This window comes from Apium graveolens, chromosome 9 (genome assembly GCF_009905375.1).
Source record: "Apium graveolens cultivar Ventura chromosome 9, ASM990537v1, whole genome shotgun sequence".
In the NCBI taxonomy this organism is placed as follows: domain Eukaryota; kingdom Viridiplantae; phylum Streptophyta; class Magnoliopsida; order Apiales; family Apiaceae; genus Apium; species Apium graveolens.
The window spans coordinates 120,323,719-120,395,807 of record NC_133655.1 but is presented as its reverse complement, the minus strand read 5'-3'; the positions used below and the strand labels follow the sequence as shown (position 1 = coordinate 120,395,807).

At 39.4% G+C, this 72,089-nt stretch overlaps 2 protein-coding genes and 3 non-coding genes across 5 annotated transcripts; 2 read left to right on the top strand and 3 right to left on the bottom strand.

Moving 5' to 3' along the window:
• Positions 1–6,564: 6,564 nt before the first annotated feature.
• Positions 6,565–6,671, bottom strand: LOC141687672 (small nucleolar RNA R71). Its single transcript, XR_012561160.1, has one exon. It is a non-coding gene; the product is annotated as a small nucleolar RNA R71 (small nucleolar RNA).
• Positions 6,672–17,909: 11,238 nt separating this feature from the next.
• On the bottom strand, positions 17,910–18,016 carry LOC141687671 (small nucleolar RNA R71). Its single transcript, XR_012561159.1, has one exon. It is a non-coding gene; the product is annotated as a small nucleolar RNA R71 (small nucleolar RNA).
• Positions 18,017–34,348: 16,332 nt separating this feature from the next.
• Positions 34,349–43,033, top strand: LOC141686686 (uncharacterized). Its single transcript, XM_074491738.1, has 12 exons — positions 34,349–34,931; positions 35,009–35,767; positions 36,096–36,380; positions 37,081–37,236; positions 37,498–37,844; positions 38,069–38,549; positions 38,918–39,217; positions 39,425–40,196; positions 40,320–40,378; positions 41,063–41,548; positions 42,280–42,318; positions 42,580–43,033. The coding sequence occupies exons 1-12, from the start codon at positions 34,410–34,412 to the stop codon at positions 42,766–42,768; spliced, it is 4,395 nt and encodes a 1,464-aa protein (XP_074347839.1). The 5' UTR covers positions 34,349–34,409; the 3' UTR covers positions 42,769–43,033.
• A 10,253-nt stretch (positions 43,034–53,286) lies between these two features.
• On the top strand, positions 53,287–53,778 carry LOC141685527 (uncharacterized). The gene has a single exon (XM_074490620.1). The coding sequence runs from the start codon at positions 53,287–53,289 to the stop codon at positions 53,776–53,778; it is 492 nt and encodes a 163-aa protein (XP_074346721.1).
• Positions 53,779–58,965: 5,187 nt separating this feature from the next.
• LOC141688178 (small nucleolar RNA R71) lies at positions 58,966–59,072 on the bottom strand. Its single transcript, XR_012561639.1, has one exon. It is a non-coding gene; the product is annotated as a small nucleolar RNA R71 (small nucleolar RNA).
• Positions 59,073–72,089: the final 13,017 nt, after the last annotated feature.

The window sequence follows — 72,089 nt, the reverse complement described above, 5'->3', positions numbered from 1 at the left end:
GTAATGTCTATACAATTTTCGGAAGTACAAGTATAATTGAAGGCTCCGGAAGAACTCATCTTTTGTTACCTGAAGGGACAAAATTTATTATAAATGATGCATTATTCTCTCCGAACTCACAAAGAAATTTATTAAGTTTTAAAGATATTCGCAGAAATGGATATCATATCGAAACAATGAGTAAAGAGAATAAAGAATTCCATAATATCACATGCATCATTACGGGTAGGAAAAGTATCAAGGAACAACTACCCGCCTTTACTTCCGGATTATATTATACAAACATTCGTACTATTGAAGCAAATGTTATCATAAACCAGAAGTTAATTGATACAAATAATTTTATGATTTGGCATGACCAGTTGGGACATCCGGAATCAAGTATGATGCGGAGAATTATAGAAAACTCAAATGGGCATCCACTGAAAAATCTTCTGATTTTTCAGACTAATGAATTCTCTTGTGCTTCTTCTCAAGGTAAGTTGATTATTAAGCCCTCTCCAGCAAAAATAGGAGTTGAATATCCGAGATTTTTGGAACGTATTCAGGGTGACATATGTGGGCCAATTCACCCTTCATGTGGACCATTTAAATATTTTATGGTACTAATTGATGCATCAACAAGGTGGTCATATGTGTGCTTATTATCGTCTCGTAACCTGGAATTTACGAGACTTCTTGTATAAATAACTCGATTAAGAGCACAGTTCCTGGATCATAATATTGACACGATCCGTTTAGATAATTCTGGGGAATTTACTTCACGTGAATTTAATGATTATTGTATGTCAATTGGAATAAAAGTTGAACATTTTGTTGCTCATGTTTACACACAAAATGGTCTTGTGGAATCATTTATTAAAAGACTCCAATTGATTGTTAGACCTTTAATTATGAGAACAAATCTTCCAATTTCAGTTTAGGGGCATGCTATTTTACATGCAGCAGCACTTATACGCATCAGACCCACAAGTTATCATAAATTTTCTCTCTTACAATTGGCCTCTGGAAGAGAGCCTAATATTTCCCGTCTTAGGACTTTCGGGTGTGCGGTATATGTCCCTATTGCTCCACCACTACGTACAAAGATGGGTCCCCAAAGAAGATTAGGGGTATACATCTGTTATGAATCTCCCTCTATAATAAAGTATCTCGAACCTTTGATCGGTGATATGTTTACAGCAAGGTACGTTGACTGTCATTTTGATGAAACAGTTTTTCCAAGATTAGGGGAGAAAACAAGATTATCTTAAAATTAGGGGGAGAAAATAAACTGTTGGAAAAAGAAATTATATGGAATGCATCAACATTAAATATTTATGATCCTCGTACAAATTAGTGTGAATTAGAAGTTCAGAAAATAATTCAGTAACAAGGCATTGCAAATCAATTACCTGATGCATTCCTTAATATAAATAGAGTGACTAAATCACACATACCAGCTGAAAATGCTCCTGCAAAGATAGAAGTCCCAGAAGGACAAATAATCAAAGCAAGTGAATCAGGACCTCGTATGAAGCGAGGTAGGCCGATCGGTTCCAAAGATAAAAACCCTCGAAAAAGAAAAGGGGTAAAAAGAGGAGATGCCCAAATAGAGGAAATAAAATCTCCAGAAGAGACTCCTCAAGAGACCTGTGACAAGATAGATGAAACCTTAAAGAGGACCAGGTACCTGAAAATGTTGAAAGTGAAGAGATTTCAATTAATTATGTTGTCACAGGAAAGAGATGGAACCGATATGACACTACCGTCGACGAAAATTTTGCATATAATGTAGCGCTCAATAATGACAGAATATGAGGATCTTGAACCAAAATTTGTCGATGAATGTCGACGTAGAAATGATTGGCCAAAGTGGAAAGAAGCAATTGAAAATGAATTGAGCTCACTTAATAAATATAAAGTGTTTGGACATGTATTCCGAACCCCTGAAGGGACAAAACCTGTTGGTTTCAAATGGGTATTTGTGCGAAAGAGAAATGATAAAAATGAAATTATAAGATACAAAGCACGTCTAGTTGCTCAAGGTTTTTCGCAAAAACCATGCATTAATTATGAGGAAATATATTGTCCTGTAATGGATGGAACGACTTTTCGTTATCTTATCAGCCTTTCAGTGATTAAAAAATTAGAAATGCGTATGATGGATGTTGTGACAACATATTTGTATGGTTCTCTTGAAAAATATGTATATATGAGGATCCCTGAAGGATTCCGAATACCAGAAGCATCTAGACCACATTCTCGCGACCTTTACTCGATCAAGTTGCAAAGGTCAATATATGGATTAAAACAGTCTGGTCGAATGTGGTACCAAAGGTTAAGCGAGTACTTGTTAAGGGAACGATATATAAATGATCCATTTGTCCATGTGTATTTATAAAGAAGACTGAGTCTTCATTCGCTATAGTTACTGTGTATGTTGATGCTTGAAATATAATTAGAAAACAGCTAATTGTATTAAGGCGGAATTTGAAATAAAAGATCTTGGGAAAAAAAAATTTGTCTTGGACTTCAAATTGAACATTTGAGAGATGGAATTTTTGTTCACCAATCAACATACACTGAAAAATTATGTAATAACCCCAATTTTTGGAAATTTTTGAGACCCTGATGAATAGTAACTTCTGCTGATATTGTTGATTAATAAAAATTGTTAGACCACCCTATGTAGAGGTTCTTTAATGGATATTCTGAGATCATATTAGCACTCCATAATGTATATGAGAGTATGTAAAGATCGTCAGAATTTGAATTCAGACACTTTGATTTTTCCCAAAAATTCACCAAATACCGACAGAATTAAGCATAAGGTAATATGATGAAAAATATTTCAATTCAAGGATTATAAGAGAGGATCATTTAAGGAATATAAAATATTAAGAAAGGTTTAGGGAAGCCCAAGTAATAAGATCCAGAATATGATCCTTCAAACGATTAACGAGAATGAGAGTTAAGCGAACCGTAAAACAAATAAACGACCAAGGGGCAAGCACATGCAAGTAGCATGGGAAGAAAGCTTCCAAGAGAAGCTAAAACATGTGGTTGTAAGTAAAGACACCCTCACACCATGATATTGTGACATGTGGCAAAGGAATGATGCAAGCAATGACATAAGCAAATGATGTCATCACTTTATCAAGATATTTGTTCAAGAATCATCCTCCACCAAGCATTTCTTTCTCATTTCCCAAGGCAAACCAAGCAAGCAAAATCTCTCCCCCTTTTCCTTCTTCTTCCATTCGACCTTTTCATAGAAATGGTGAAATAGATTTTCAAAACTCAAGCTCTAGGCCATGGAAAATTATAAGGTTTGTTTCTTTGGATCCTATATTTCATAACTTAGTTATGCTATAAGTTTGAAGCCAAGATTCCAAGGATTCCTTAATTAAACAATTCATCAAAGTTCTTGATGAATAGTATTTTCAAGAACTAACATTTTGTTTTCTTATGTTTTCTTTAAGATCCAAGCTTGGTAGATAGTTAGAGGTTCCTAGAGGCTTGTTAATGATTCTCCGCTCTCCAAGGAAGGTATAAACTCTTGAACCCTTAGTTTTAAGTTTGGTTTGTTTGGATGATAATGGTGCTTCGATTAATGGCTTTAGTTTGATGTTGATGGATGTTGGATTTTTGTTGAATTGGTGATGATTTGGTGTACTTTAAACTTTGGAAATCGTTAGGTTATAGAGCCGTCGTAATGCCTGATTTTCTTAAACTGTTTTGTGCTTAACTTTTGGACCCGAACACCCACTGATATGAACTAACTACTTCCATGCTTATATATTTTATATTTCAAGCTTCATTTTGATATGTCGTTCGCTTAGATCCGAATTACGGTTTAGGAGAAACGATATTTTGGAGCATGTTGATATGGTATATATATGCATGTTGTGAAATCTTGATATTTTATTATCAATTCAAATGCTTATAAACTGTATAATACATATGTTAGAGATAATCAGTAGTTGCGTATACCCTTAGTACAGGGGACCCAAAGGTGAACATTTTTCTAAACCAGGAGTCGATGTTCTCGAGTATAATATATGTATTTATATATATATATATATATATATATATATATATATTTATAGTTTTCATAACTATTAATCAAATAAGGTATATTCGATAGTCTTGAATAATAATCAAACATTATTTTCGATTATTCAAATAAAGATTTTACTTTCGTATAAGTATATCTTTCGATAATTATTATTCGTTTTAAGTATTATTTCCAAAAACTTTTACTGGATTTATTCTGATAAAAGCTATTCTTTATTAGAATATTATTTAAAGAATAATATTCAGATATTCTTCGATTATTTTGTAACTGATTTATTCTATTATATCATCCTTACTCCAAATATTTTCAAAAATGGTTTCAAGTCTTCAAAATGATTTTAAAAGTTAGAGAGGATCCCAAATCTTGATTTTAATTTAAGATCTTTGATAAGTGGCATTTTATACCACTTAGAGCGTCTTAAAATGGCTTAAATTGGTATCTTGAAATCAAGTATTTTGTGTATTTGATGCGTTTTTCTAGTGTTTATGCATTTCAGGGTATTAGTTGCATTTCGGGGGAGGAATCATCAAGAATAAGCCTTGGCATGTGTTCACCATTGTGTGAGGAAAGAAATGGGCAGATTACGGTGAAGAAACGGAGCAAATCAGGATTTTTTCCAGGAGAGGTCTGAGCGCCCGCTCAGCAATGCTGAGCGGCCGCGCAGGAAGCAGAGCGCCCGCTCAGCTATGCTGAGCGGCCGCGCAGGGTCGGGAAAAAAGATATATTATTTCAGGACCTCTACTTCTGTTTGGTTTTCACTTCTATGTAATCTGAGTTTTATGGGACTATTATATAAGTAGATTTGAGACGTTTTCACAGGGGTGGATGGAAGAAGATCGTGTTTTTACGCAAGGAGCGAAGGAGATAAGGAAGAAGACCGATTTAGCACAACGCAACGAAGAGGAAGCATATTTTCTTGTGATTCTTGTTTCGTTGTAACGTTGGATGCTAGTTTTCTTACTTTCAACTTATTTACTCTTGTGACGTACTATGTTTTAATATAATTAGTTTAGTTATTATTTTCTTGTGTTTGTTTATCATGATTTCATATGAACTCATGATGACGATAAGTGCTATTATGGGCTAATCGTGATCATGGGGTTGCAACGGATTTATTATGGAATTCTTTAGTAATTGTTTAATATTTTAGTGTGTGATGATTGTATGATATCTAGTATTGGTTGTGCGTATTCGTCTTATGTGCGTCGCGAACATATAAGATAGGGTGTTAATCTCTTGTGAAGCGACGGTGGATCTTGAGATTTAGAACTTGCCATGCTAGCATAGGTTCATGTACGTTGTGCATGATTAGTGGGTAACTCTAACAGTTTTATTTGCCCTATGTAATCAAAAGGAATAACTTGCGCTTAAATCGTTGTGTTGTCAATTTCTGTAGACATATAGGAACTCAACATAATTGATGACTATTCAACTTCTATCTTAATTGTGGATGTTTGGTAGAATGGTATTAGTACAATGAAAGTTGGCTTTTATCAGTTTCGTGTTATTCGATTAATATCATCACTGTCACATGCTAAAGGTAATAACAATGACTATTGAAGGAAGTAGTAATGAAGTTGTGATCTCATGAGTGTTTTATTATTGATAATTTGAAGTGTTAAGTAAGTGATTAATTAAGCAGTTAATTGTAGTTAATATTTAATCAACAATCTTAAGTGTTAGTGTCTTAACATTGAGAAGTAATCATACATTGGTGAGTGAGTTTAATTAGACAATAATTTAGTCTGAGTCTCTGTGGGAACGAACTAGAAAGTATTCTATATTACTTGCGAATGCGTATACTTGCGTGAATATTAGCGCGTGTTTTCGCCCTAACAAGTTTTTGGCGCCGCTGCCGGGGACTCGGCGTATTTGTTTAGTTTATGTACTTACCATCATTGGTCATTAGGACTCAGTGATTAGTACGTAGTAGTTAATTATTGTTTCCGATTGTGTTTCAGGTACTTTAGCAAGCGTTTATGTAAACTCGTTCCCGTGCTCTCAAGAGGACTTTAGATACAGCTGAGGAGACAGACGAAGTTCTTGACATTCCGGAGAAGTTAGATTTTGAGGATTCGGATTCAGGAACTGAGCGGAAAGAACCAGTAAACATGGGAGATCGTATTGTTCAAGCTGATCCAGCTCTTATGGATTTTTCTCGGCCTAAAATTGATGACATTCAGTCAAGCATCCTTCATCCGGCTATTCAAGCTAACACCTTTGAAATCAAGCCGGGCACTATTCTGATGGTGCAGAATTCTGTTTCTTTTGGAGGAGCGGCAACTGAAGACTCCAACATGCACATAAGGAATTTTGTCGAGATCTGCAGCACTTTTAAGTATAATGGCGTGACTGATGAGGCTATCAAGTTGAGGCTTTTCCCATTCTCACTGAGGGACAAGGCTAAAGACTGGTTACATTCTGAACCAGCTGGGTCCATCACTACGTGGCAAGATCTTGCGCAAAAGTTTCTGGTGAAGTTTTATCCGATGGCAAAGACTGCTGCTATGAGGAGTGCTCTTACTCAGTTTGCGCAGCAACCTACTGAATCTATGTGCGAGGCTTGGGAACGCTACAAGGAAATGTTGAGAAAATGTCCACATCATGGAATGCCGGATTGGATGGTGATCACTGGTTTCTATAATGGTTTGGGGGCCCAATCTCGGCCCATACTCGATGCAGCAGCTGGAGGCGCCTTATGGGCTAAAAGCTATACTGAGGCGTATAATCTTATAGAGACGATGGCTGCAAATGAGCATCAAAACCCAACTCAGAGGATGACGTCAGGCAAGGTAGCAGGTATTCTGGAAGTTGATGCAGCCACCGCTATTGCAGCCCAGCTCCAAGCGCTATCAATGAAGGTTGATTCTCTGGCTACATATGGAGTTAATCAAATAGCTATGGTTTGTGAGCTTTGTGCAGGTTCTCATGCTACGGATCAGTGTTCTCTTGTCAACGAATCTGTTCAGTATGTGAATAATTATCAACGACAACAGCAGCCTGTGCCAGCGACCTATCATCCTAACAACAGAAATCATCCAAATTTCAGCTGGGGGAATAATCAGAATGCTATTCAGCCACCATATCAGCAAGGAGTGAGTAAACAGTTTAACCCACCTGGATTCCAGCAACCACAACAGTATGCTACAAGGCAATCATATCCTCAACAGGGAAGTACAGCTGCACCTACTAGTGCTGATTTTGAGGAACTTAAGCTGTTATACAAGAGTCAGGCGGTTTCTATCAAGACCTTGGAAAATCAAATCGGTCAATTAGCCAATGCAGTGCTCAATCATCAACCTGGCACCCTTCCCAGTGACACGGAAGTACCAGGCAGGAAGGAAGCTAAAGAGCAAGTCAAGGCTATTACCTTAAGGTCTGGAAAAGTTGCTGATGCTGAAAAGGCAAAAGAAGGAGAAGCTGAAATTAGAGATGAAGAATCTAAGCAAAAGGAGAAAGCGGCGGAACCAAGGAAGACTACTGTTGAACACACTCTGCCTGAGGCTAATACAGGGGAGAAACAGCTCTATCCTCCACCACCTTTTCCTAAAAGATTGCAACAACAAAAGCTGGATAGACAGTTCGGGAAGTTTCTGGAGGTGTTCAAGAAACTTCACATCAATATACCTTTCGCTGAGGCTCTGGAGCAAATGCCTAGTTATGCGAAGTTTATGAAGACTATTCTTTCAAGGAAGGTGAAACTGGATGACCTTGAAACCGTTGCTCTCACGGAAGAATGCAGCGCTGTTCTGCAGCAAAAGTTACCACCAAAACTGAAAGATCCAGGAAGCTTCACCATTCCTTGCACCATTGGCAATCTGACTTTTGACAAGTGCCTTTGTGATTTGGGAGCAAGCATTAATCTAATGCCGTTGTCGATCTTTAAAAAGTTGGATCTGCCTGATCCAAAACCCACATACATGTCTCTACAATTGGTTGATCATTCCATTACTTACCCAAGGGGCATAGTGGAGGATGTGATCGTCAAGGTGGATAAGCTCTTCTTTCCTGCAGATTTTGTTATTCTGGATTTTGAGGAAGATAAGAAGATTCCCATAATCTTGGGAAGGCCTTTCTTGGCTACTGGTCGTACCTTGATAGATGTGCAAAAAGGTGAACTTACTATGCGGGTACAAGATCAGGATGTGACCTTCAACGTATTCAAGGCAATGAAATTGCCTACAGAAGATGAGGAGTGCTTAAAAGTGGATGTGATTGATTCTGCGGTTACTTCGGAACTCGATCGCATGCTAATGTCTGATGCATTGGAAAAGGCCTTAGTGGGGGATTTTGACAGCGATGATGAAGATGGCAACGAGCAATTACAATATTTGAACGCTTCTCCCTAGAAGCGAAAGCTGGACATGCCGTTTGAATTTCTTGGTACTTCTGACCTTAAGAATGCTGAAGGAAAGCTCAAACCATCAATAGAGGAAGCACCTACCTTGGAGCTTAAGCCATTACCTGAACACTTGAGGTATGCTTTTTTAGGTGATTCATCTACGTTACCTGTTACTATTTCATCTGACCTTTCAGGTAGTGAGGAAGACAAGCTCTTAAGGATTTTGAGAGAATTCAAATCGGCTATTGGATGGACCATAGCAGACATCAAGGGGATAAGTCCTTTATATTGTATGCATAAAATTCTGCTAGAGGAAGGTAGTAAGCCAACTGTGGAACAGCAGCGAAGACTGAATCCCATCATGAAGGAGGTGGTGAAGAAAGAAATTCTGAAATGGCTGGATGCAGGCATCATTTATCCTATTTCTGACAGCTCGTGGGTGAGCCCCGTACAATATGTACCTAAGAAAGGAGGTATCACTGTGGTCGCAAATGAAAAGAATGAGCTCATCCCCACTCGAACAGTTACAGGATGGAGAGTATGCATGGATTATAGAAAATTGAACAAAGCCACAAGGAAGGATCACTTCCCTCTTCCATTTATTGATCAGATGCTTGACAGGTTGGCGGGTCATGAGTATTTTTGTCTTCTGGATGGTTATTCAGGGTATAATCAGATTTGTATTGCACCAGAGGATCAGGAAAAGACTACCTTCACTTGTCCATTTGGCACGTTTGCTTTTCGCAGAATTTCGTTTGGGTTATGTGGCGCCCCGGCCACTTTTCAGAGATGTATGATGGCTATATTCTCTGACATGATTGGAAATAATGTTGAAGTGTTCATGGACGACTTCTCCGTCTTTGGACATTCATATGATGAATGTTTGAATAATCTGCGCGCCGTACTCAAAGGATGCATGGAAACTAATTTGGTGCTCAATTGGGAGAAATGTCATTTTATGGTGCGTGAAGGCATTATTCTTGGGCATAAGGTCTCTAACAAGGGTCTGGAGGTGGACAAGGCCAAGGTGGGAGTCATTGAAAATCTTCCTCCACCTAATTCTGTGAAAGGAATCCGTAGTTTTCTTGGTCATGTGGGTTTTTATCGGCGATTCATCAAGGACTTTTCAAAGATATCTAAGCCGTTGTGCAATTTGCTTGAGAAAGATGTGCTTTTCAAATTTGATGATTAATGTTTGGCAGCATTCGAGACTCTCAAGAAGAGTTTGATCACTGCACCATTTATTACAGCACCAGATTGGACAGAACCGTTTGAGATGATGTGTGATGCGAGTGATTATGCGGTAGGTGCAGTTCTGGGACAGCGCAAGAAAAATCTCTTCCATGTGGTCTACTATGCGAGTAAGACTTTAAATGGGGCCCAATTGAACTACACCACTACTGAGAAGGAGCTTTTGGCTATAGTCTTTGTTTTTTAGAAATTTCGATCTTATCTACTTGGTACGAAAGTAACAATATTCACTGATCATGCGGCTATTCGCTATATGGTTTCCAAGAAGGATTCGAAGCCGAGACTCATTCGTTGGGTGCTTTTACTTCAGGAATTTGAGTTAGAGATCAAGGATAGAAAAGGTACTGAGAATCAAGTAGCTGACCATCTCTCTAGGTTGGAGAATCCCGATTCTACTTCACAAGATAGGACGTTAATCAATGAATCTTTTCCGGATGAGCAGTTGTTCGCAGTTCAGGAGGAAGAACCATGGTTTGCCGATATTGTAAACTATCTCGTCAGCAATGTAATGCCTCCTAATTTGACATCCGCTCAAAAGAAGAAGTTTATGCATGAGGTGAAGTGGTATATGTGGGATGAACCATATTTGTTTAGACAGGGAGCTGACCAGATCATCAGGAGATGTATCCCGTTCTATGAGACGGAGGGGATATTACGAGACTGTCATTCCACGGTGTATGGTGGACACTATGGTGGTGAGAAGACGGCAGCTCGTATTCTGCAAGCAGGTTTTTTTTGGCCTACTTTGTTCAAGGATGCTCATCAGTTTGTTTTAAGGTGTGATCGTTGCCAAAGAGTGGGAAATTTGACAAGGAAGGATGAGATGTCATTAAATGTGATGCTTGAAGTCGAGGTCTTTGATGTTTGGGGAATCGATTTCATGGGGCCTTTTATCTCGTCTTGCAATAATCAGTACATCTTGCTGGCAGTCGATTATGTCTCAAAATGGGTCGAAGTTAAAGCTTTACCGACAAATGATGCAAAGGCAGTGCTAAATTTTCTTTATAAGCAAATTTTCACAAGGTTTGGAACACCTCGGGTAATCATAAGTGATGAAGGATCGCATTTCTGCAACCGTAAGTTCACTTCTATGATGCAGCATTATAATGTGAATCATCGAGTAGCTACTGCCTAGCATCCGCAAACAAATGGTCAAGCGGAAGTGTCTAACAGAGAGATAAAGCGCATTCTAGAGAAGGTTGTTTGTCCGTCAAGGAAGGATTGGTCTTTAAAGCTCGATGAAGCTGTTTGGGCTTACAGAACAGCATACAAAACTCCACTTGGTATGTCACCGTTTCAGTTGGTGTACGGTAAGGGATGTCATCTACCTGCGGAGCTTGAGCATAAGGCCTACTGGGCATTGAAGAAGTTGAACCTGGATTTAGATGCAGCTGGTAAGAAAAGAATGCTTCAGCTTAATGAACTTGATGAATTTCGACTTCAAGCGTACGAGAATAACAGAATGTATAAGAAAAAGGTGAAGAGGTAGCACGATAGGAAGCTACATCCTAAGTTATTTGTGTCGGGGCAACAAGTTCTCTTATTCAACTCTCGGCTCCGACTTTTTCCAGGGAAGTTGAAATCGAGGTGGTCTGGGCCTTTTATTGTCAAAACTGTGTTTCCACATGGAGCGGTGGAAATTTTTGAGAATGATTCGGACCAAGCATTTAAGGTTAACGGTCAGCGTTTGAAGCACTACTATGGGGACATGGCAAACCGAGAAGTGGTTAGTGCCATTTTGTTGACTACTTGAGAAGGGTACGAAACGTCAAGCTAATGATGAAAAAGAAGCGCTGCGTGGGAGGCAACCCATGAATTGTTGTTACAGGAACCCTTAGAAGTTAATAACCTATCCAAAAACACAAAAAAATCAGAAAACAGGGGCTGAAAAAAAAAATTCCAGTGACCCCCTAAGCGCCCGCTCAGCATTGCTGAGCGACCGCTCAGCAAGCTGAGCGTCCGCTCAGCTTTGCTGAGCGACCGCGCAGCAAGCTGAGCGCCCGCTCAGCTTTGTTGAGCGATCGCTCAGGGGTCGCCTGCCAGAATTTTTTTTTAGTTCAAAAAAAAAAAAAACAGTTGTAGCCCATAAACCCACGATTTGTTCCCACTACCCCATCATTTTAACCCTTAATTCCCAAACCCTAATCTAATCCACACCCTATATATACATACACCTATCCTACATATCTCCCACAAACTTCCTACACTTAAACTCTCTCCCAAGCACCAAAACTCAGTTCTTACACACTTTTATTCACAAATCAATGGCACCCAAGAGAGCACAGACTATTGACAGCAGAAGCACAGTTCCTACTGTTGATTCATCGAGGGGTACTGCTGCAAGGCCTCGGTTAACTGACAGAGCTGCGGAGGAGGAGTACACTAGGCTTTTGGGGAAGCCGATTCTTAAAGAGAGAGGGTTTTTACCATCGGGGAGGGATGGTGAGTTGCTGCCCATGATTGCAGAGAAGGGGTGGATAGCTTTTTGTGAGTCACCCGAAGCGGTACCGATGAGCGTTGTTCGCGAGTTCTACGCGAACGCGAAGGCCGAAAAGAATGGGTTTTCTGTGGTCCGAGGGCTGACAGTTGATTATCACCCCGCGGCGATTCGCCGTGTGATTGGACAGCGAGAGAGGAAGCCCGTGGAGGAGAACTAGAATGAAAAGACTGCTGAGGATTTTGACTTGGATTTGATTTGTGCGACTCTCTGTCGACCGGGCACAGTTTGGACCTTCAGGACCGGCAATAATGAGTATCGTCACTTTCCGGCGATCGCCATGAACAGGTATGCCCGTGCATGGAATGCATTTATTTGTGCTAATATTTTGCCTTCTTCGCATGCACACGAGGTCACAGTTGAGAGAGCACAGTTGTTGTGGGGAATTCTGAATGAGGAGTACTGTGGACCTTGGTGAGTTTATCTACCAAGGAATTCTGAAGTTTTTGAGGGGAGCGAAGCATATGAACATCCCTTATGCATCCACGGTTATGAAGCTATGCCGAGCAGTGGGAGTGAACTGGTCGGCTCATGAGCAGTTTCAGTTGCCGGCAGCTTCGATTAATTCTGGGACGCTGAATGGGATGCAGGAGTGGACTGGTGGTGAGCCTGAGGAGCATGGGCTGGGTTATCGTCTTCCAGGAGGGCGTCCAGCACGAGGTGCTACTATGGCTAGGCCAAGGCGTGATGAGGCTGGTTCTCCGAGAGCTCAGGAGGGTGCTGGGTTGGCTGATGCTCAGTATAGGAGGCTTTCACGGCGGATGGTTGTCATGTATGAGATGCAGAGCAGGTTTGCTCAGGAGCTCACCCTTGCGTTAGGGACTGCTTTACGGGGCCTTGGAGCTGATATCCAGTGGCCAGTTTTTGGTGAGGACTCTGCATACCCGCCGCCTGATACTCCACCCACTGAGGGTGATGATGATGATGACTCCGAGTAGGTATACCCTGTGTTCCTTTCTACTACCTTCACTGAGGACAGTGAAGATTTTAAGTTTGGGGGTGGTAGTTAAGGAATATTATGTGTGTGTCATATAGCTGCATATTCATGATAGCTTAGTTGCATAATTTAGGCCATATAGTTTTTTATATATATATATATAGCTTTTATTGTTTATCATGTCACGTAGCTCATACATTTACCATGATCCCTTTTACAATGATTTATCGACTGAATTGTGATATTGATGCGAGTGTAGTGATAGCATTAAAGTGATATTAAGTCGTGTAGGTTGATATGCATGCTAGAAACACTTGTAATTCCACTAAGTCTTAGAGAATGCGTAAGGGCTAGATTGTTGTTATGATTTGGTTGTTTTCGAGGTCAATCTATTTATTATGCTTAGAATTCGATAATAGGTTCTTAGTGATAAAGGCATGAAAAAGAAAAAAAATTGGAGAAAAAAAAAATAGAATTTGTTGCTAGTTGTGGCTAGGCGTCAAATGGCTAGTAGCCGGCTCGCATATGGTACGAGTAGTCTAGAGTTGAGCAAGATGGAGCGAAACGCACTTGCTCAGAAGTTATAAAAAAAAAATAGTTTATGCATAATTGATCAAGAGTGGGCTCTTTGGTATTCGAGTTATTAAGTTCTTAGGGGACTTTGTGCCTAGTGACCTAAGGCTTTTAGAGTCTGGGATCCGCTAACCTAACGCTCGTTACATGGATACCATTGTATAAGTCTTTTGTGGACCTCACTCATTGCACGGTCAAATAAGCATTTGTGTTGTGAATAAAAAGCACGATTCCGTAATAAGCTCCAGAATTCTTGTAGTGTTGTATATCACTTTGTGCCTAGAATTTTTATTCTTTGTATAATCATGTGATTGCCTTGAGGATAGTCGAGTCATAATAATTGGTCTAGTTCCGAAGCATATCTGTTAAGCATTTGCACACACCACGTTTTTGGTTGTATGTCCGTTTGCATGAGTTTATTGATCTTTAGTTGTCTAACTGCATTTGTTGAGATGTTGCAATTTGGTTGGTTAATCGTAGTAAGGGGGATCGCTGCATTTTCATATAGATTGCATTCATGCATATTTTATATTTGTTTTTGAGTCTGTGACGCTTGAGGACAAGCATCGATTTAAGTTTGGGGGTGTGATAAGTGGCATTTTATACCACTTAGAGCGTCTTAAAATGGCTTAAATTGGTGTCTTGAAATCAAGTATTTTGTATATTTGATGCGTTTTTCTAGTGTTTATGCATTTCAGGGTATTAGTTGCATTTCGGGGGAGGAATCATCAAGAATAAGCCTTGGCATGTGTTCACCATTGCGTGAGGAAAGAAATGGGCAGATTACGGCGAAGAAACAGAGCAAATCAGGATTTTTTCCAGTAGAGGTCTGAGCGCCCGCTCAGCAATGCTGAGCGGCCGCGCAGGAAGCTGAGCGCCCGCTCAGCTATGCTGAGCGGCCGCGCAGGGTCGGGAAAAAAGATATATTATTTCAGGACTTCTACTTCTGTTTGGTTTCCACTTCTATGTAATCTGAGTTTTATGGGACTATTATATAAGTAGATTTGAGATATTTCACAGGGGTGGATGGAAGAAGATCGTGTTTTTACGCAAGGAGCGAAGGAGATAAGGAAGAAGACCGATTTAGCACACCGCAACAAAGAGGAAGCATATTTTCTTGTGATTCTTGTTTCGTTGTAACGTTGGATGCTAGTTTTCTTACTTTGAACTTATTTACTCTTGTGACGTACTCTGTTTTAATATAATTAGTTTAGTTATTATTTTCTTGTGTTTGTTTATCATGATTTCATATGAACCCATGATGACGATAAGTGCTATTATGGGCTAATCGTGATCATGGGGTTGCAACGGATTTATTATGGAATTCTTTAGTAATTGTTTAATACTTTAGTGTGTGATGATTGTATGATATCTAGTATTGGTTGTGCGTATTCGTCTTATGTGCGTCGCGAACATATAAGATAGGGTGTTAATCTCTTGTGAAGCGACGGTGGATCTTGAGATTTAGAACTTGCCATGCTAGCATAGGTTCATGTACGTTATGCATGATTAGTGGGTAACTCTAACAGTTTTATTTGCCCTATGTAATCAAAAGGAATAACTTGCGCTTAAATCGTTGTGTTGTCAATTTCTGTAGACATATAGGAACTCAACATAATTGATGACTATTCAACTTCTATCTTAATTGTGGATGTTTGGTAGAATGGTATTAGTACAATGAAAGTTGGCTTTTATCAGTTTCGTGTTATTCGATTAATATCATCACTGTCACATGCTAAAGGTAATAACAATGACTATTGAAGGAAGTAGTAATGAAGTTGTGATCTCATGAGTGTTTTATTATTGATAATTTGAAGTGTTAAGTAAGTGATTAATTAAGCAGTTAATTGTAGTTAATATTTAATCAACAATCTTAAGTGTTAGTGTCTTAACATTGAGAAGTAATCATACATTGGTGAGTGAGTTTAATTAGACAATAATTTAGTCTGAGTCTCTGTGGGAACGAACTAGAAAGTATTCTATATTACTTGCGAACGCGTATACTTGCGTGAATATTAGCGCGTGTTTTCGCCCTAACAATCTTCCTTTCGAAGGGGATTTAAATACTCGCTCAAAACATAAGGGATACGGCTCCGTGGTGTATTTTTGGCGCAACGAAGTTGCTAATTTGATAAAATAATTTGATTACTTTCCCAACATTCGGGAAGTAAGCCCAATAAAAATGCGTCGGCATAGACGACATGGGCTCAGTGGGAGTCCATCAATGTGTAAGTGGCTGAGTGGAAGTCCATCAAAACGTAAGTGGCTAAGGGGCAGTCCAGCATAAGGTCCTAATGCGGCCAAGGTGATGACCAGTGGGGAATTCATCCATCTACTAGTAGAGAAAGTGACTTAATTGGTATCTTTTCCTGATCAGCAAGAAATCGGGTTTATGCCAAGGTTTTCTTCTTTCCAAATTCATAAGTGTATATATATATAAGTGTATATATATATCGGGAAAAAAGATATATTATTTCAGGACTTCTACTTCTGTTTGGTTTCCACTTCTATGTAATCTGAGTTTTATGGGACTATTATATAAGTAGATTTGAGATATTTCACAGGGGTGGATGGAAGAAGATCGTGTTTTTACGCAAGGAGCGAAGGAGATAAGGAAGAAGACCGATTTAGCACACCGCAACAAAGAGGAAGCATATTTTCTTGTGATTCTTGTTTCGTTGTAACGTTGGATGCTAGTTTTCTTACTTTCAACTTATTTACTCTTGTGACGTACTATGTTTTAATATAATTAGTTTAGTTATTATTTTCTTGTGTTTGTTTATCATGATTTCATATGAACTCATGATGACGATAAGTGCTATTATGGGCTAATCGTGATCATGGGGTTGCAACGGATTTATTATGGAATTCTTTAGTAATTGTTTAATATTTTAGTGTGTGATGATTGTATGATATCTAGTATTGGTTGTGCGTATTCGTCTTATGTGCGTCGCGAACATATAAGATAGGGTGTTAATCTCTTGTGAAGCGACGGTGGATCTTGAGATTTAGAACTTGCCATGCTAGCATAGGTTCATGTACGTTGTGCATGATTAGTGGGTAACTCTAACAGTTTTATTTGCCCTATGTAATCAAAAGGAATAACTTGCGCTTAAATCGTTGTGTTGTCAATTTCTGTAGACATATAGGAACTCAACATAATTGATGACTATTCAACTTCTATCTTAATTGTGGATGTTTGGTAGAATGGTATTAGTACAATGAAAGTTGGCTTTTATCAGTTTCGTGTTATTCGATTAATATCATCACTGTCACATGCTAAAGGTAATAACAATGACTATTGAAGGAAGTAGTAATGAAGTTGTGATCTCATGAGTGTTTTATTATTGATAATTTGAAGTGTTAAGTAAGTGATTAATTAAGCAGTTAATTGTAGTTAATATTTAATCAACAATCTTAAGTGTTAGTGTCTTAACATTGAGAAGTAATCATACATTGGTGAGTGAGTTTAATTAGACAATAATTTAGTCTGAGTCTCTGTGGGAACGAACTAGAAAGTATTCTATATTACTTGCGAATGCGTATACTTGCGTGAATATTAGCGCGTGTTTTCGCCCTAACAAGTTTTTGGCGCCGCTGCCGGGGACTCGGCGTATTTGTTTAGTTTATGTACTTACCATCATTGGTCATTAGGACTCAGTGATTAGTACGTAGTAGTTAATTATTGTTTCCGATTGTGTTTCAGGTACTTTAGCAAGCGTTTATGTAAACTCGTTCCCGTGCTCTCAAGAGGACTTTAGATACAGCTGAGGAGACAGACGAAGTTCTTGACATTCCGGAGAAGTTAGATTTTGAGGATTCGGATTCAGGAACTGAGCGGAAAGAACCAGTAAACATGGGAGATCGTATTGTTCAAGCTGATCCAGCTCTTATGGATTTTTCTCGGCCTAAAATTGATGACATTCAGTCAAGCATCCTTCATCCGGCTATTCAAGCTAACACCTTTGAAATCAAGCCGGGCACTATTCTGATGGTGCAGAATTCTGTTTCTTTTGGAGGAGCGGCAACTGAAGACCCCAACATGCACATAAGGAATTTTGTCGAGATCTGCAGCACTTTTAAGTATAATGGCGTGACTGATGAGGCTATCAAGTTGAGGCTTTTCCCATTCTCACTGAGGGACAAGGCTAAAGACTGGTTACATTCTGAACCAGCTGGGTCCATCACTACGTGGCAAGATCTTGCGCAAAAGTTTCTGGTGAAGTTTTATCCGATGGCAAAGACTGCTGCTATGAGGAGTGCTCTTACTCAGTTTGCGCAGCAACCTACTGAATCTATGTGCGAGGCTTGGGAACGCTACAAGGAAATGTTGAGAAAATGTCCACATCATGGAATGCCGGATTGGATGGTGATCACTGGTTTCTATAATGGTTTGGGGGCCCAATCTCGGCCCATACTCGATGCAGCAGCTGGAGGCGCCTTATGGGCTAAAAGCTATACTGAGGCGTATAATCTTATAGAGACGATGGCTGCAAATGAGCATCAAAACCCAACTCAGAGGATGACGTCAGGCAAGGTAGCAGGTATTCTGGAAGTTGATGCAGCCACCGCTATTGCAGCCCAGCTCCAAGCGCTATCAATGAAGGTTGATTCTCTGGCTACATATGGAGTTAATCAAATAGCTATGGTTTGTGAGCTTTGTGCAGGTTCTCATGCTACGGATCAGTGTTCTCTTGTCAACGAATCTGTTCAGTATGTGAATAATTATCAACGACAACAGCAGACTGTGCCAGCGACCTATCATCCTAACAACAGAAATCATCCAAATTTCAGCTGGGGGAATAATCAGAATGCTATTCAGCCACCATATCAGCAAGGAGTGAGTAAACAGTTTAACCCACCTGGATTCCAGCAACCACAGCAGTATGCTACAAGGCAATCATATCCTCAACAGGGAAGTACAGCTGCACCTACTAGTGCTGATTTTGAGGAACTTAAGCTGTTATACAAGAGTCAGGCGGTTTCTATCAAGACCTTGGAAAATCAAATCGGTCAATTAGCCAATGCAGTGCTCAATCATCAACCTGGCACCCTTCCCAGTGACACGGAAGTACCAGGCAGGAAGGAAGCTAAAGAGCAAGTCAAGGCTATTACCTTAAGGTCTGGAAAAGTTGCTGATGCTGAAAAGGCAAAAGAAGGAGAAGCTGAAATTAGAGATGAAGAATCTAAGCAAAAGGAGAAAGTGGCGGAACCAAGGAAGACTACTGTTGAACACACTCTGCCTGAGGCTAATACAGGGGAGAAACAGCTCTATCCTCCACCACCTTTTCCTAAAAGATTGCAACAACAAAAGCTGGATAGACAGTTCGGGAAGTTTCTGGAGGTGTTCAAGAAACTTCACATCAATATACCTTTCGCTGAGGCTCTGGAGCAAATGCCTAGTTATGCGAAGTTTATGAAGACTATTCTTTCAAGGAAGGTGAAACTGGATGACCTTGAAACCGTTGCTCTCACGGAAGAATGCAGCGCTGTTCTGCAGCAAAAGTTACCACCAAAACTGAAAGATCCAGGAAGCTTCACCATTCCTTGCACCATTGGCAATCTGACTTTTGACAAGTGCCTTTGTGATTTGGGAGCAAGCATTAATCTAATGCCGTTGTCGATCTTTAAAAAGTTGGATCTGCCTGATCCAAAACCCACATACATGTCTCTACAATTGGTTGATCGTTCCATTACTTACCCAAGGGGCATAGTGGAGGATGTGATCGTCAAGGTGGATAAGCTCTTCTTTCCTGCAGATTTTGTTATTCTGGATTTTGAGGAAGATAAGAAGATTCCCATAATCTTGGGAAGGCCTTTCTTGGCTACTGGTCGTACCTTGATAGATGTGCAAAAAGGTGAACTTACTATGCGGGTACAAGATCAGGATGTGACCTTCAACGTATTCAAGGCAATGAAATTGCCTACAGAAGATGAGGAGTGCTTAAAAGTGGATGTGATTGATTCTGCGGTTACTTCGGAACTCGATCGCATGCTAATGTCTGATGCATTGGAAAAGGCCTTAGTGGGGGATTTTGACAGCGATGATGAAGATGGCAACGAGCAATTACAATATTTGAACGCTTCTCCCTAGAAGCGAAAGCTGGACATGCCGTTTGAATTTCTTGGTACTTCTGACCTTAAGAATGCTGAAGGAAAGCTCAAACCATCAATAGAGGAAGCACCTACCTTGGAGCTTAAGCCATTACCTGAACACTTGAGGTATGCTTTTTTAGGTGATTCATCTACGTTACCTGTTACTATTTCATCTGACCTTTCAGGTAGTGAGGAAGACAAGCTCTTAAGGATTTTGAGAGAATTCAAATCGGCTATTGGATGGACCATAGCAGACATCAAGGGGATAAGTCCTTTATATTGTATGCATAAAATTCTGCTAGAGGAAGATAGTAAGCCAACTGTGGAACAGCAGCGAAGACTGAATCCCATCATGAAGGAGGTGGTGAAGAAAGAAATTCTGAAATGGCTGGATGCAGGCATCATTTATCCTATTTCTGACAGCTCGTGGGTGAGCCCCGTACAATATGTACCTAAGAAAGGAGGTATCACTGTGGTCGCAAATGAAAAGAATGAGCTCATCCCCACTCGAACAGTTACAGGATGGAGAGTATGCATGGATTATAGAAAATTGAACAAAGCCACAAGGAAGGATCACTTCCCTCTTCCATTTATTGATCAGATGCTTGACAGGTTGGCGGGTCATGAGTATTTTTGTCTTCTGGATGGTTATTCAGGGTATAATCAGATTTGTATTGCACCAGAGGATCAGGAAAAGACTACCTTCACTTGTCCATTTGGCACGTTTGCTTTTCGCAGAGTTTCGTTTGGGTTATGTGGCGCCCCGGCCACTTTTCAGAGATGTATGATGGCTATATTCTCTGACATGATTGGAAATAATGTCGAAGTGTTCATGGACGACTTCTCCGTCTTTGGACATTCATATGATGAATGTTTGAATAATCTGCGCGCCGTACTCAAAGGATGCATGGAAACTAATTTGGTGCTCAATTGGGAGAAATGTCATTTTATGGTGCGTGAAGGCATTATTCTTGGGCATAAGGTCTCTAACAAGGGTCTGGAGGTGGACAAGGCCAAGGTGGGAGTCATTGAAAATCTTCCCCCACCTAATTCTGTGAAAGGAATCCGTAGTTTTCTTGGTCATGTGGGTTTTTATCGGCAATTCATCAAGGACTTTTCAAAGATATCTAAGCCGTTGTGCAATTTGCTTGAGAAAGATGTGCTTTTCAAATTTGATGATTAATGTTTGGCAGCATTCGAGACTCTCAAGAAGAGTTTGATCACTGCACCAGTTATTACAGCACCAGATTGGACAGAACCGTTTGAGATGATGTGTGATGCGAGTGATTATGCGGTAGGTGCAGTTCTGGGACAGCGCAAGAAAAATCTCTTCCATGTGGTCTACTATGCGAGTAAGACTTTAAATAGGGCCCAATTGAACTACACCACTACTGAGAAGGAGCTTTTGGCTATAGTCTTTGTTTTTGAGAAATTTCGATCTTATCTACTTGGTACGAAAGTAACAATATTCACTGATCATGCGGCTATTCGCTATATGGTTTCCAAGAAGGATTCGAAGCCGAGACTCATTCGTTGGGTGCTTTTACTTCAGGAATTTGAGTTAGAGATCAAGGATAGAAAAGGTACTGAGAATCAAGTAGCTGACCATCTCTCTAGGTTGGAGAATCCCGATTCTACTTCACAAGATAGGACGTTAATCAATGAATCTTTTCCGGATGAGCAGTTGTTCGCAGTTCAGGAGGAAGAACCAAGGTTTGCCGATATTGTAAACTATCTCGTCAGCAATGTAATGCCTCCTAATTTGACATCCGCTCAAAAGAAGAAGTTTATGCATGAGGTGAAGTGGTATATGTGGGATGAACCATATTTGTTTAGACAGGGAGCTGACCAGATCATCAGGAGATGTATCCCGTTCTATGAGACGGAGGGGATATTACGAGACTGTCATTCCACGGTGTATGGTGGACACTATGGTGGTGAGAAGACGGCAGCTCGTATTCTGCAAGCAGGTTTTTTTTGGCCTACTTTGTTCAAGGATGCTCATCAGTTTGTTTTAAGGTGTGATCGTTGCCAAAGAGTGGGAAATTTGACAAGGAAGGATGAGATGTCATTAAATGTGATGCTTGAAGTCGAGGTCTTTGATGTTTGGGGAATCGATTTCATGGGGCCTTTTATCTCGTCTTGCAATAATCAGTACATCTTGCTGGCAGTCGATTATGTCTCAAAATGGGTCGAAGTTAAAGCTTTACCGACAAATGATGCAAAGGCAGTGCTAAATTTTCTTCATAAGCAAATTTTCACAAGGTTTGGAACACCTCGGGTAATCATAAGTGATGAAGGATCGCATTTCTGCAACCGTAAGTTCACTTCTATGATGCAGGATTATAATGTGAATCATCGAGTAGCTACTGCCTAGCATCCGCAAACAAATGGTCAAGCGGAAGTGTCTAACAGAGAGATAAAGCGCATTCTAGAGAAGGTTGTTTGTCCGTCAAGGAAGGATTGGTCTTTAAAGCTCGATGAAGCTGTTTGGGCTTACAGAACAGCATACAAAACTCCACTTGGTATGTCACCGTTTCAGTTGGTGTACGGTAAGGGATGTCATCTACCTGCGGAGCTTGAGCATAAGGCCTACTGGGCATTGAAGAAGTTGAACCTGGATTTAGATGCAGCTGGTAAGAAAAGAATGCTTCAGCTTAATGAACTTGATAAATTTCGACTTCAAGCGTACGAGAATAACAGAATGTATAAGAAAAAGGTGAAGAGGTAGCACGATAGGAAGCTACATCCTAAGTTATTTGTGTCGGGGCAACAAGTTCTCTTATTCAACTCTCGGCTCCGACTTTTTCCAGGGAAGTTGAAATCGAGGTGGTCTGGGCCTTTTATTGTCAAAACTGTGTTTCCACATGGAGCGGTGGAAATTTTTGAGAATGATTCGGACCAAGCATTTAAGGTTAACGGTCAGCGTTTGAAGCACTACTATGGGGACATGGCAAACCGAGAAGTGGTTAGTGCCATTTTGTTGACTACTTGAGAAGGGTACGAAACGTCAAGCTAATGACGAAAAAGAAGCGCTGCGTGGGAGGCAACCCATGAATTGTTGTTACAGGAACCCTTAGAAGTTAATAACCTATCCAAAAACACAAAAAAATCAGAAAACAGGGGCTGAAAAAAAAAATCCAGTGACCCCCTAAGCGCCCGCTCAGCATTGCTGAGCGACCGCTCAGCAAGCTGAGCGTCCGCTCAGCTTTGCTGAGCGACCGCGCAGCAAGCTGAGCGCCCGCTCAGCTTTGTTGAGCGACCGCTCAGGGGTCGCCTGCCAGAATTTTTTTTTTAGTTCAAAAAAAAAAAAAAAACAGTTGTAGCCCATAAACCCACGATTTGTTCCCACTACCCCATCATTTTAACCCTTAATTTCCAAACCCTAATCTAATCCACACCCTATATATACATACACCTATCCTACATATCTCCCACAAACTTCCTACACTTAAACTCTCTCCCAAGCACCAAAACTCAGTTCTTACACACTTTTATTCACGAATCAATGGCACCCAAGAGAGCACACACTATTGACAGCAGAAGCACAGTTCCTACTGTTGATTCATCGAGGGGTACTGCTGCAAGGCCTCGGTTAACTGACAGAGCTGCGGAGGAGGAGTACACTAGGCTTTTGGGGAAGCCGATTCTGAAAGAGAGAGGGTTTTTACCATCGGGGAGGGATGGTGAGTTGCTGCCCATGATTGCAGAGAAGGGGTTGATAGCTTTTTGTGAGTCACCCGAAGCGGTACCGATGAGCGTTGTTCGCGAGTTCTACGCAAACGCGAAGGCCGAAAAGAATGGGTTTTCTGTGGTCCGAGGGCTGACAGTTGATTATCACCCTGCGGCGATTCGTCGTGTGATTGGACAGCGAGAGAGGAAGCCCGTGGAGGAGAACTAGAATGAAAAGACTGCTGAGGATTTTGACTTGGATTTAATTGTGCGACTCTCTGTCGACCGGGCACAGTTTGGACCTTCAGGACCGGCAATAATGAGTATCGTCACTTTCCGGCGATCGCCATGAACAGGTATGCCCGTGCATGGAATGCATTTATTTGTGCTAATATTTTGCCTTCTTCGCATGCACACGAGGTCACAGTTGAGAGAGCACAGTTGTTGTGGGGAATTCTGAATGAGGAGTACTGTGGACCTTGGTGAGTTTATCTACCAAGGAATTCTGAAGTTTTTGAGGGGAGCGAAGCATATGAACATCCCTTATGCATCCACGGTTACGAAGCTATGCCGAGCAGTGGGAGTGAACTGGTCGGCTCATGAGCAGTTTCAGTTGCCGGCAGCTTCGATTGATTCTGGGACGCTGAATGGGATGCAGGAGTGGACTGGTGGTGAGCCTGAGGAGCATGGGCTGGGTTATCGTCTTCCAGGAGGGCGTCCAGCACGAGGTGCTACTATGGCTAGGCCAAGGCGTGATGAGGCTGGTTCTTCGAGAGCTCAGGAGGGTGCTGGGTTGGCTGATGCTCAGTATAGGAGGCTTTCACGGCGGATGGTTGTCATGTATGAGATGCAGAGCAGGTTTGCTCAGGAGCTCACCCTTGCGTTAGGGACTGCTTTACGGGGCCTTGGAGCTGATATCCAGTGGCCAGTTTTTGGTGAGGACTCTGCATACCCGCCGCCTGATACTCCACCCACTGAGGGTGATGATGATGATGACTCCGAGTAGGTATACCCTGTGTTCCTTTCTACTACCTTCACTGAGGACAGTGAAGATTTTAAGTTTGGGGGTGGTAGTTAAGGAATATTATGTGTGTGTCATATAGCTGCATATTCATGATAGCTTAGTTGCATAATTTAGGCCATATAGTTTTTTTTTTATATATATATAGCTTTTATTGTTTATCATGTCATGTAGCTCATACATTTACCATGATCCCGTTTGCAATGATTTATCGACTGAATTGTGATATTGATGCGAGTGTAGTGATAGCATTAAAGTGATATTAAGTCGTGTAGGTTGATATGCATGCTAGAAACACTTGTAATTCCACTAAGTCTTAGAGAATGCGTAAGGGCTAGATTGTTGTTATGATTTGGTTGTTTTCGAGGTCAATCTATTTATTATGCTTAGAATTCGATAATAGGTTCTTAGTGATAAAGGCATGAAAAAGAAAAAAAATTGGAGAAAAAAAAAATAGAATTTGTTGCTAGTTGTGGCTAGGCGTCAAATGGCTAGTAGCCGGCTCGCATATGGTACGAGTAGTCTAGGGTTGAGCAAGATGGAGCGAAACGCACTTGCTCAGAAGTTATAAAAAAAAAATAGTTTATGCATAATTGATCAAGAGTGGGCTCTTTGGTATTCGAGTTATTAAGTTCTTAGGGGACTTTGTGCCTAGTGACCTAAGGCTTTTAGAGTCTGGGATCCGCTAACCTAACGCTCGTTACATGGATACCATTGTATAAGTCTTTTGTGGACCTCACTCATTGCACGGTCAAATAAGCATTTGTGTTGTGAATAAAAAGCACGATTCCGTAATAAGCTCCAGAATTCTTGTAGTGTTGTATATCACTTTGTGCCTAGAATTTTTATTCTTTGTATAATCATGTGATTGCCTTGAGGATAGTCGAGTCATAATAATTGGTCTAGTTCCGAAGCATATCTGTTAAGCATTTGCACACACCACGTTTTTGGTTGTATGTCCGTTTGCATGAGTTTATTGATCTTTAGTTGTCTAACTGCATTTGTTGAGATGTTGCAATTTGGTTGGTTAATCGTAGTAAGGGGGATCGCTGCATTTTCATATAGATTGCATTCATGCATGTTTTATATTTGTTTTTGAGTCTGTGACGCTTGAGGACAAGCATCGATTTAAGTTTGGGGGTGTGATAAGTGGCATTTTATACCACTTAGAGCGTCTTAAAATGGCTTAAATTGGTATCTTGAAATCAAGTATTTTGTATATTTGATGCGTTTTTCTAGTGTTTATGCATTTCAGGGTATTAGTTACATTTCGGGGGAGGAATCATCAAGAATAAGCCTTGGCATGTGTTCACCATTGCGTGAGGAAAGAAATGGGCAGATTACGGCGAAGAAACAGAGCAAATCAGGATTTTTTCCAGTAGAGGTCTGAGCGCCCGCTCAGCAATGCTGAGCGGCCGCGCAGGAAGCTGAGCGCCCGCTCAGCTATGCTGAGCGGCCGCGCAGGGTCGGGAAAAAAGATATATTATTTCAGGACTTCTACTTCTGTTTGGTTTCCACTTCTATGTAATCTGAGTTTTATGGGACTATTATATAAGTAGATTTGAGATATTTCACAGGGGTGGATGGAAGAAGATCGTGTTTTTACGCAAGGAGCGAAGGAGATAAGGAAGAAGACCGATTTAGCACACCGCAACAAAGAGGAAGCATATTTTCTTGTGATTCTTGTTTCGTTGTAACGTTGGATGCTAGTTTTCTTACTTTGAACTTATTTACTCTTGTGACGTACTCTGTTTTAATATAATTAGTTTAGTTATTATTTTCTTGTGTTTGTTTATCATGATTTCATATGAACCCATGATGACGATAAGTGCTATTATGGGCTAATCGTGATCATGGGGTTGCAACGGATTTATTATGGAATTCTTTAGTAATTGTTTAATACTTTAGTGTGTGATGATTGTATGATATCTAGTATTGGTTGTGCGTATTCGTCTTATGTGCGTCGCGAACATATAAGATAGGGTGTTAATCTCTTGTGAAGCGACGGTGGATCTTGAGATTTAGAACTTGCCATGCTAGCATAGGTTCATGTACGTTATGCATGATTAGTGGGTAACTCTAACAGTTTTATTTGCCCTATGTAATCAAAAGGAATAACTTGCGCTTAAATCGTTGTGTTGTCAATTTCTGTAGACATATAGGAACTCAACATAATTGATGACTATTCAACTTCTATCTTAATTGTGGATGTTTGGTAGAATGGTATTAGTACAATGAAAGTTGGCTTTTATCAGTTTCGTGTTATTCGATTAATATCATCACTGTCACATGCTAAAGGTAATAACAATGACTATTGAAGGAAGTAGTAATGAAGTTGTGATCTCATGAGTGTTTTATTATTGATAATTTGAAGTGTTAAGTAAGTGATTAATTAAGCAGTTAATTGTAGTTAATATTTAATCAACAATCTTAAGTGTTAGTGTCTTAACATTGAGAAGTAATCATACATTGGTGAGTGAGTTTAATTAGACAATAATTTAGTCTGAGTCTCTGTGGGAACGAACTAGAAAGTATTCTATATTACTTGCGAACGCGTATACTTGCGTGAATATTAGCGCGTGTTTTCGCCCTAACAATCTTCCTTTCGAAGGGGATTTAAATACTCGCTCAAAACATAAGGGATACGGCTCCGTGGTGTATTTTTGGCGCAACGAAGTTGCTAATTTGATAAAATAATTTGATTACTTTCCCAACATTCGGGAAGTAAGCCCAATAAAAATGCGTCGGCATAGACGACATGGGCTCAGTGGGAGTCCATCAATGTGTAAGTGGCTGAGTGGAAGTCCATCAAAACGTAAGTGGCTAAGGGGCAGTCCAGCATAAGGTCCTAATGCGGCCAAGGTGATGACCAGTGGGGAATTCATCCATCTACTAGTAGAGAAAGTGACTTAATTGGTATCTTTTCCTGATCAGCAAGAAATCGGGTTTATGCCAAGGTTTTCTTCTTTCCAAATTCATAAGTGTATATATATATAAGTGTATATATATATCGGGACTTAATGAAGTATCTAGTAACTTCATTTTTTTTGAATGATATTTCAAAGATTGATTCTATTCAAGTCTTATCTTGTAGTCTCATCTATGTGATGAACTTTTGACATTTTTTATACCTTGAACGGTGGTAGTTCAAGTAGTATTCGGAAAAGATATAAGTATATTGCAGTATCTTGTGACTTCATCTTTTCAATTTATATATAGTAAAGGATTATCTTATACATGGCAAAGATTTTTAGAAAAATATTGAGACAATGTTAGATATATGAGATCACCTTGCAATGATATTTTCATACAGTTATAAACTGGAACTCTGTGTATATTATGCATGGAAGAGGATTTCAAAGACTTTGAAAAGTGTATATATATACTGAATATTTTGCGACTTCATCGCGTTAAAATATCAAACTTGGTTCAATTCTGCTTGACCAAGACTTTCATGAGTACTATAAGAATGCTCATATATTGTTAATTATTATACATGTTATTTTGGTGGGCTTGTTGCTCACCCTTAATTTATTTTTTCATCACACAACAACAGCTAGACAAGATGAACAAGACCAAGCTCCGAATTCGCGAGGGGATAGGATACGTTTCGCAGTTTCTTGTAGGCGTTGATGTCGTTGTAGCTGAGGTAGGAACTACCAATAGGCTAGGTTTTCAACTGTAGATGTACCATACTTATGTATATTTATGAACTGTAATAATGGCAAATAAAATGTAAATTTATTCAGAAACCCTTTTGAGGTGTAATGGCTTATAATTATGGAATAAAATGACTTGTGTTATTTTTGGTATTCATCTCTGAGATTATAACTTGTGGTGTGTGTGTGTGTGTATTGTGGGGTTACAGTACGCAGTAGTTGGTTTTTTATTAAGATTAAGTGTTATTAAGAGAAATAGAACTCGTGACAACCCGGATCCCCGACCCCGGATTCGGGGGTGTTATAAATTACTTAAACGATTTTACATGGATAAATCACATCCATTCAGTTCCCCCATGGTTGTTCGATCACATGATAAGAAAAAGGATGTGTTCCGACCAAAGGAGAAAAATGAAGAGGCACTCGGTCCTGAAGTACCTTACCTTAGTTTTATCGGTGCCCTTATGTATCTTGCTAATAATACATGACCAGACATTGTATTTTCTGTAAATCTATTAGCAAGACATAGTTGCGCTCCAACTCGGAGGCATTGGTATGGAGTTAAACATATTTTTCGATACCTTCGAGGCACAACTGATATGGGATTATTTTATTCTAATAAATCCAAAGCAGTGCTAACTACTTATGCAGATGCATGATATTTATCTGATCCCGATAAAGCTCGATCACAAACAGGTTATTTGTTCACTTATGGAGATACGGCCATCTCATGGCGATCAGTGAAACAATCTTTGGTTGCTACCTCTTTTAATCATGCATAAATTCTTGCAATCCATGAAACTAGTCGAGAATGTGTTTGGTTGAGATCAATATGTCAGCATATTAGGGAGTCATGTGGCATGCATCATGACAGGAAAGTTTCAACAATAATGTTCGAAGATAATATAGCATGCATCGAGCAGTTAAAGAAAGGATATATCAAAGGCGATAATACTAAACATATATCCCCCAAGTTTTTCTTCACACATGATCTTCAAGTGAATGGAGAAATTGATATCCAACAGATTCGCTCAAGTGACAACCTTGCAGATCTGTTCACGAAGTCGCTGCCTCCATCAATTTTTGAGAATTTGGTACATAAGATTGGCATGTGTCGACTTAAGGACTTGAACTAATTTTCATAATCGATGTACTCTTTTTTCTTTATTAGGATTTTTTTTTCCAATGGGTTTTTTCCTAGAAAGGTTTTAATGAGGCACGATTATCGAAAAATGGACATCCAAGGGAGAGTGTTGTGAATGGATGTCTCTAGAACTTTCTAGATTTTGTGAATGGATGATCCTAGAACATTCTAGATTTAATCTTTCGATCTTTCATAAATATGAGTCTGTTGAATTCTTAAGTTCATGTATCAAGTTCATGTATCTTGTATATCCCACACTTATAAATAGCCATCTAAATGGAGTTTGTAAACTCACTCAAAAAATAATATATTCTCTCTTCTTCTCTCTTTCTCTTCTTCTCTCTTGGTGTATCAATACTATATTTATAATAATATTAAGTTATTGGCTAGGATCTCTGACCATATGTTGATTATAATCAGAATTATCATCCTAATATTAATATTAATATTAATTTATAAAATAAAAGTGGCAAGTGAGTGTTCTTTTGAGTATTTCAGTTCATACCGTCCTCTTCTTCTTCGATCCACTTCGCCACTTAATCAAAACTCATGATCAGTACTTTCACATCTTTTTCTTATCATCAAACTACTTTTTCATTTCGATTCACTAACTTTCATGTTTTGATCTGCTGAGTTTGTCGCTGGAAGTGTTCTTGTTGCCGGAAGTCGGAATAGAAGAGCCTATTTACGGTGAAGGAGGTCGAAAATGGTCCGATTTTTTGACGTTGACCAATTAATGACTACTTTGACACGCTTTTACCTGAAAAGTGTTTTCTTTGCCGATTTCATCCAATCAGATCGGTAGCTCGCCGCACAATTAATTGTCCGATTAATCGGCGAAATCGCCGGTTTTCACAATACCGATTAATGTATTTAACTATCATATTATACTTTTAAATATTTTTTAGAAAATTATAAGTTATCATATTAAACTTTAAAATATTTTTTAGAAAAATTATAAGTTATGAGTTATGATTTACCAAACAAATTATCAAGTAAAATTTTCTAAACGTCTAAATAACTTATATAAATTATAATTATACATATTATACAAATAATTTTCAATTTTAAGTTCTAACTTATTTTATTTAAAAAAAAACCCAAAAAGGGCCTCTAGCAATGCTATATTTTTATTAAAACAAAATTTCAAAACAACAATTATAAGTAACACTTAACGTATTTTTATTAGCTAGGTTTATATTAGCACATATAAATCCGTTAACGAGTAACTAACGCAAAAGTGAAGACCCGCAATTTTGAAATTGTTTATAAAAAAGTTGAAAGATCTAAAATTGCTCTCATATATATTTTTTCAGTTGAATTTCAGATTACTTACTCTATTTCTAGAATTATATATAGTGCGTGAGAGTTTATTGTTGAAAGAAGTTAAAATATACAATGCAATTACCAATCATCTTCTCCCTAGCAGCGATTCGAACCCTAGACTCGTCAAGAATCAAAATCACCCGCTCTATTTCCCACACGTACCAATGGACTCGATGATTCACTCCGCTTTAGAAGAGATTTGTGCAGTTGGTGCTAATGGTTTAACACTTTCAAACCTATGGCTCAAACTCAAACCAACATTGACATGTCATGGACTTGAGCCTTGCGTGGGCGTCAAGGAAGCTCTCTGGACTAACCTTCTTAATGTTCCTGCCCTTGGTTTCGAATCTCGAAAAGGTGCTTCTTATGATTCTCGTGACTCTGCTATTCAGTTAGTTGAAAATTGTGACAAGCTGGGTATCAAGATTGTTGCTGCTCAGCATCTTCGCAATAGTTTTGTTGGTTTATATGATGTTGATGCTTCTCGTGATGGAATTTCGGTTCAAGGACGTCGCGTTCTTGAGCGTCTCGCCATTGCTAGGTTTGTCGTGCTTCGGAGTAACGGTTTTTAAAAAAAAAATTATATACTCTGTTTTCTGTTGCTGTTAATGTTAAGTTATTTTGTTTTTGGAGAGACTAAACCAAACAGATTTCATTAGTTCGTATATTAAAGAAACGAATCAACAATATCTGCTAAAGACGATGAATATATGCAAAGGCTCGCGGTTTAGCCTTTCTGTTGCTGTTAATGTTAAGTTGATCGGCAAACTATATTTCATTACAGAGTAAGATCAATATGGATATCAGATAGTGGCTCCAAGATGAACAATGGCATTATGAACTAGGCAGATTGTTGTTTTCCCTAATGTTTGGCTGTAGTTGCCTAGGCAAAAAGACCATTAATTATGAATAGGTGTCCAACCCGCCTTGATTTTAATGGGGCTGGCAATGCCATTTGGATTCTAGCTGTTCATTAGGCGAATTAGGTGTCGCCTAGGCGCGTCCATTAGGCGATAATATTGTAGCTGTTACGGGAGGGAAGGGGAGGACACTCAGGGAATTGTGGGTATGTAATGTTATACTGATTTGTGCCAAACCATACAGTAGATAGAAGTCCCTTTACTTGTTTGCATATATTAGTCACATTAATTTTAATTCCTTTTATGCACATTAATTACACCTGTAACTATGTTAGTTAGATTTTGGATTAGTCGATCTAGCAAAGAATATAAAGTAGAAAATACTAAGAATAGAACATTAAAATCAAAAGTCATGGAGAACATAGAACAATGGGATTTTTTTTTATGGCTAATATAAGCATATAGTAACTCTTTGGAATGATTGGTAGATACAGATGGGCCTTTCTTTACAAATTCATGGGTGTATCAATACTGTAATGATTAGACTGTAATTCACATTTACAAGGTTCTAAATTTTAATCATCAATTTCGCTAATGTAATTAAGTACTATTTCATCACACAACAATCCTTTATCCTTCATCGTTGCCAGTCAGTGCAATGTTATTGAAAAAAGTTAACTTATATAGGATTTGGCATGTATTTTTATTACAGATCCCTTAGTTTATGTTGAATCTCCATTTGTAAATTTGATTGGAAAATCTAGATGGGATAATTGTTTGAATTTGATTCATTTCTGTCAGTTATTTCCTTCAATTGTTATTTTCTTTCAAACTTGAAAGTTCATAATAATTTTTTTAAGGTACCCTAATGAAGTAATAATATATATGCTGGATTCTTACACACCGTTGATTCTTTCTTTTTATTTTTTGAATAATAAATATTTTTTCTTGTAATCTGGGAAACAAATACATGGGTTGGCTGAACTCTGAAGTGTAAGTCACATCACATTGTGAACTTCTAATCCTTTAACTTGGTAGAATCTAAATGTTTTGTGCCTTTGTAGAACAAATGGGATCGCTCAAAGTGAACTTGCTAAAGAATTTGGCATGCAAGGGAATAAAATTTTTTATGTACTACGAAAGCTTGAATCCCGAGGCTTGATTGTGAGGCAGTCGACGATTTTAAGAAAAACAGAAGTTTCCAGTGACAAAGAGCAAAAAAGTAGTTCAAGTGTATCAACCAATATGCTCCACTTATATCGGTTTGCAAAGCATTTGGGTTGTCAACAAAAACTTGAAGTTTTTAAAGAGGATAAACTAGCTTCTAATGAAATTGAAGAAAGTGAAGCGCCTGCTCCAGGCATGTTTGGAGAATCTGTCAAAGAGGATGTCAAAGTGAAAGATTTTCTCCCAGAGCTAAAAAAGATATGTGAGAAACTCGAGGAAGCTGACAACAATGTACGTTACACTTACCTTCATATAATTTTTATTTATTAAGTACCCTTATGCTAATGTTACTTTCTCTTTCCTTTTTGAAGGTTCTTATCGTGTCAGATATTAAAAGGGACATCGGTTGTTGTGGAAAGCCTGCATATAGACGTTGGAGAAATGTAAATTGATCATATGATTAAGCTTAAGATCTAAATATAGCTTTGGTTCCACATGTTTGATTATAATATATTTTCTCCTATATTTCTGGATATTAGATTCTTCAAAGGTTGAAAGATGCACGTGTAGTGGAAGAGTTCACTGCTATAGTTGATACCAAGGTAATATTTCTAGACACTGAGCTTGGATTAGATAGTTGTAAGTTGGCAGTGCGTGTATAGTTCCACAAAACTCAAAAAAGCTGTAGGTGTTTAAAAGCTCTATATATAACATGAAGTTATTTTCTTGATATCAAGAAAGGCCACATAAAGAAGATTATAACTCATGACATTTGGCTTCACAGTTTCTACACTTGTTTGTCTTTACACTTTTTTTCTTTTTGATCATAACCTCTAAAAACATTTCTTGCATAAAAGACAGATGCACTTCATTTTGTGGAAGTAAGTAATTTAGTAGACAACAGGTTTCTTATTTAAGTACTTAACTCTTTATGGAGATTGCTTTCCATGAGGTTTAGAGTTTTGATTCATTTGTTTGCATTCTGAAACATTCATCCTCGTTCCTGACATGTAATTACGGTTCCAACAAACAATTCATCGTGCATAAGAATAAAGCTTGATTATGTACCTACTGTAAATAATCTGCCCACTTATTGTAGGAGGTCAGCTGTTTAAAATTGTTGAAGAAATTTTCTCCCAAACATTTTGAGCCCAAATCTCTTAAATGTGGAGTAGAAGATCTTGATCTAGAAGAGCCAGTAATATTGGGAAAGAGAGGTCAAATTAATGACCAGCTTGTAGAGCTTCCTATAGAACATCAAGTTTATGATATGGTCGATGCTGAAGGATCCAAAGGATTGACAAAAACTGAGGTGCTCTTTCTATATTTATAGATTTCGATATATGTCATCTTTATTTTCCGTCTAATTTTATATTCTCAAAACTGCCGGTCTACGACTGTTTGTCGAATTTTACTCTGCCAACGTAACAGGGTGATTTCAGGTCACAAATAAGTCTTCTACATGTAGCCTACTTCTTTCTCTTGTAATTAACGCCTACATCCTGCCTTATTTGCTTCCTTAAGTTGCTAGTAAAAATTGATTTATCCAAATCTACCTGTTCATTTTTACCACAGATTAACACTTACTACTGACATATTTAGAGTGTATATTATTCATTGTTTAAATAAGCTACCATAATCTGTATTTTCTCTATTTGAAATTCCATGAAGACATAAAACTTGAATGAATTATTATTATTACAACAATGATAATGTTTGATTATCGTGACAGTTATGCAGAAGGCTTGGGCTGAATAACAAAAGATATAACAATCGGCTACAACATTTATTCTCTAGGTTTGGGATGCATCTACAGGCTGAAAACCAGAACAGATGTGTGGCATATCGTGTCTGGTCACGTGGTAAATTCAACCGTAACGCCTCTAGTACTATTCCAGTCAAATCAGATATTGTCCTTGATGACAATGGAGCTTGTGTCCCCAAAACTGGAAAGAGATTCAAGGAAAGCTCAACTAATACTGCTCAAGCAGAAAATGATTCAACAACTAAAGTGGATGCTGTAGTTACTGAAAAGAATATAAATGTATCAACTTTATTCGAAGTTTCAAAGGCTTTTCCAGTGGTTGGGGAGTCTAATATGTCAATCTGTCCAAGTAGTTCACAGAATGTATCCTCCAAGGAAAACTGTATAGTTCCAGATGCAAGACTACAGATTGTGAATAAAACACCTGCATCAGAGGCGACTATAGATCCCCAGCGTTCTTCATCAACTCTCTGCAAACAACGTTCGCATCCGAAGTATCTATCTCTTGCTTCAAATGCACATAGCAGGCGAAGGGAGCAGCGGATACTTGTACTGTTGCAGGTAATTTTTGTCAAATTAGATTATTCACCTCTAGCACTTTTTCTATATCTGCTCCCACTTTCCTTTTTATCGGGCAGGAGGAGAAATTCATGATAAAAACAGATCTACGTAGGCAACTTGAAAGCCTTGAGAAGGACAAACAGACAGCAATGGACAGGAAAACCTTAGACCGTAGTCTGAATAAACTTCAGCAAGAAGGACATTGCAAGTTAATTCATGTCGGTGTTCCTGTTGCTACAAATTGTGGTCGTATCCGTACAATGGATGTGGTTCTTCATCCTTCTTTGAATGATATTTCTCCCGATCTATTAAGTCAGATTTGTGAGAAAGTGAGGTCATCTGACAATCAAATCCGAAATCATCAGGGGTCTTCTAAAATGAAGAAGAGTCAAGAAGTTCCTGTCTTGAATGGCATCCAAAGATTATTTTCCAGTTCAAAATTGGAGGATCAATCTGAGAGAGTAGAAGCAATGCGTGCCAATGGATACGTATCAGCAAGAATGGTTCGTGCAAAGCTTCTTCACATCTTTCTCTGGGGTTACCTAACAAATTCACCCGGTTGGAATGATGCATTTTCATCAGGTGCGCATGGATATGATAGAAACAATCCTCATAGCACTTGCAAGATGATTGAGCTTGAGACAGCCATCAGAACTATGCCTATTGAGCTGTTCTTACAGGTGGTTGGATCAACTTACAAATTTGAGGACATGACAGAAAAGTGTAGGACGGGTACGTGCCTTTCTGTCCTTTCAGTACAGGAGTATGAGCATCTCATGGGTACTCACGCAACTGGACGGCTGTCAAATCTGGTTAAGATTTTACGGGGTCTTAAGGTATTATGATTACTGAGTAATATATTCCTTGGACTGCTTGCTTGCATGCTTTAGGATATTCTAGATCTGTGTGCATTATCTAAAGTAGTGGGTTGCATCAGGTAATATATTGGTGCACAGTAAGCTGCAATAAGCAATGCCATCTTTCCTTTCCCATTTTTTCTTCAATTTGAGCAGATCTGGTTCATAGTATCTGAATGCCATAAGATAATTTGTGATATGTTGGCAAAGTCATTTATGTGAGATCCAATGTCCATGTTCCTTCCCTAGTAAAAGTAACGAGTGACTTGTTTGAATTTCCTTGTACTTATGTAAGAATTGATTGCAGTTGATACGCATGGTACATGGTGAGTATTCTGGAGATGCAGCTGCAGTGTTGGATGCAACTCTTGCATATTCCTTGGAACTCAAACCCTACATTGAGGAACCAGTTACAATGGCGCCATCGTCTTCAGCTTTAGTTTCGTTCGATATTCGCCCTCATTTTAGACATGATTTTGTTCTTTCAAGCAGAAAAGTTGTTGATGCATACTGGAACACTTTAGAGTACTGCTATGCTGTTGTTGATCCGAAAGCTGCTTTACATGCTTTCCCTGGGTCGGCAGTTCATGAGGTGATTTTACCTTTTAATGTTTAATTACTTTTTGTAGCCCATAATTCTATATTAATATTCATTTTTTTTTGTAGTCAAGTGGTATATCATACATCAGTCATGTGTATCATTTCTTACAAAATGTGAATGACTCATTTATGGTTGCATCTCATTCTGCTTGTAAAGAATGCATCTGCCCAGAAAGGAGTACAAGATCTGTATGCATATCTGTCAGTAATGTGCCTTTTGATTTTGACATAGGCAGAATGGTAGACTGTCATTTTTTACCCCCATTATTGTTTCATTTGGATAACTTTGATATGTTATGTTCTTACATCTTATCAATATTTTATTTTGACATCCTCGTGTAACCATCCCACTGCCATGATATCCTCTTGTACTTATCTGGTTAGTAAACCATTACATGCCTGAGTAGAAGATTTAACTTCCACAGAGTGCAACTTACAGCAAAGAAAAATGAAAAAAAAAAACCTCTTCAGTAGATTCAAAGTCCTGAGCCAAGGCTTTTACTTTTCCTATAATATTTTATCGTTAGTACATAATAATGTTAATGAGGAAAAGTGATTAAAGTATGTCTCAGATCAAATCTTACTCGCTTTTGTTATCATCAACTGATAATTACAGAAAGGTTATTGTTTACATCTGTCTTTCTTGTTCTTGCTTCATTAAGTCTACCATGTAAAGTTTTACTTTTATCTAGGTATGTAATACCCGGTCCTGGGCAGCAGCACGTGTTATGTCTGCAGATCAGCGGGCTGAGCTCAATAAGTGCATTATGAAGAATGAACCTGATAAGAAATTACCACTTGGTGCATGTGAAAAGATTGCAAAGGATCTCAATCTGACACTAGAACAGGTTTGTATGCTTTTAATTTTACAACATTGTTCTTTCTTATACCAAGGATATGCATGCTTCAAACTGTACAGCATTGTTCTTTTTATACCAAGGACATGTATACCAAGGTCACCTCTCAAATATTTTGCTACGTAACCCCCGGGGGGGGTGATTATGTTCCCGCAGTTGTCAAATAAGTACAATTATGTGCCATTTATCAGACTGATTACTGGACCACGGTTGCTGGAAATTATTCACATAAATTTACATTAATAATTACAGGTGCTTCATTTCTATTACAACAAGCAACGAAAGCGTATCACTAAATTAAAAGGAGTTCCAAATCAGGAGGTGATGCAGCCACTCGACAGTACAACTGCCTCGTCTCCACGAAAAAGAAAACGATCTGCGAAGAAAAGGCCCTTAGAGTATGCAAAAGTTGATTCTGTCTTGCCTCCATTGTCATGTAATGCTGATAAACATGGTGATTTCCAAAATTTTCCTATAGAACAGGAGATTATGGATGGTACAGAAGAGTTGGATTTACAAGAACAAGATGACGGATGTGCATCATCAAGGCTAAAGCGAACACCTCAAAAAAAGTTTTTATGGACAGAGACCGCAGATAGGTAAGACCTTTTAGAATTATAAATATCACGAATATGATGGAGATAACTTGTTTGGATCATCTCGAGTTCTTGTTAATCTCACAGTTTTGGGTAGGTTTGTGTTTATATTGACAATACATGTTTCCTGTTGAATATCTATCTATTCCAGTGTATATCTGAATAATGTGCATCTCTCTAGAAGTGAAATTCAATATATTAATTTTCGAGTAAAACTTATCTTTCAGGCAATTGCTGATAGAATATGTTAAAAAACGTGCTGCACTTGGAGCAAACTTTCACCGCACTGATTGGAATGCACTGCTAAATAAACCTGCACCACCTGCTGTCTGCAGGAGACGAATGGCTTCACTGAATACTTGTATGCAGTTTAGAAAATCTGTGTTAAAACTATGTAACATTCTTTCTGAACGATATGCCAATTACCTTGATAAGTTCCAGAACAAATCAATGCTAAGTGAAGAGCACAGAGTAATGGTTTGTAATAATGTATCTGCTGAAAATTCTAGCGAAAAGGACTCTGACGGTCAGCAACAAAGTCAAGAGATAAATCAAGAGGACCAATGGGATAATTTCAACAATAAAGATATTAAGATGGCCCTGGACGAAGTTCTCCGGCATAAACGCACTGCCAAGCTAGATGTAGACAGGGATATTCATTCCCTACCTGATAAGCTTTCTAATTTTCACGTGGATGGAGAACAGAACGTATGATACAATATCTCACCCGAGTTTTTTTGGTTTTTGCAGTCTATTTATATTAAAATGAGCGTGTTAGTCTTTATAGTCTTATTACCGGTGTGATACTTGACTTGCATAGACTCGTAATATTTATGATGACATGGTTTAGTTTGTGTATGTACTCGACCACTTTGGTATATTTAACAAAAAGTCCCATGGTTTTATCTTCTCAATTTTGCGTTTGTTATTTTTTTTGGCTGTGAAAACAATTTTTTCACATGGTCTGTAGTACAAACATTTGTTCTCAGCTTCTCTAATTTTTTTCAGCCCTTGTAGACAAAGTACCGTTGTTTATTAACTGACTAGATTTGAACTTTTCCTCTGGTTTCCTGCAGGACCCAAAGTTGCTTTCATCGGCTATCTTTAATAGGAGCAATAAGAGACGAAGGGTGAGAAGTAATGTTTCTGGACGCATTCAGCAAAAATATATTAAAATTTCGAATGAACGGGCTGATGTAAAAGGACGGGCTTATAGATCTTTGGCAGTTTCCAATGCTGTAGAGCTATTTAAGCTTGTCTTTCTGAATGCCTCAACTGCTCCAGAGGTGCCAAATTTGCTAGCTGAAACACTTCGGCGGTTTTCTGAGGATGATCTTTTTGCTGCCTTTAACTACCTGAGAATGGCAAAAATCATGGTAAAATATCTTCTACTAAATGATTTGCTACAGATTTCATAGGTCTATCGGAAAGTTGTAAATTAAATTGTTTTGAGTAGGAGTTGCACCCTTCTCAATTAGATGTGTTGCAAATTTTTGTTGCATATTGGTGTCTGCAAAAATCTCTACTTTTTAGGTGCTGCTACATTTGTTTTTTTCCTGAGCACCGTCTTCTCCTTTGGACAGGTCGGTGGCAGTGGCACCATTCCATTTGTATTATCTCAACAATTTATGAATGAAATTTCTTCTTCACCATACCAAACAAACACAGGTAAAAGAGCAGCCGAGTTTCGTAGCTGGCTCCATGAAAAAGAGAAAAATATAACAGAAGAGGGGATTGAGCTTCCTACAAATTTGCAGTGCGGAGATGTTCTTTATCTATCTGCTTTACTCTCTTCAAGGGAGATCCTATTGTCACCATATTTTCCAGATAATGGTGTTGGAGAGGCTGAGGATTCAAGAACATTGAAGCGAAAACATGATGACGACATTTACTGTAATGACAAGACTAAGAAACGAAAAGGTACATTGACTGGAGAAGGCGAAATGATTTTCCGCCGAGAGAAAGGTTTTCCTGGTATTAGGTTGTGTATAAGTCGTGCAACAATTCCAAGAGCTGATGTTATAAATTTATTTAAAGAGAGGGATATTCATTCTAATGAATTTCTTAATAATGGAGATGAACAAAAGTCATCCCTTTATATAGGCTGCACTTCAGCTGATCGTATGAAGGAAATTCTTGATCCGGGTACAGCAGTCCACCTAACAGTTTCTGTTGATGATAAACCATGGGAAGCTATGACATGCTATGCTGAAAATCTAGGTCACTATGCTTCTAATCAAGTAAAGGGGAGTCCTTTTCGTCCTCAAGTTTTTAAGACCGTGTATTCTGCCATCCAAAAGGCTGGTGATCAAGGTCTAAGCATGGAAGAAATATCAAAGGTTATGAACATTCAAGGTAGGCTGTGTTGTACTATAACTAATTTGCGCTTCACAAATACGTTTGTTCTGCTTGAACCTGCTAATATTTGACATCCTAATTAATGTACCTATGTAATGATGGCACACTGGTTCTTTTTAGGGGACAAGATGCCAGAAATTGTTGTTGAGGTGCTTGAGGCATTTGGAAGAGCTTTAAAGGTTTGTTTTACTTGTCTCAAGATATTTAGAGATCTTTTTGTGGAAGCTACGATGCTTCATATATAAAATTTCATCAATGAACTAGACTTAATAAATTACATAGAGAAAACTGGAAAAGGCTATGATACTGCTATATGTTACAACATCGAATACAGCATTTCTAGGATAAAATTTATCAATAGCTTGTATATAAGTTATTATGTATTCTTTCCTCTTAGCGACGTCACCTTCTTTCACACTCCTATATGCTCTTTGCCTTCTCATCTATTGGGGTCTCTTAATAAATTAATAACTAAAATTCTTCCATTAATCAATTAATCTGGGGCTAAAATTCATCCTAATTTGTGATGTTTCTGGATATTGATTTGAGGTGCTCTACCCAATGTCCAAAATCTCCTCTGATATGCATAATAGTAATTATGTGGATTCTAATCATGTCAATACTATAGTGTGCAATTTTATGTGAATGAGTGGAAATAACGCCTGTAAAGCAATCTTCTCTTGACCTACCTGAATGTTTGTAGTCAGCTACTTAATTCAGTTAAAGTATAGTATGAGGATCCAACAGTATAAGTATTGTGAAACCTGTTTGTTACTAGTTGACACCTACCCAGATATAGGTATATATAGATGTGTATGGAAGAGTTTAGGCCTAAACTGACTTTTCGATTTCTTGTACTCCAGGTTAATGCCTATGATTCTGTGCATGTTGTTGACTCGCTCTATCGGTCCAAATATTGTTTGACCTCATTGGAGGGTCCCTCTCAAGATCGTAAGGAAGGTCCATCGACAAAATCCAGTGTGATAATTGATGAACAACATGTGAATCATCAGTCAGATGATCATGGAAATGATTTGGGAAATGTACTGTCAACAAACATCAATGATAGTGATGTGCATAGAGTTACAATCCTGAACCTTCCTGAAGACAGCCAGCCCTCTAGTGAAGTACCTAAAGTTAGCGAGACAAAGAGTTATCAGCAGGCCAGCATTTTACCGGAGAGGCATCAAGCTGTGGATGAAACATTAAAATCCAGTAGTGGGAATTCTTATGTATGTAGACCAATATTATCTTGGATGAATGGAGATGGCACCATCAATGAAGTTGTCTACAAGGGTCTCATACGCCGTGTTCTAGGTATTCTGATGCAAAATCCAGGAATGCTAGAGGTAATGGTTTCCCTGTCATAGCTTTAAATGTGAAAAATACGTTTGCTATTGTGATGGATGGTTAACATGCATGACATTTTACCATTCAATCCTTTACAAACATGGGCGACGTACTACTGTACTAGCAGGAGCTAAACTTGCATTATAACAAGGACCATTCTAACATTTTAGGTATATTATACCAATGCTCTCTAAGATCCTAAATCAAAGATAAAGTCTTAATGCAGCAGTTTTTAGAGTCAATATTACTTCTTCCAGACGTGAATGAGATAAGCTAGATATAGACTAATGCTTCCATGTTACTGCTCTATGTAGATTGTGGATATATTTCACCCCAAAAGAATTAAAAGGTTCCATAGAGTTAAACAAGTCATGCTATGATATCTATCACTTAAATTAGAATTTTATCTGATTACAGACTGGAGTGAGAAGAAATTGTATGTCTGATCTTGTAAAAACAAATTGTAGTAGTGGTGGTGTTGGTCGGTCTCGTTGAAGTTATGAGCCATCTTTTTTCAAACCTATTTACCAGCAAGCTCTTTCAATATCTACAGGTATATATGACGGGTGATCCTTAAAACATTTATTTATTAAGGTCGCCCATGATTGATCTTGGAGTTAAAATAAAATGCTAGACTATGGGGCTTACTCTCTTTTGACTGAGCTATATATAGAAGGATTCGCCTGTTCATTTACTGAATCAGTAATGTTTGTTGACTTTATACTTACAGGTTGATATCCAACGACGGATGAACGTTTTGAATCCTCAGGTATGCTATCTGATACATATATTTTCTGATGTTCTTAGAGTTATGTTGATGTGAGGTTTGTTGTATGAAATTAAGAATAGATGTTGCTAGCGTTTTGCAGATATATGTACATAAAGTGTTGCTACAGGTGTTAAATTACATTACATCCTAAAAATGTAACACATACATAATGTGTTTTTTCTTGAGTGAAGTTTTTATAACGGTAAATAATATTATTTGAGCAAAGTTGGTTCTAATGAATGTGATATAAATATCCTGCAGAGCTGCAGAAAATTGTTGGAACTAATGATTCTGGATAACATCATCATTGTGCGGAAGATGAGTCAGGCTACATCTTGCGAGCCGCCTACTATACTGAGTAGTCTTTCTAGGAGCAGTTTTGAGAAAACAAAGTTCATTTACAGAGAGCATTATTTTGCTAATCCATGGAGTGCTGCCACCCTGTTGTGAAGTGCATTGCTAGTAAATTACCTTAGCTGGAGCTGGAGTACTGGTAAATACATCAGAAAACAGAAATTATCACTTTGTGCTTTACATGAACAAATATTCAAAATTCAAAGACAGTTCAAAAAAGTTGCACCAGCAACTTTGAGCACACGGCCCAAACTGTCCGAAGCAGAAATGCATCAGATATTGTTAATATAAATGCACCAGGAGTATATCTGTAATTCCATAACAACTTGATTAAAAAATTACTAAATCTATTATTAATATAAACTCTGTATACTCATGTAAGTGTCACCTACTGGGGGTATTTTTCTCAATTATTATTATTTTTGTTATTATTTTTTGAAGGTAAATCATAGTAAAAAAAATAAAGAAGTCGTAGATTCGTTCGTCTTAAAAAATTCTAATTCTAACTCTAATATAATAATATGTTTTGGATACATATTTGGAATTATATACAACTCAAATTTGTGCTTATTAAGTATTAACACATCACACCATCTCCAACTCAACCTCAAATTTGTATTTTAACACTATTTTAGTGTAAAATTCTTCTCCAACCCAACTTTAAATCTTACACCATTTTGGTGTTGCACCAAAAATTACACCAAATTTGGTGTCATATCAAATTTTTAGAGTTTTTGTTAATGTCAACATTAACCTTATTCTCCTTACCTAAAACAAAATTATTTTTTTTATCCTACTAACTTTATTATTTTTATACTTTATTTTGTATTTTAGTAATAAAATAATCTATATAGTACAAGAATGGGGTAAGATTTAATGTATGTGGGTTGGAAATGAATATAAAAATACACCTTGTTATAAATTTCATATCAAAATAGTGTAATGCATTGGAGATGCTCTCGGCATAATGGAAATCGTCAATGGCTTTTGAATCTCAAGTTACTACTGCTCGTAATTAGACCTGACAACGTTTCGTGTCGTGTACAAAAGTTTCGTGTACTTTCGTGTTTCGTGCACCAAACCTTAAAGCCAAACCCGACCCGAATTTGGATTCGTATACCAATTTGGTGACACTAACCTAGAACTAATATATTCGTATTTACCCGTTTTAGTATACTAAAGTACACAGATTATATATGAAAAAAAAGTAATTATTAAAAATTGCAATAGATAATTAACAAATTAACAAATTTAATTTAACGATAACAAATATCTTTAAAACCAACCATGAATGCCCTAGTCTAAAAGTAAAATAGTGAAGTGCTCACATAGTAAACGGTCAAAGAATAATACAATATAATTTAGTATTTACAATTAGTTAGAATAGGTAAATTCACATTTTATATGTAGTATATATATGTATATTATATATTTTTAAAATTTAACTATTTTGTTTATTCAGTGTACTTTCGTTCCGTATCGTGTACCTAAATCGGAAACTCAAATCCGACACTAATTATATTCGTGTTTTTTCGTGTTCGTGTTTTTTCGTGTTCGTGTACCAAATTTTCGAACTCAAACACTAATTATTCGTGTCGTTTCGTACCGTGTTCACGTGTCGTATACCAGTATTGCTAGGTCTCCTCGTAATGGTCTTCACTTCTTTTCCCCCGTTAAAATTGAAAATCCAACCCGCAAGGGTTGGCTCAGTTGGTTAAATAGGGATAACTATCCTCTTGGTCACAGATTTGAATCCCACTGGAGGAGAATTTATGTTTATGCCTCCTGAGTTAGAGCATGTCGCTTAAATGCGGTTTACCTTGGTTCACATGATTTGCAGGCTATTGCGTGAACACAAAGGATTTACCCATTGCGCACCCGAAGGGTACCGGTTGCGGGTTATCTACGGGGCAAAAAAAACTGAAAATCCAAATTATTATTTTTATTTTTTTGTAATTTATTTTTCAAATGCTTATTTCTTTATAAATATGCTTAATCAAGGATGGTGCTAAATATAGTAACATTTTACTTTATATAATAATCAGTAATTACCTCCCTAATTCAGTAAAATATGCTTAAATTTATTAATATTTTTTTAATTGATAAAATAAAATATAATATATAATTGGAAAGAACTTTTAATAACTTTAATATATAATTTTCAGTTTTTTAAAATAATATAAGTGCAACTTATAATTTTTGATCAAAAATTAGTCAATTTTACCGATAAAAATAGAAATGTGACAACTAAAAAGGGACAGAGGGAGTACTTTTATGTGTTTCTATTTGTCTGCTTTTCTCGTATTTAGAGATGGTAATTTATACCGAATCGATGAATTCTCGATCCGTACCGATCCGATTGAATCTTACTGAACCCTTTGGGTTCGGGTTCAGGTTTAATTTTTAAACCTTAATTGCATTCGGTTCGGGTTTGGTTTTTGACTTTACTGTTTCGAACCCGACCCGAAAATCCGAAACCCATTTCATACCGATCCGAACCCGAACCCGATCCAAAACCCATACTAATATATAAATATTTTTTTATATATACATGTATCAGCTTTTGCTTATTATTTCTTATAATTATATAATTAATATATATATATATATATGGCATGTAGGTATGGAATGTATTCATTTATAATTTCTATAAAGACACACACTCAGACTCAAACAAATCATAGTATACCATCACTCATCTCACCAATCCCTTCGACGGAGGAGCCATGACTTCATATTCTTACGTTTATACCATATGTTCTGATTTTTTTTCTTTACATTTTCGCCTTTTATGATTAGAGATTGAGGTTTCGACTCATTCTTTCCACTAATTTTTATGCTCTGGTACTTAGATTGAGATTTGATTGGGATGCTGTAATTTATAACATTTGAATTTTGGTTAAACCCGAACTCGAACCGAACCGAAAAATCGTTCGGGTTCGGGTTTACAGATTCGGGTTTATTTCGGATTCAACAAAAATAATCGGGTTTGGATTTTACTAAATCCGTTTCGATCGACCTGTTTGCCATCCCTGCTCGTACTTTTTTGAAGTATACTTTCTTCGTCTTTTTTTTATCCCTTTTAATTATCATATATCTTTTTTAACGGTAAAATTAACTATTTTTTTACCAATGATCAACCACTACTCTTATATTATTTACAAAAACCAAATATTATTTATTAATATTAAATATACTTTCCAATGATATTTTTTTTTAATTTGGTTCAATTATAAAATAATTATTTCATAGTAAACATTTAATTTATCACACTTCAACGCTTAAATAATATAAAATTTACATTATTGTTAAACTCAATTCCAATATATTCAGATTAAGTTTTACGTAGACAAATTCTTGTATAGATCATTTCATTAAAAGTATAATTTTAAAATTGGAAAAGAGATGGTCTAATTATTAATAAATTATGTACATATGTCATATATTTTATAACAAAAATTATATTATTCACTTAATGATCAATTAAAAAAAATTGTAATTCCAAAATTGTTTTTGGATCAATTGAAATTTTGTTAGGATTTTTTTTATCTATTTCACATGATTAACCATGAAACATTAAAAAAGATTTGCAAAATTTGAAGTCTTTCTGGATGAGAAAAAAATTAAGGATTCTTAAAAATTAATACATACACGATCGTCACTTAAGAAGGACATACAAAGTAAGATAAGATAATATTTATTAATTTATTAAGTATATTCGTTTATGAGAAAATAATTTCTTCAATTTTTTTATTTGAAAAAGTGAAGGAGAGAAGTTGACTATTAAGTTGATTATTTACTGCATCAAGAGAATGACTTAACGTGCTGTATTAAATGCATTCATTTACACGGAATACAAGTGAAGGCATTCATTTGCACAAAATATATAAAAGAAGGTCAAATATGTAATTTATGCATACTGCATGGAGCAAAAATTAACTAGATTTAGTAATCATGTTAATGTGCCCGTTTGGGAAATCTTAAAATAACTTATGACTTAAAATGATTAAGTGCGAAATAAGTGATAAGTTGATAAATACCTATAAGTTCTATAAGTGTTTGGATAAATTTACTTATAAGTCAGAAGTTTTTTTACTTAAATGAATTAAAATAAATAATTATTAAATATAATTATCTTAGTTCATGAATCTTAAATTAGAAAATATTTAAAATTTATATTTTAAAATCAAAACTTTAGAAAAAAGTGAAAAAATGAAAATAAGTTGGAAAAAAGTACGTCACTATCAACTTTCCACTTATCAGCTTATAAGTTGTGAATTCAACTTATAAATTGGGTCGACAAACACTCGTCAATAAGTTTTCACGAGCTTATAAGCCATAAGTAGCTTATAAGCCAGTAACCAAACACGCCCTATATTTGGTTGCAGTCTTAGTTCACCTAAGAGCTAATGGTGTCCGGTGGAGGCCCATCCTCAAGTACCCAAGTAGAGATATTGAAAAAATCCGAAGTCCGAAATTCGATTCAATCTGGAAAAAAACCCGCGAAAAACCTAATCCGGAAAATTCGGTCCGGCACGAAATCCAAAAAGCCCGGATAAAAATTCGGATCTCAAAAAACCCGGATATAAAAAAGCCCGGATAAAAGTCTGGTTCGGCCCAGATAAAAGCCTGGTTCGGCCCAGATAAAAGCCCGTGCTTTTTGAAAAGCCCGATTAGAAAACCGATTTTTTTATATAAAATTTGAGAATATACAATACTTTTTATGATTTTTAAAATATTATATTACAATATTAGAAGCAATTAAGGTATATATGATTATTTATATATTATATTAAAAAATAATTATTTATTTCGGTGTCTAGACTACTCTATATGATATATCAAGATATTATTTTCTCCGGTAATTAAACTACTCATAATTTGAGTTATAAAATATTAAAATATTTTTTTAATATATATAAAAAGTCCGGTTCGTTCCGGTCCGCGGGCCTAATATTTTTAAGAAGTCCGGTCCGATCTGATTTTTAAAAAAACCCAACCCAATCCGTTTTCAAAATAACCGGATTTTTTAAAGTCCGGATAAAGTGTGGCCCGATGGGATCTCTAACCCCAATGCCACAGACTATTTCTTGTTAATTTTAACTCTATATTTTTCTACTCATTTGATATTAATGTTGAAGATGGGGCTCACAATTTTGCCACATAAAATGTCACGAAGTTAAATTTGTTTAGTTAAATTGGAGGGAAAATAAATTAAATCTAGTTTGAGTAAGCCTTGTAAAAATTAGAGTGGAGACATAGGGTGTGATTTCTTACGACCAAGGTGAATATCCTACATGATGAATTAAGTAATTGAAGGGGCTAAATTTTGGTGGTATTATCTTGTGCTGCAACATTTGGCTGATTGCTTGCTACAATTGTTTTCCTGTTCCAAGTTTAACATTTACATCAGGAAACAAAACGAGTTTTTGTGTAATATCGATCACAATTACAATCTGGCATTAGAGGTTCAAGTTAATTCTCATCTGCTAAATTTGTTTACTAATTTACTATGGTTATATGATGATTGTATTGTGCCAAACATTGTTTATCTTACTATATTAATGTTTCAAACGGGCAGATTGTTGGGACAGCAAAGTTTGCCGGGGTTATTGAATTTCGTCGCAAGCAAATTCACAAGGAGATTTTGGTAGATGCATGAAAAATATTTGTTTTTAGATTAAGAAAATTCTCTGGACCTGAATTAATCTCTCTCTCTCCCTCTCTCCCTCTCTCTCTCTCTCTCGCTCTCTCCCTCCCTCCTCTCTCCCTCTCTCTCTCTCTCCCCCTCTCCCACTCTCCCTCCCTCCCTCCCTCACCCTCTCTCTCTCTCTTCCAGTTTTTGTATATTAACAGTGCCTTCTCTCGCAACCCGGATGAATTGGTGGATGATCTATATGACGGAAGATATGTTGGCTACTTTCTATATTGCAGTCCTTACTAATTGCAGTTGATTAATCAACCAGTTAATATAAATTAGCTTCAGTTACAATCTTACAATTATTATCCAAGTTTTCTAACCAACATGAAGTGTAATTTGTTCGTTTCTTATATTGTAGTATTCATCTATTAACACTTTTTGCCGGCTTCAATAAGTATACGGAGTACTTCACTGTTATACTTGTTTTATGTTTAAATCAAACACCTGGTTTTCAAACAGAACATTATTGTCTGGATTTATTTACATTTTATGCAATTCTATGCTCTACCTGTATATATACCATGTGTTGGTTATAGGCCCAACAAGGCCCATTGAACGAAAGATAGTAAGCGGTTAAGCTACTGGGCCGAAGGACCTTCAGGCCCACGGAAGTCCAGGCCGAGGCCCGCTACTCGCAGACCGTTGGACAGAACAAGGGACATAACACCCCATTTTCACTCCGTCCTTATTAATTGGTAACGGCTGGACATTCAAGGGGAAATTGGGTATAAAAACCCTTGTAAAGTAAGACAAAATATAGACATTCTCTCGTAAACACTCTACTTTTCTTGTATTATTACCCTACATTTACAGCCAGATTCTGATTCTCACACCGGAGGTGAATCGGGGGTACAAACCCTCGCATTCTCTTCACTTTCAGGTACGGCTGAAGCCACCTTCAAGGCAGCCTGAAGCCTGTTCAAGTTACCGAAAGGATCTGGGCGTAACATTTGGCACCGTCTGTGGGACATACGAGAGTTACAAGCTGAAAGCGAGACTATGACAGAAACAATTTATGAACATTCACTGTCGCCTGGTTTCACCGACAAAGGACAACCGTCCTCCCTAATCGACGAGGACGGGGTTATTACACTAACCCCTGAAGAAGATGCCTTACTCCTAAAGATCCGGGCGGAAAAGGCCGCGGAGAAGGGTAAGACCAAAGTTGATCAGATTGACAAAGAAGCGGAAGCGCGAGCCAAGAAAAGAGAAGTTGATGCGCTCCGGCTGAAAGCCCTGCAACCGCAGAGGGAGGAAATTGAACTGCAAGAGCGAACCTTGAGGGAGGCGATGCGGGCCGACGAGACCGGCAGAGCGCATAAAGATAGAAGGGAACGTAGGGCGTATGGCGAAGAAGATGAGTCTGACTCTGATTCGCATCCCCGAAGGAAAAGGACCAAACAACCCTTTTCTTCTGATTCAGATGAGGAGCCCGATGGATCCCGCCTCAGGCTCAATCGCTTAGAGAAGGCCCTGTTCGGTGATAGGAGGCCCGATCGAGAACCTGTTGTGACACAAGAGATTGAGCTATACCGACCCCCTCCGGGCGAAGAGAGACAATTCCCTAAGATGAGCGAGTTCAACGGGAAAGGGGACCCCGAGGACCATTGTGAAAAGTATGAAATCCTGATGGTTGGGATGGGCCACAATGATATTATGTTGTGCAAAATGTTCAAAACTTATCTCAAAGGGTCTGCTTCGATGTGGTACAAGTCCCTAAAACCTCGATCCATCGGGTCCTACGAGCAGTTGAAGAGGAAGTTCTTGAAGTACTACTCGCACCTATGCCGAAAGGCGAAGGACACTGAAGCCCTGGTCCACTGCCGACAGAGGGCGAATGAAGAGCTGGGGGATTATCTCACTCGGTTCAAGGAAGAAGCAGGGATGGTCACGAACCTGGACAAAATCAAAGCGATGGGCTTCCTAACGGCGGGGCTAGACCCCTATAAAGGTAAAAAGCTTCGCTCATCTCTTTACGATTTTCCCTCAAAATCCCTGAATGATATATATGTAAGAGGCGAGAATATTCGCCGAAAGATGGAAAGTATTGGGGGGTATAAAGATTCAAGAAGAGACGACCGATCAAAGCGAGCCGACAGATATGAGGGCTCAAGATCAGGATCTGACCGGAGGGATAGCAGGAAAGAAAGGAAAGAAACAGATCATGGGGCCGAACGACGTCGAGATAGAGATTCGGCCGTGTTCACTCCTTTGAACGCGCCGATCTCCAAGATTCTCCATGAGATAAAGGGCAAGCCAGGATTCGTTCGCCCTGCCAAGGTGAAGGTCCCGAATCACAAGAAAAACCCCGATAAGTACTGCAACTATCACAGGGACAAGGGGCATAACACCGATGAGTGCTATCACCTCAAAAAGCTCATTGAGCGCATGATCAAAGACGGTGAGCTTAATCAGTTCATCCGAGATCTGAGAGATAGGTTGGGGCCGAAGGAGAACCAAGAGGAGGAGGTAGAGGCCGATGAGCCAGAACGAAGGGACGGGATAAGGGGCGAAGTAAAAACCATATCTGGGGGAAGCATCCTGGATAAGGATAGTAAGACATCAAAGAAGAAGTATGCCCGATAGGTGTACAATCTGTATCAATTCGGACAGGCAAAGCCCCACATGCCCATGACCTTCAGCACTGAAGATTACGAGGATGTCATTCGCCCGCACGAGGACCCTCTAATCATCAATCCCATCATCGGGCAAAACAAGATATGGAAAATGATGGTGGATACAGGCAGCTCGGCCAATATACTGTTCCACAAAACCTACTGCAAGATGAACTTGGCTGGAGAGCAACTAGAGCCCTGCAACGAGGCTCCCCTTTATGCCATCGGAGGGAATCCCATTTAGTTCGAAGGAACGATTACTCTACCGGTCCTCCTAGGAAAGTTGCCGTATACCGTCGAAAAGCTAGTGAAGTTCTATGTAGTTCGGATCGAAAGCCCGTACAATGCAATATTTGGCAGGCCCTTCTTATCAACCTTTGAAGCAATGGAGTCTATACCCCACCTTAAACTCAAGTTCCCCACTGAAAAAGGGGTAGGAGAAATGAGGGGCGATCAGAAAACCGCCGAATCATAATGCTCGAAGACCTTGAGAAGGATCAGGAATATGAAGGACAGGACGAAACCGGGAAAAGGAAGCGGGCAGAGTCCGAACCCAGCGAAAGCCGGGAAACATTGAACATTGAGTTGGAGAAATTTGGGGTCGATCTTTCGAGCCCGATCGCCGAACTCGCCGCGGAGACCGAGGAAGTGGAATTGTACGCGGGCCATTCGGGAAAGATGGTTCAGATTGGAAAACACATGGGGGCAGATCTGAAGACCAAGGTAATAGCTGTCATTCGGCAATACCATGATGTGTTCGCCTGGGGGCCGGAAGATATGCCCAGATTGGATCCTAAGACGGCAACACACTGCTTGAATGTGCAGCCTGAGGCCAAGCCGGTAAAGCAGAAGAAGAGGACATTTGCAGTTGAACGACAGAAGGTAATAGAGGCCGAAGTGGAAAAATTGTTAGAAGCCAAATTTATCGAGGAAATCGAATATCCCGACTGGCTAGCCAATGTGGTGGTTGTCAAGAAGTCGAATGGAAAATGGAGGATGTGCGTGGATTACACGGATCTCAATAAAACATGTCCGAAGGATCACTACCCCTTGCCTAACATCGATCAACTGATAGACGCAACGGCAGGATATGAGGTACTTAGTTTTTTGGACGCTTTTTCTGGTTATCATTAAATTGCTATGAATGATAGGTATGTGCCCAAGATAGCGTTCATAACTCCGAAGGGGACTTATGCTTATATTAAAATGCCTTTCGGACTGAAGAACGCTGGAGCCACATTCAAGCGAATGGTGAACAAGGTCTTTAAAGAACAGATCGGGAAGAACATGGAAGCATATGTGGATGATATGATAGTAAAATCACTATTCCAAGATCATGCCGAAGACTTAAAAGAATGCTTCGAAATGCTCCGAAAGAACAACATGAGGATCAATCCGAACAAATGTACCTTCGGAGTCTCTAGTGGAAAGTTTCTCGGGTACATGGTCAGCGCCCGAGGAATAGAGGCAAACCCAGAGAAGATCAAAGCAGTTGTCAATATGGAACCTCCCAAATGTATCAGAGACATCCAGAAATTGACGGGCCGGCTCACCGCTCTTCGACGTTTCATTTCCCGGTCAGCCGAAAAGGCACTTCCCTTCTTCGCCGTGCTAAAAGGGTCAAAGAATTTCGAGTGGGGGCCCGAATGTCAAAAGGCGTTCGAAGAAGTAAAAGAATATTTGACAAAGGCACCACTCTTGATGAGGCCCGATCTGAAGGAAACTCTTCAGCTTTATCTAACTGTGTCCGACAGAACTCTGGGGGCCGTCCTTGTGAAAAACTATGAAGGTAATCAACATCCTGTGTTTTACGTGTCCCATGTCCTCAAGGATGCAGAGACAAGGTACCCAAACGCCGAAAAATTCGCATATGGGTTGGTTATGGCCTCCCGAAAATTGCAGCATTATTTCCAAGGCCGTACGGTCCAAGTTGTCACCAGCCAACCTCTGAAGAAGATTTTGACTAGGCCTGAAGCCTCTGGAAGAGTCGTAGCATGGTCCATCGAACTCGGGGAATTTGATCTTGAGTACGTTCCCTGAACGGTAATTAAGGCCCAGGCTTTGGCCGACTTCGTGGTTGAATGCACATTCTCGGGTCCGAAGGATCTTTCACCTGACGAACAACTCATCCGGATCCCAGGAAAGTGGAAGCTTTTTGTAGATGGGTCGGTAGCCAGAAAAAAGTGTGGGGACGGCTTGATCCTCTCGAGCCCCGAAGGATTTGAGATATGCCAAGCCATAAGGTTCGATTTCCCTTTGACAAATAATGAGGCCGAATATGAGGCCCTCCTTGCAGGGATGAATCTGGCCCGAAGCCTTGAGGCGAAACACTTAAGGGCCTTCAATGACTCCATGTTGGTCGTGAAACACTTCACGGGGAAATATGAGCAAAGGGACCCCCGAACGAAAGCCTATGCTGCCAAGGTACGTGATGCTTCTTTATCATTTGAAACCTTTGAACTAAGTCAAATTGGCAGAGAGAACAATTCTAGGGCAGATGCCCTTTCCAGGCTAGCTTCGGCCGAGACACATAACTTAACTGGTTCTATTTACCTTACCGAAGCCAAGATGCCTTCGATCGAGAAGAAAGAATGTCTTGAAATCCACGAGGGGAGCGACTGGATGACCCCCCTCAGGAACTTTCTGGAGAAAGGCATTCTACCACCCGACCTAAAGGAGGCGCTGAAAATTAAATTCAGAGCGTCGAACTACACAATAATCAATGGGCGGATGTATCGCCGATCAGTCAGTCAACCCCTTCTGCGATGTTTGAACAACGAGGAACAATAACATGCTCTAGAGGCAGTACACGAAGGAATTTGCGGCGAGCACCTGGCTGGTTGGTCGCTCGCCTTTAAAATTCTCTGACAGGGATTCTTCTGGCCCACTCTAAGGGCCGACGCTAGCGACTATGCAAAAAGGTGCGTACAATGCCAGCTGTTCGCCACTGTCCCGAAACAGCCCCCAGAAGAAATGACCTCTGTACTAAGCCCTATTTCATTTGCCGTATGGGCCGTGGACATAGTCGGCATACTGCCCACTAGCACGAAGCAAGCGAAGTACTGCATAATCGCCATCGACTACATGACCAAATGGGTCGAAGCCCGTCCTCTGTCATCCATAATCGAAGAAGCCGCGAAAAAGTTCTTCCTGGAACAAGTCATTCTCCGATTTGGCATTCCGAAAATGTGCATCTCAGATAACGGAACTCAGTTTATTGGGAACAAATTCCGCAAGTTTCTGCACCATTTCGGAATCGAACAGAAATTCAGTTCAGTCGCCCACCCGCAAGGAAATGGGGCAATCAAAGCAGCGAACAAAGTGATATTTCGAGGGATAAAGAAGAGGCTGGGCGAGGCCAAAGGAAGATGGGAGGAAGAGCTCCCTTGGATCTTATGGGCTTACCGAACCACCCCTAGGACATTACCGGGAGAAACTCCTTTCAGAATGACATATGGAACCGAGGCCCTAGTTCCCGTCGAAGTGGGCTTGGAATTATACCGAACCGAGACCTACAATGTGGAAGCTAATAGCTTCGGGTTGAGGGCGAACGTAGACTTGCTGGAGGAAGAAAGGGAGGCTGTCCACCAAAGAAACATGAGGTATTTACTATAAGTGGCACAACACTATGACTCCAATGTGAAAAAAGGTCCTTCGGAGTAGGAGACCTAGTCCTAAGGGAATTGGCCGCATCCATGCCGACCAAACAAGGAAAGCTCCAGCCTAACTGGGAAGGGCCCTATAAAGTGATTGAGATTGTTCGCCCCGGAACATATAAGCTCGTGTCAGGCGAAGCAATCAAAAACACTTGGCACGCCGTCGCCTTCGAAAATTTTATCAGTAAGAAATTTCTTAAAAGTTTGTATTTGAATTATATGCGAAGAATGTAAACAATTTGATTATAAATAAAGATGCATTTCCTGTCACATTTCTTTATTTACACATGCCGCGGCCGCCCGAGTATTATCTGAGGGCGATCCCGAAGAAGATAAACCCCTCGGCCGCCGCCCTTGTCTAATTTGTTAATTAAACACGAGACATAAGGAGCAATCGCCCAAAGCTTAGACATCCTTCACTACACTATTTTGACTAAATTTGAACATGGTACACATGAATTCAGGGCCTTAAGGGGCGATCCTAGAATAACGCCCTGTCATTCGTCTCCCCTCATTCATTCGATACTAGGAAGGCCGAAGGAACCCCTGTCCCGGGGCAATCAAAAGAAGAACATGGTCCTTCGCCTCAATCATGTGTTCTAAAAAGGACCCAAAACCAGGTCTAGGGGCAATCCCGAAAAAGACCACCTCTTGGACGAACGAACCATGACATGCTGATCTAGGGGCAGTCGCTGAAAGATCAGCATCCCTCTTCCTTCGCCTAAATCGAGTAAAAAGAATTAACAGCCCGAAGTCGCCTTCGACCTTTAACCCTTGGGGCCGTAGGGGGTAGTAAGGCAGCAATTCATTAAGATCGTTAAGGCGAATGAATAAGCCGAAGATACGATTCATTTTATTAAAATTGTTAAAATTGTTGAGGCAGATGAAGCCGAAGATACAATTCATTAAGATCGTTAAGGTGAATGAATAAGCCAAAGATACGATTCATTTTATTAAAATTGTTAAAATCGTTAAGACATCAATAATGCCGAAGAGGCGATTCGTTTTAATTATTAAGGCGGATGAAACCGAAGATACAATTCATTAAGATCGTTAAGGCGAATGAATAAGCCAAAGATACGATTTATTTTATTAAAATTGTTAAAATCGTTAAGGCATCAATAATGCCGAAGAGGCGATTCATTTTAATTGTTAAGGCGGATGAAGCCGAAGATACAATTCATTAAGATCGTTAAGGCGAATGAATAAGCCGAAGATACGATTCATTTTATTAAAATTGTTAAAATTGTTAAGGCATTAATAATGCCGAAGAGGCGATTCGTTTTAATTGTTAAGGCGGATGAAGCCAAAGATACAACTATTAAAAGCGGTAAATAAGACAATGCTGACGAAAGATGAAAGATGCATTAAAATATAAAAGCCCGAAGGCCGGTTAAATTACAAAAGCTCGAAGGCAGGAGTACCGATTACAAAACATAAAAATACAAGTCAAGAAGATGAACGAAGAATGCCGCTGCAAGAGTTGGGTATGACCATGGAAACACCAACGGCAAACTTCGCAACAAGATCATCTTCCGTCATGTCAAGCACCTCAGTGCTGAAGGCTTAGGCTTGAGGGTCTTCATCCGAAAGCTCTTCATCTTCGCCGGAGGAGACAAGAGGGACTTCGACTGCTGGCCGGCCGATAGGATCCTCCAGGCTGTCGTCCAGCAACTGCTTATAATCCCAGTTCAGGCCATGGGCCTTCTCCAGGATATAGTCAGCGCCGAACTGGAAGCAGTGCTCCTCCGTCCGGTCCAGCTGCTTCTGCTTCTTCTGAAGCTCCTTTCGGGACCTCTTCAGCTGAACGTTCCGGTGGGAGATCATCTGGTTCGCCCTCTCCAATTCCCTCTCCAGCCGGGATCTGTCCTCCTTCAGCGCAGCGGCCTCGACCTCGTTCTGGGCTTTCACCCTTACGAGTTCCTCCTCGGCCGTCGTAGCCCTCCTCTCCAACTCCTTCACCTCGGCCATCCGAGTCTCCATGTCCTTAACTTTATCCTCCACAGCTGCGGCCTAAGGAGCAGCATGCAAAAAAGACAAGGCAAAAGCATTAGGAAAGGTGCTGAAGGAAAAAAGGACGAACGAAAGAAAAAATAAAAACTTAAAAGCATACCAGGGACAAAAAGGACAGAAGCTCAGTACAAGCCTCGGTCGGAGAAGCCGAAGAAAAAGCCGCCAGGTCGGCTGGGAGCTGGAGGCCATGGCAGAGGTCCGAAGCCACCTCCTTCGTAGACTGCCTCGCTGATAAGTGGCATTTTATACCACTTAGAACGTCTTAAAATGGCTTAAATTAGTGTTTTGAAATCAAGTATTTTGTGTATTTGATGCATTTTTCTAGTGTTTATGCATTTCAGGGTTTTGGTTGCATTTCGGGGGAGGAATCATCAAGAATAAGCCTTGGCATGTGTTCACCATTGCGAGATGAAAGAAACGGGCAGATTACGGTGAAGAAACGGTACGAAATCAGAATTTTTCCAGTAAAGGTCTGAGCGCCCGCTCAGCATTGCTGAGCGGCCGCGCAGGGTCGGGAAAAAAGACAATTTATTTTAGGACTTCTACTTCTGTTTGGTTTCCACTTCTATGTAATCTGAGTTTATGGGACTATTATATAAGTAGATTTGAGACATTTTTCACAAGGGTGGATTGAAGAAGATTGTGTTTTTACGCAAGGAGCAAAGGAGATAAGGAAGAAGACCGATTTAGCACACCGTAACGAAGAGGAAGCATATATTCTTGTGATTTTTGTTTCGTTGTAACGTTGGATGCTAGTTTTCTTGCTTTGAACTTATTTACTCTTGTGACGTACTCTGTTTTAATATAATTAGTTTAGTTATTATTTTCTTGTGTTTGTTTATCATGATTTCATATGAACCCATGATGACGATAAGTGCTATTATGGGCTAATCGTGATCATGGGGTTGCAACGGATTTATTATGGAATTCTTTAGTTAATTGTTTAATACTTTAGTGTGTGATGATTGTATGATATCTAGTATTGGTTGTGCGTATTCGTCTTATGTGCGTCGCGAACATATAAGATAGGGTGTTAATCTCTTGTGAAGCGACGGTGAATCTTCAGATTTAGAACTTGCCATGCTAGCATAGGATCATGTACGTTGTGCATGATTAGTGGGTAACTCTAACAGTTTTATTTGCCCTATGTAATCAAAAGGAATAACTTGTGCTTATATCGTTGTGTTGTCAATTTCTGTAGACATATAGGAACTCAACATAATTGATGACTATTCAACTTCTATCTTAATTTTGGATGTTTGGTAGAATGGTATTAGTACAATGAAAGTTGGCTTTTATCAGTTTCGTGTTATTCGATTAATATCATCACTGTCACATGCTAAAGGTAATAACAATGGCTATAGAAGGAGGTAATAATGAAGTTGTGATCTCATGAGTGTTTTATTATTGATAGATTGAAGTGTTAGTTAAGGGGTTAATTAAGTAGTTAATTGTAGTTAATATTTAATCAACAATTTTAAGTGTTATTATCTTAACATTGAGAAGTAATCATACATTGGTGAGTGAGTTTAATTAGACAATAATTTAGTCTGAGTCTCTGTGGGAACGAACTAGAAAGTATTCTATATTACTTGCGAACGTGTATACTTGCGTGAATATTAGCGCGTGTTTTCGCCCTAACAAGTTTTTGGCGCCGCTGCCGGGGACTCGGCGTATTTGTTTATTTATGTACTTACCATCATTGGTCATTAGGACTCAGTGATTAGGACGTAGTAGTTACTTATTTTTTCCCGTTGTGTTTCAGGTACTTTAGCAAGCGTTTATGCAAACTCGTTCTCGTGCTCGCAAGAGGACTTTAGATACAGCTGAGGAGACAGACGAAGTTCTTGATATTCCGGAGAAGTTAGATTTTGAGGATTCGGATTCAGGAACTGAGCAGAAAGAACCAGTAAACATGGGAGATCGTATTGTTCAAGCTGATCCATCTCTTATGGATTTTTCTCGACCTAAAATTGATGATATTCAGTCAAGCATCCTTCATCCGGCTATTCAAGCTAACACCTTTGAAATCAAGCCGGGCACTATTCAGATGGTGCAGAATTCTGTTTCTTTTGGAGGAGCGGCAACTGAAGACCCCAACATGCACATAAGGAATTTTGTCGAGATCTGCAGCACTTTTAAGTATAATGGCGTGACTGATGAGGCTATCAAGTTGAGGCTTTTCCCATTCTCACTGAGGGACAAGGCTAAAGACTGGTTACATTCTGAACCAGCTGGGTCCATCACTACGTGGCAAGATCTTGCGCAAAAGTTTCTGGTGAAGTTTTATCCAATGGCAAAGACTGCTGCTATGAGGAGTGCTCTTACTCAGTTTGCGCAGCAACCTACAGAATCTATGTGCGAGGCTTGGGAACGCTACAAGGAAATGTTGAGAAAATGTCCATATCATGGAATGCCGGATTGGATAGTGATCACTGGTTTCTATAATGGTTTGGGGGCCCAATCTCGGCCCATGCTCGATGCAGCAGCTGGAGGCGCCTTATGGGCTAAAAGCTATACTGAGACGTATAATCTTATAGAGACGATGGCTGCAAATGAGCATCAAAACCCAACTCAGAGGATGACGTCAGGAAAGGTAGCAGGTATTCTGGAAGTTGATGCAGCCACCGCTATTGCAGCCCAGCTCCAAGCGCTATCAATGAAGGTTGATTCTCTGGCTACATATGGAGTTAATCAAATAGCTATGGTTTGTGAGCTTTGTGCAGGTTCTCATGCTATGGATCAGTGTTCTCTTGTCAACGAATCTGTTCAGTACGTGAATAATTATCAGCGACAACAGCAGCCTATGCCAGCGACCTATCATCCTAATAACAGAAATCATCCAAATTTCAGCTGGGGGAATAATCAGAATGCTATTCAGCCACCATATCAGCAAGGAGTGAGTAAACAGTTTAACCCACCTGGATTCCAGCAACCACAGCAGTATGTTACAAGGCAATCATATCCTCAACAGGGAAGTACAACTGCACCTACTAGTGCTGATTTTGAGGAACTTAAGCTGTTGTGCAAGAGTCAGGCGGTTTCTATCAAGACCTTGGAAAATCAAATCGGTCAATTAGCCAATGCAGTGCTCAATCGTCAACCTGGCACTCTTCCTAGTGACACGGAAGTACCAGGTAGGAAGGAAGCTAAAGAGCAAGTCAAGGCTATTACCTTAAGATCTGGAAAAGTAGCTGATGCTGAAAAGGCAAAAGAAGTAGAAGTTGAAATTAGAGATGAAGAACCAAAGCAAAAGGAGAAAGCGGCGGAACCAAGGAAGACTACTGTTGAACACACTCTGCCTGAGGCTAATACAGGGGAGAAACAGCTCTATCCTCCACCACCTTTTCCTAAGAGATTGCAGCAACAAAAGCTGGATAGACAGTTCGGGAAGTTTCTGGAGGTGTTCAAGAAACTTCACATCAATATACCTTTCGCTGAGGCTCTGGAACAAATGCCTAGTTATGCGAAGTTTATGAAGACTATTCTTTCAAGGAAGGTGAAACTGGATGACCTTGAAACCGTTGCTCTCACGGAAGAATGCAGCGCTGTTCTGCAGCAAAAGTTACCACCAAAACTGAAAGATCCAGGAAGCTTCACCATTCCTTACACCATTGACAATCTGACTTTTGACAAGTGCCTTTGTGATTTGGGAGCAAGCATTAATCTGATGCCGTTGTCGATCTTTAAAAAGCTGGATCTGCCTGATCCAAAACCCACATACATGTCGCTACAATTGGCTGACCGTTCCATTACTTACCCAAGGGGCATAGTTGAGGATGTGCTCGTCAAGGTGGATAAACTCTTCTTTCCTGCAGATTTTGTTATTCTAGATTTTGAGGAAGATAAGAAGATTCCCATAATCTTGGGAAGGCCTTTTTTGGCTACTGGCCGTACCTTGATAGATGTGCAAAAAGGTGAACTTATTATGCGGGTCCAAGATCAGGATGTGACCTTCAACGTATTCAAGGCAATGAAATTCCCTACAGAAGATGAGGAGTGCTTAAAATTGGATGTGATTGATTCTGCGGTTACTTCGGAACTTGATCGCATGCTAATGTCTGATGCATTGGAAAAGGCCTTAGTGGGGGATTTTGACAGCGATGATGAAGATGGCAACGAGCAATTACAATATTTGAACGCTTCTCCCTGGAAGCGAAAGCTGGACATACCATTTGAATCTCTTGTTACTTCTGACCTTAAGAATGCTGAAGGGAAGCTCAAACCATCAATAGAGGAAGCACCTACCTTGGAGCTCAAGCCATTACCTGAACACTTGAGGTATGCTTTTTTAGGTGATTCATCTACGTTACCTGTTATTATTTCATCTGACCTTTCAGGTAGTGAGGAAGACAAGCTCTTAAGGATTTTGAGAGAATTCAAATCGGCTATAGGATGGACCATAGCAGACATCAAGGGGATAAGTCCTTCATATTGTATGCATAAAATTCTGCTAGAGGAAGGTAGTAAGCCAACTGTGGAACAGCAGCGAAGATTGAATCCCATCATGAAGGAGGTGGTGAAGAAAGAAATTCTGAAATGGCTAGATACAGGCATCATTTATCCTATTTCTGACAGCTCGTGGGTGAGCCCCGTACAATGTGTACCTAAGAAAGGAGGTATCACTGTGGTCGCAAATGAAAAGAATGAGCTCATCCCTACTCGAACAGTTACAGGATGGAGAGTATGCATGGATTATAGAAAATTGAACAAAGCCACAAGGAAGGATCACTTTCCTCTTCCATTTATTGATCATATGCTTGACAGATTGGCGGGTCATGAGTATTTTTGTCTTCTGGATGGTTATTCCGGGTATAATCAGATTTGTATTGCACCAGAGGATCAGGAAAAGACTACCTTCACTTGTCCATTTGGCACGTTTGCTTTTCACAGAGTTTCGTTTGGGTTATGTGGCGCCCCGGCCACTTTTCAGAGATGTATGATGGCTATATTCTCTGACATGATTGGAAATAACGTCGAAGTGTTCATGGACGACTTCTCCGTCTTTGGACATTCATATGATGAATGTTTGTATAATCTGCGCGCCGTACTCAAAAGATGCGTGGAAACTAATTTGGTGCTCAATTGGGAGAAATGTCATTTTATGGTGCGTGAAGGCATTATCCTTGGGCATAAGGTCTCTAGCAAGGGTCTGGAGGTGGACAAGGCCAAGGTGGGAGTCATTGAAAATCTTCCCCCACCTAATTATGTGAAAGGAATCTGTAGTTTTCTTGGTCATGCGGGTTTTTATCGGCGATTCATCAAGGACTTTTCAAAGATATCTAAGCCGTTGTGCAATCTGCTTGAGAAAGATGTGCCTTTCAAATTTGATGATGAATGTTTGGCAGTATTCGAGACTCTCAAGAAGAGTTTGATCACTGCACCAGTTATTACAGCACCAGATTGGACAGAACCGTTTGAGATGATGTGTGATGCGAGTGATTATGCGGTAGGTGCAGTTCTGGGACAGCGCAAGAGAAACCTCTTCCATGTGGTCTACTATGCGAGTAAGACTTTAAATGGTGCCCAATTGAACTACACCACTACTGAGAAGGAGCTTTTGGCTATAGTCTTTGGTTTTGAGAAATTTCGATCGTATCTACTTGGTACGAAAGTAACAGTATTCACTGATCATGCAGCTATTCGCTATCTAGTTTCCAAGAAGGATTCGAAGCCGAGACTCATTCGTTGGGTGCTTTTACTTCAGGAATTTGAGTTAGAGATCAAAGATAGAAAAGGTACTGAGAATCAAGTAGCTGACCATCTCTCTAGATTGGAGAATCCCGATTCTACTTCACAGGATAGGACGTTAATCAATGAATCTTTTCCGGATGAGCAGTTGTTTGCAATTCAGGAGGAAGAACCATGGTTTGCAGATATTGTAAACTATCTCGTCAGCAATATAATGCCTCCTAATTTGACATCCGCTCAAAAGAAGAAGTTTCTGCATGAGGTGAAGTGGTATATGTGGGATGAACCATATTTGTTTAGACAGGGAGCTGACCAGATCATCAGGAGACCACGGTTTATGGTGGACACTATGGTGGTGAGAAGACGACAGCTCATATTCTGCAAGCAGGTTTTTTCTGGCCTACTTTGTTCAAGGATGCTCATCAGTTTGTTTTAAGGTGTGATCGTTGCCAAAGAGTGGGAAATTTGTCAAGGAAGGATGAGATGCCATTAAATGTGATGCTTGAAGTCGAGGTCTTTGATGTGTAGGGAATCGATTATATGGGGCCTTTTATTTCGTCTTGCAATGATCAGTACATCTTGCTGGCAGTCGATTATGTCTCAAAATGGGTCGAAGTTAAAGCTTTACCGACAAATGATGTAAAGGCAGTGCTAAATTTTCTTCATAAGCAAATTTTCACAAGGTTTGGAACACCTCGGGTAATCATAAGTGATGAAGGATCGCATTTTTGCAACCGTAAGTTCACTTCTATGATGCAGCGTTATAATGTGAATCATCGAGTAGCTACTGCCTATCATCCGCAAACAAATGATCAAGCGGAAGTGTCTAACAGAGAGATAAAGCGCATTCTAGAGAAGGTTGTTTGTCCGTCAAGGAAGGATTGGTCTTTAAAGCTCGATGAAGCTGTTTGGGCTTACAGAACAGCATACAAAACTCCACTTGGGATGTCACCGTTTCAGTTGGTGTACGGTAAGGGATGTCATCTACCTGCGGAGCTTGAGCATAAAGCCTACTGGGCATTGAAGAAGTTGAACCTGGATTTAGATGCAGCTGGTAAGAAAAGAATGCTTCAGCTTAATGAACTTGATGAATTTCGACTTCAAGCGTACGAGAATAACAAATTGTATAAGGAAGAGGTGAAGAGGTGGCACGATAGGAAGCTACATCCTAAATTATTTGTGCCAGGGCAACAAGTTCTTTTATTCAACTCTCGTCTCCGACTTTTTCCTGGGAAGTTGAAATCAAGGTGGTCTGGACCTTTTATTGTCAAAACTGTGTTTCCACATGGAACGGTGGAAATTTTTGAGAATGATCCGGACCAAGCATTCAAGGTTAACGGTCAGCGGTTGAAGCACTACTATGGGGACATGGCAAACCGAGAAGTGGTTAGTGCCATTTTGTTGACTACTTGAGAAGGGTACGAAACGTCAAGCTAATGACAAAAAAGAAGTGCTGCGTGGGAGGCAACCCATGAATTGTTGTTACAGGAACCCTTAGAAGTTAATAACCTATCCAAAAACACAAAAAAATCAGAAAACAGGGGCTGAAAAAAAAAATTCCAGTGACCCCCTGAGCGCCCGCGCAGCAAGCTGAGCGCCCGCTCAGCTTTGCTGAGCGACCGTGCAGCAAGCTGAGTGCCCGCTCAGCTTTGCTGAGCGACCGCTCAGGGGTCGAGTACCAGAATTTTTTTTACAGTTCAGAAAAAGAAAAACACAAAAACAGTTTTAGCCCATAAACCCACGATTTGTTACCACTACCCCATCATTTTACCCCTTAATTCCCAAACCCTAATCTAATCCACATCCTATATATACATACACCTATCCTACATATCTCCCACAAAACTTCCTACACCTAAACTCTCTCACAAACATCAAAAATCAGTTCTTACACACTTTTATTCACGAATCAATGGCACCCAAGAGAGCACGCACTATTGACAGCAGCAGCACAGTTCCTACTGCTGATTCATCGCGGGGTACTGCTACAAGGCCTCGGTTAACTGACAGAGCCGCAGAGGAGGAGTACACTAGGCTGTTGGGGAAGCTGATTCTGAAGGAGAGGGGGTTTTTACCATCGAGGAGGGATGGTGAGTTGCTGCCCATGATTGCAGAGAAGGGGTGGATAGCTTTTTGTGAGTCACCCGAAGCGGTACCGATGAGCGTTGTTCGCGAGTTCTACGCGAACGCGAAGGCCGAAAAGAATGGGTTTTCTGTGGTCCGAGGGCTGACGGTTGATTATCATCCTGCGACGATTCGCCGTGTGATTAGACAGCGAGAAAGGAAGCCCGAGGAGGAGAACTGGAATGAAAAGACTGCTGAGGATTTTGACTTGGATTTGATTTGTGCGACTCTCTGTCGACTGGGCACAGTTTGGACCTGCAGGACAGGCACTAATGAGTATCGTCACTTTCCGTCGATCGCCATGAACAGGTATGCCCGTGCATAGAATGCATTTATTTGTGCTAATATTTTGCCTTCTTCGCATGCACACGAGGTCACAGTTGAGAGAGCACAGTTGTTGTGGGGAATTCTGAATGAGGAATACTATGTGGACCTTGGTGAGTTTATCTACCAAGGAATTCTGAAGTTTTTGAGGGGAGCGAAGCATATGAACATCCCTTATGCATCTACGGTTACGAAGCTATGCCGAGCAGTGGGAGTGAACTAGCCGGCTCATGAGCAGTTGCAGTTGCCAGCAGCTCCGATTGATTCTGGCACTCTGAATGGGATGCAGGAGTGGAACGGTGGTGAACCTGAGGAGCATGGGCTGGGTTATCATCTTCCAGGAGGGCGTCCAGCACGAGGTGCTACTATGGCTAGGCCAGGGCGTGATGAGGCTGGTTCTTCGAGAGCTCAGGAGGGTGCTGGGATGGTTGATGCCCAGTATAGGAGGCTTTCACGGCGGATGGATGCCATGTATGAGACGCAGAGCAGGTTTGCTCAGGAGCTCACCCTTGCATTAGGGACTGCTTTTCGAGGCCTTGGAGCTGATATCCAGTGGCCAGTTTTTGGTGAGGACTCTGCATACCCGCCGCCTGATACTCCACCTACTGAGGGTGATGATGATGATGACTCCGAGTAGGTATACCCTGTGTTCCTTTCTACTACTTTCACTGAGGACAGTGAAGATTTTTAGTTTGGGGGTGGTAGTTAAGGAATATTGTGTGTGTGTCATATAGTTGCATATTCATGATAGTTTAGTTCATATAGTTGCATAATTTATGCCATATAGTTTTTTTTTATGAATGTCATGTAGCTCATGCATTTACCATGATCCCTTTTGCAATGATTTATCAACTGAATTGTGATATTGATGCGAGTGTAGTGATAGCATTAAAGTGATATTAAGTTGTGTAGGTTGATATGCATGCTAGAAACAATTGTAAATCCACTAAGTCTTAGAGAATGCGTAAGGGCTAGATTGTTGTTATGATTTGGTTGTTTTCAAGGTCAATCTACTTATTATGCTTAGAATTCGATTATAGGTTCTTAGTGATAAAGGCATGAAAAAGAAAAAAATTTGGAGAAAAAAAATATGGAAGTTGTTGCTAGTTGTGGCTAGGCGTCAATTGGCTAGTAGCCGGCTCGCATATGGTGCGAGTAGTCTAGGGTTGAGCAAGATGGAGTGAAACGCACTTGCTCATAAGTTATTAAAAAAAATAGTTTATGCATAATTGATCAAGAGTGTGCTCTTTGGTATTCGAGTTATTAAGTTCTTAGGGGACTTTGTGCCTAGTGACCTAAGGCTTTTAGAGTCTGGGATCCGCTAACCTAACGCTCGTTACATGGATACCATTGTATAAGTCTTTTGTGGACCTCACTCATTGCACGGTCAAATAAGCATTTGAGTTGTAAATAAAAAGCACGATTCCGTAATAAGCTCCAGAGTTCTTGTAGTGTTGTATATCACTTTGTGCCTAGAATTTTTATTCTTTGTATAATCGTAGGCTTGCCTTGAGGATAGTCTAGTCATAGTAATTGGTCTAGTTCTGAAGCATATCTGTTAAGCATTTCCACACACCACGTTCTGGCTGTATGTCCGTTAGCATGAATTATTGTTCTTTAGTTGTCTAACTGCATTCGTTAAGATGTGGCAATTTAGTTGGTTAATTGTAGTAAGGGGGATCGCTGCATTTTCATATAGATTGCATTCATGGATGTTTTTATTTATTTTTGAGTCTGTGCCGCTTGAGGACAAGCATCGATTTAAGTTTGGGGGTGTGATAAGTGGCATTTTATACCACTTAGAACGTCTTAAAATGGCTTAAATTGGTATTTTGAAATCAAGTATTTTGTGTATTTGATGCGTTTTTCTAGTGTTTATGCATTTCAGGGTTTTAGTTGCATTTCGGGGGAGGAATCATCAAGAATAAGCCTTGGCATGTGTTCACCATTGCGAGATGAAAGAAACGGGCAGATTACGGCGAAGAAACGGAGCGAAATCAGAATTTTTCCAGTAAAGGTCTGAGCGCCCGCTCAGCATTGCTGAGCGGCCGCGCAGCAAGCTGAGCGCCCGCTCAGCTATGCTGAGCGGCCGTGCAGGGTCGGGAAAAAAGACAATTTATTTTAGGACTTCTACTTCTGTTTGGTTTCCACTTCTATGTAATCTGAGTTTTATGGGACTATAAGTAGATTTGAGATGTTTTTCACAAGGGTGGATTGAAGAAGATTGTGTTTTTACGCAAGGAGCGAAGGAGATAAGGAAGAAGACCGATTTAGCACACCGCAACGAAGAGGAAGCATATATTCTTGTGATTCTTGTTTCGTTGTAACGTTGGATGCTAGTTTTCTTGCTTTGAACTTATTTACTCTTGTGACGTACTCTGTTTTAATATAATTAGTTTAGTTATTATTTTCTTGTGTTTGTTTATCATGATTTCATATGAACGCATGATGACGATAAGTGTTATTATGGGCTAATCGTGATCATGGGGTTGCAACGGATTTATTATGGAATTCTTTAGTTAATTGTTTAATACTTTAGTGTGTGATGATTGTATGATATCTAGTATTGGTTGTGCGTATTCGTCTTATGTGTGTCGTGAACATATAAGATAGGGTGTTAATCTCTTGTGAAGCGACGGTGAATCTTGAGATTTAGAACTTGCCATGCTAGCATAGGATCATGTACGTTGTGCATGATTAGTGGGTAACTCTAACAGTTTTATTTGCCCTATGTAATCAAAAGGAATAACTTGTGCTTAAATCGTTGTGTTGTCAATTTCTGTAGACATATAGGAACTCAACATAATTGATGACTATTCAACTTCTATCTTAATTGTGGATGTTTGGTAGAATGGTATTAGTACAATGAAAGTTGGCTTTTATCAGTTTCGTGTTATTCGATTAATATCATCACTGTCACATGCTAAAGGTAATAACAATGGCTATAGAAGGAGGTAATAATGAAGTTGTGATCTCATGAGTGTTTTATTATTGATAGATTGAAGTGTTAGTTAAGGGGTTAATTAAGTAGTTAATTGTAGTTAATATTTAATCAACAATTTTAAGTATTATTATCTTAACATTGAGAAGTAATCATACATTGGTGAGTGAGTTTAATTAGACAATAATTTAGTCTGAGTCTCTGTGGGAACGAACTAGAAAGTATTCTATATTACTTGCGAACGCGTATACTTGCGTGAATATTAGCGCGTGTTTTCGCCCTAACACTCGCCGGGTAGACAGTGTGGTCGGATGTCAACACACCCCATCCAGGAAGATAGGAGTGAACGACCCCCTCCCGGCCGCGGGTCCTCTTGGAAGAGTTCCCTTCCATCACCACCACCGGCTCGTCCTCGTCCCTATCGGAGGCCGCCGGAGCCTGACGGAGCGGCGTGACCCTCTCCGCCTCCGATCTATCCCCCGTCTCCTCGGAGGAATTCGGCGTGGACCCTCCATCAGCAGCCTTCTTCTTCGCCGCCTCCTCAGCCGCCCTCTTCTCGGCCGCCCTTGCCTTTTTCCTCTCGATCAAAGCCTCTCTCGAAGACACTGAAATATAAAGGTGAAACAAGTCAGTCCAAGCGTATGTAATCGAATGCATAACAAGGAAAAACAAATATATAGGTGATGGGACAAAAATAAGGAAAGAAAAAACAAAGAAAGAAGCTTTGTTACCCCCACCCACAAGTTGAAGAGCCAGTCCTTGTCCCGAAACTCTCCGGGACCCAACTTCTTCACATTGACGTCCACTAACACCGTGTAATTCTCCTTCTCCTCCAAGGTCAGGCTCGGCATTAGAAGCAGCGAGGGATTCACCTCTTACCAAACCGACATGGCAGCGAACCGTGGACCACTCACATAACACCAATGAGTGTGAGTGGATTTGTTGTTCGAATTGGTCGCCGTCCAATCAGGTCGCCCTGCTCGACGGGTGATGGTGTAAAAACCGGGACTCTTCGGGTTCTTCCGAAAGTCATAATGGTACCAGAATAGACGAGTGTTGGGTGCGATTCCGGCGTGAAGACATCTGTTCTGGAAACAGTTAATATGGATGAACCCATTCGGGTCCATCTGACCGAGGGCGATGCCCATCTGGAAGAAAAGATGCTTGATTAACTTCAACGGAGGCACCCTTAAACCACACTTAAAGGCCGCTTCTGAAACCCCTACGGCGCAGCCTCCGTATCCATCCGGCACCCCGGGAGTATTATAGATCCTTTCGCCCTCCCTCGTCGTATACATCCAACAGAACACTCGAGGGACGGAATAATCATCGTACATTTGAACCACGCGTCCCTTCGACAGTTCTAATCGATTATTGGCGGCGGCCTGCGAGATAGTCTGCAGCCGAACCAAAAAGGGCCCGTCCCGTCCGCTCGGGGCGAATGAAAGATGTTCCCGCCAATCTGTTCGACAAGGGGTCCTAAGAATCTGGGGGCGGTTTGCTCGGTCCATGTCCCTGTATCAGGAACAGAGAGACAGTAGTCCATGTACTCGGATTAGCAGACTGAAAAGAAAAAATAAAAACCGAGTACACGTCCCAGGACCGAATGAACCAAAAACCCGGAGGCGGTTTCCGAAGGTTGTTCCTGGGGCAAGCCAGCCCGAAGGATGTTCTTGCCCACAGAACCTTTCGCAAACATCTCAAACTTCAGACCACATGCTTACGCCCTGGGTCGGCTCTCGAAAGACGTTCTAAAACCAAGAAATCCCGAAGAACGTTCTTGGTCAGAAAATGTGTAATAACCCCAATTTTTGGGAAATTTTGAAACCCTTATGAATAGTGTTTTTGCTGAATGAGAAAACTTTTCATGCCACACTATATAGGGGTTCTGATATGGATATTCTGAGATTTTATTAGTACTTTATATGGGATATAAGTGTATGTAAAGATCGTCAGAATCTAAATCCGAACACTTTGATTTTTCCTGAAAATCCAATAGATACGAAAAGAATTGAGTATAAGGTAACAGGATAAAAGGATTTAAATTAAAGGATTATAATAGAGGATCATAAAAAGGAATATAATCTATTGAGAAAGGTTAAGGGAACCTAAGTAATAAGATCCCGGGTATGATCCCTCAAACGATAAACGAAAACGAAAGTTAAGCGAACAATATAACAGATCAGCGGTCATTAGGCAAACAATTAGGAAGTTAATCAAAGGGATTAGAGAGGATGATGTCATCCAACCAATGAGAAGAGGACAAGGAGGGGAGGATGACATCATGAGGATGACACAAGCATGACATGGGAAGGAAGGAGATGTGGTGGCTTTTTAACCACACAAAATCAAGGGCAACTAGGTAATTTACTAAAACAAACACAAAAATCAAACCAACCAAGCCAAGCAAATCATTTTTCATCAAAATCAAAAAGAAACCAAGACATTGTTCTTCATGCTCTCGGCCAAAACAGAACCAGCACACTAAAACTGCTGTATCTCCTTCATTTCTCACTCAAATATTATGTTCTATAGATCATTGCAAAGGTATTGAGATGACCTACAACTCTTGTTCACAAGTCTCGTCCAAATAATCATGGTAAGACCCTCATTTTTACAGTTCTTTAAATCGGACTTTTAGAAACTTCAAAGCCTAACTTTGTGTTCTTGATTTCTTTGGAAAGATCAAGCTTGTAGGAGGCTCCCTAAGGCTTCCTAGCAACTTAACACCTCCCAAGGAAGGTATAAACTTCAAACCCTAGCCTTTACTTTATTTTTTAGTAAGTTTAATGGTTGGTTTTGTGAAATGAGAAGCATGGATTGTGATTATTAGTAGTTTGGTTTGATTTGGAAGTGTTTTGGTAATTGAAGCTTGATTATAGTTCATAGGTCTTGATTGTGGTTGTTTGAGTTGAAAACCTTGGAGATTATGAACTGATGTGGTATGGTTTCGGTGAAGTTTTGTTGTATTGATGGTTATGAGTTGGTTGGTGGTTAATTGGAGTAGTTTAAATATTGGTAATTGCGTAAACATAGCCGTCGTAATGTCCGATTTACTTTAGACTGCTTTTGTTCATAACATTTGGACCCGAGAACTCCCTTCTAGATTATGACCATTGCCATGTTTAGATAGTTCATGCTACGAGCTTCGTTTTGATATGTAGTTTGTTTGATTCCGATGTACGGTTTAGGAGAAACGACCGTTTCAAGTAACGGCGTTTCGCGAACGAATCATTTCCCCTCGCCTTACTTTGAAACATAGGTTAAAGACCAAAAAGGGTTAATTAATGTATGAAACAATTATGGTAAGAGTGTTAGGCAGTTGGTAAGACACTCGCGAAGGAATCGCTTTAAAACTCGTAATGGTTAATTTATTAAAAATGGTGGAGCCGAGGGTACTCGAGTGACTTAAGAGAATCAATAAGCGCAAAACAAGCGTTAGAGTCTAAGTTAGTTAAAGTATAGATTTACAAGTGACTTTGGTTTAATTTTAACTTACTTATTGTTTATAGGTTACCAGACTCGTCCCGAGCCTTTTATCACCCCAAGTCGCTCAGGCAAGTTTTCTACCCGTTATAACTGTTGTTGTGATGAATATATGTATTTGCATTATCTTGCGATAGATGCATGTTGGTTAATTAGCAAATGATGCAATATATTGAAGTATGCTGCTATGGTATATATATATGCATGCCTGTTTCGCATTCTTTCCATATATATCGTTGATTCAGTTGATAATACCTATGCTAGAGGATAGCGGTAATTTGCATATACCCTTAGTACAGGGACCCAAAGGTGAAAATATTTTCTAAAACCGGGAGTCGAGGATCCCGAGTAGATTTTGTATATATGGATATAAATATATATATATATATATACTTATATATATATATGGTCATAGTTTTCAAAACTATTAATCGAATAAGGTTTATTCGATAACTTTAACTTTATTTATTATTGAATATTATTTGAATATTCATTCGAGGGCTTATGACTCCTTTATATTATTTATTGAATATTATTTGAATATTCATTCGAGGGCTTATGACTCCTTTATATTATTTAATGAATATTATTTGAATATTCATTCGAGGGCTTATGACTCCTTTATATTATTTGTTGAATATTATTTGAATATTCATTCGAGGGCTTATGACTCAGTTTATATTATTTAATGAATATTATTTGAATATTCATTTGAGGATCTATGACTCCGATTATTTGTTGAAATATATTCTTTATTTTATTAAAGAATAAGGTGTCAATAATCAAACTTATCTTTGATTATTCAAATAAAGATAGTACTTTCGTATAAGTATATCTTTGGTTATTTAATACTCATTTCAAGTATA

Excerpts from the sequence above, each read along its gene's own strand:
- LOC141686686 (XM_074491738.1), top strand. The coding sequence starts at position 34,410 with ATGCATCTACAGGCTGAAAACCAGAACAGATGTGTGGCATATCGTGTC. Across the intron at positions 38,550-38,917 it reads ACGTGGATGGAGAACAGAAC|GACCCAAAGTTGCTTTCATC; the intron begins GTATGATACAAT and ends GGTTTCCTGCAG. Across the intron at positions 40,197-40,319 it reads AAAGGTTATGAACATTCAAG|GGGACAAGATGCCAGAAATT; the intron begins GTAGGCTGTGTT and ends GGTTCTTTTTAG.
- LOC141685527 (XM_074490620.1), top strand. The coding sequence starts at position 53,287 with ATGAATCTGGCCCGAAGCCTTGAGGCGAAACACTTAAGGGCCTTCAAT.